The sequence below is a fragment of the Myotis daubentonii genome, chromosome 2 (assembly GCF_963259705.1).
Source record: "Myotis daubentonii chromosome 2, mMyoDau2.1, whole genome shotgun sequence".
In the NCBI taxonomy this organism is placed as follows: domain Eukaryota; kingdom Metazoa; phylum Chordata; class Mammalia; order Chiroptera; family Vespertilionidae; genus Myotis; species Myotis daubentonii.
Window position 1 is genome coordinate 100,143,843 of NC_081841.1, and position 66,153 is coordinate 100,209,995.

The following is a 66,153-nucleotide window of genomic DNA, read 5'->3' on the forward strand; positions in this document are numbered from 1 at the left end:
GAGCTGCTGTTGATGGTATACACTGGAAATCCAAGACACCCACCTTCCTACAGACATCATTGTCATACACACACACCTCCATCACACTCACACACAGACAGGAAGAGAAGGAAGAAAGGCCAACTTCTCTGCCTACGCAACTTTTGTTCTTTAGCTCCCTGCTGTTTTGATCCCCATCTACCAACTGTTCCAAAAGTCTACCTCCTGCTGGAGGCAGTGAACCTAAAATCCTCAACAAATTCCCTGAGGCGCTGACCTGCCATAAACACTCAGCCACCAGCCCTCCTGCCCTGTCCGAAGTGCCAAGATGCTTGCCAGGACTTGTTTCTGGACAATGTCTGCTGTTTCTAAGGAATACATCATTAGATAATCAAAGGCTTCAGGGCTGATTTGCATCTTCCTATAGGAACCACCGTGTATATAAGCACACAGTTGGCTCCGTTAAGGACAGAGGCCAGAAAAATCTAACAACTTCATCTGTCAAGCTTCCAAAAATTAAATTGAGCAACAGGTCTGAACAAGCAAGTTCCAATGGCTGCCCAATATAGTAGGCACATGTGGTCATTGAGCACATAAAAGGTGGCTAGTCCAAATTGATAAATGCTGTAAGTGTAAGATGTACAGGATTTTGAAAATTTAACATGAAATGTTTACTGAATAGTACTTTAATAATTTTGTATCAATTACTTGTTTAAAATGATAATATTTTAAATTATTGGGTTAAATAAAATATATCATTAAAATTAATTTCACCTATTTCATTTTACTTTTTCACTGTGGCTTTGTCACTACTTTACCACAGGCACACCCTCTGATTATAACATCTGATTACCTGGTAATTTAAATAAGAGCTTCCATTTGCCCAATTTCACACTCATGTGTGCTGTTCAACTTCATTGTGCTATTTCCAACTTCATTTATTTTACAAAATTCTGTGTTTGTTTTCAGGTGGCTATAATGAGTCTAGAGTTTCTCATATATTTAACATGAGCTTTTTATCCATGTTTATTTTAATTTCCATATATTTGGTAATCATAACAAAAGAAAAACTTTAAATGAGCTGAAGGAAAAAAGAAACAAGTCCTAATTTTGCCAAACCGGTTTGGCTCAGTGGATAGAGCGTCCGCCTGCGGACTGAACGGTCCCAAGTTCGATTCTGGTCAAGAGCATGTACCTTGGTTGCAGGCACATCCCCAGTAGGAGGTGTGCAGGAGGCAGCTGGTCGATGTTTCACTCTCATTGATGTTTCTAACTCTCTATTCCTCTCCCTTCCTCTCTGTAAAAAATCAATCAAATGTATTTTTTTAAAAAATAAAATAAAATGAGTTGAAGGATGATGGGTCAGTTAATGAAGTTGATAAATGTTTTTTCTCCTCTCCTTGCTGAAGTGAGTGTTGGGTGGTGGTCATCCTTCCTCTGGTTTATTGACCTATATCATGCCAACAATAAAAAATAGCTGGGCCCAAACCAAAGGTACCATAGGGGAAAAAACTACAAACCAATATGCTTTGTGGACATTGATGGGAAAATTCCCAACAAAATACTGAGCAAACTGAGTTAAACAGCACATTAAAAAGATTATGGCCAAGTGGGATTTATTTCCAAAATTCAAAAATGATTAAACATTCAAAAATCAATCAATGTAATATATTACATTATCAGAAAGAAGGAAAAAACCTACATGAGCACCTCAATTTATACAGAAAAATTGTTTGACAAAATTCAACACCAAAAAGATGAAAACCTTGTATACTGAAAACTACAAAATGTTGCTCAAAGAATTAAAAAAGACATATAAGTGAAGACATCTCTTTATTCATAGATCAAAAGGCAATATCATTAAGATGTCAACACTATCCAAGGCAATCTATAGATTCAATGCATTGCCTATCAAATTTCTACAGATGTGTGTTTTTTTCTGAATAGAGCACATCTAAAAAATTATATGAAATCTCAAGGGATCATGAATAACCAAGATAGTCTTGAAAAAAGAAAAGAAAGAAGAACCAAGTTAGAGCACTCACATTTGCTAATTTCAAAACTTAAGCACCTCAATAATCAAAACAGTGTGGTACTGGCATAAAGATAATACATAGATCAATGGAATAAGATAGCCCAGAAATAGAGAAATAAACCCTCACATATGTGGGCAATTAATTTTAAGTACGAGTGCCAAGATCATTCAATGGGGGAAGGGCAATCTTTTCAATAAATGATGCTGGAAAAACTGATTATCCACATGTAAAAGAATAAAGTTGAGCCCATATCTTACTATACACAAAAATTTAATCAAAATTGATAAAAGATCTAAACATAAGAGCTAAAACTATAAAACTCTTTGAAGACATTGGAGGAAAGCTTCATACCAGATTTGGCAATAATTTCTTGGACTTGACACCAAAAGTACATGCAGACAAGAAAAAAATAAGTAGAACTTCATCAAAATTAAATTTTTTTATGCATCAAAGAACACTATAAACAGAGTGAAATGACAGTCCACAGAATGGGAGAAAATACTTGCAAATAATATATTTGAAAAGGAATTAATATACAGAATACTTCTACAACTCAAAAACCAATCTGATTCAAAAGTGAGTAGAGGAATTGAATAAACATTTCTCTAAAGAAAATATTCAGATGGCCAATCAGCACATAAAAAGATGATCAATGTCACTAATCATTAGGGCAATTAAATCAAAACTACAATAAGATATTACTTCATACCCATTAGGATGGCTATTATGAAGAAAAAAAAAAGTAGAGTATAACAAGTGTTGCCAAGAATTTGGAGAATGGAACCCTCATGAATTGCCAGTGGGAATGTAAAATGGTGTGGCCACTGTGGAAATCAGTTTGGCTGTTCCTCAAAAGGTTAAACATAGAGTTAACATGTGATTCAACAGTTCAACTTATGGATATTTATCCAAAAGAATTGAAAGCAGAGATTCAAACAGTTAATTGTACACCAATGTTCATGGCAGCACTATTCACAGTAGTCAGAGGATTAAAAACCACTCAAGTGTCCAGAGTCAGATGCATGGATAAACAAAATGTGGTGTATACAGCAATGGAATATTATTCAGCCATAAAAAATAAAAATTTGACACATGCTAAAATATGATGAATCTTGAAAACATTATGCTAAATTAAATGTGATACAAAAGGACAAAAGCTGCATGATTCTACTTATATGAGATAACTAGAATAATCAAATTCATAGAGCCTGAAAGTAGAAGGGTGGCTGCCAGAGGCAGTGGGGAGTTATTGTTTAATGGGGACAGAGTTTCTGCTGGGATGATGAAAAAGTGCTGCAAATGGATATGGCTGATGATTGTACAACACTGTAAATGTACTTAATACACTGAACTTTACATTTAAAATGGTAAATTTGACACATTTTACCACAATAATAATAACGTAAGAAGAATAGCTAGGGTCTTCTGGGGTCCTACAGGATAATGTATTAGTACTAATTAAGGCTAATAGCTGTATTAGAGTTCTACAGAGAAACAGAACCATATACAGAGATAAATTTATTATAAGGAATTGACCCGCATGATTACGGAGGCTGAGAAATCCCATGATCTGCCATTGGCTGGCAAACTGGGGATCCAAGCAAAGCCAGAGGTACAATTCAGTCCAAGTTCAAAGGCCTGAGAACCAGTCTGAGGGCAGGGAAGACTTATGTCCCAGTTCAAGCACTCCGGCAAAAGAAGGGGTGAATTCTGTCCATCTTCACTTTTTGTTCTGTTCAGACCCCCAATGGATTGGATGATGCCCTCCCTAATCTGCTTTACTGAGTCCACCAATCTCAGCTGAAAACATACACACAGACACATACAGAAATAATGCTTAGCCAAATATCTGGGAACCCATAACACAGTCAAGTAGATATACAAAATTAAACACCACAAGTCTGCTCCTTGTCAACTTGGCATTCATACACACCTCCTAAACCATATTTAATCTCCAAATAAAGATAATAACAAGGTCATAATTCTACCTAACATGATACAATTATCTCTTGTACAACTAAAAAAGCACTAACCCTTTCCCCAAAAAAGGAAATAGTCTTTAAGTGATGTTTACTTTTCTCCTTGATATCCTGTAACTTTATGTTATGATTTAAAACTTAACAATACTTAAACATTATGATATAAAATCAATAAAGTGTATGCTACATGATAAGGGTATAAGAGAGAAAAAACAATATGTTTTGCATTAATAACAAAACATGGAGCACAGGCTCATGACAGTTATAATCACTCTATAACTGGTCATGTGGTCACTGCTAATATTATAAATACTTTTCTTTCACCATCCTGTACTCCTTTTGCTTTCAGGAAATACCTCCACTGGTCATGGTTCTGTACCTGGTGGAGTGACCCAAATCTATATCCCTGAAGGGTCAGGGCCATTAGCAATTTGGTCTGAATTAGACTGTTACATTTTTTCATTGACCTTATTCACAGGGCATGGTAATACTAAGAGACGCCCAAAGGGATCTCCTGTATTCCTTATCTCCCACGTGGAATTGCAGTACAATTACCCCTTGGTAGTCAGGATTAATCACACCAGCCAGCACAGCAACTCCCTTCTTTGCCTATTGACCAAGAGGCATGAGGAGCCCAAAGTGGCCAGGTGGCACACTTAACTTCCAATTCAATTGAATCATTGTTATGTCTCCTGGTAAAAGCATTCCTCCCTCTGGAACTAAGACCTGTAGGCTAGCAGAGCATGACATTGTGGGAACAGGAAACAAACATTTGCTAGTTGGCCACTAGGGGCAATAATGGTGTCACTCCTGTTTCCATCCCTTGATTCCTGGAGATGGGAGAAACACTACTGTATATTGAATACTGATTCAGAGCATACACAGCCTTCCTGAGCACCCTGTCCCAGAAAGGTATTGTTACCTGGCACTGTAACTGAGTCTTCAAAGTGCCATCCCACTGCTCTATCAAACCAGCCACTTCACAATGGCACAGAAAATGGTAAGACCACTTAATTTTATGAGCATGGGCCCATTGCCACACTTCTATTGTGAAGTGAGTACCTTGATCTGAAGCAATGCTGTGTGGAATACCATGATGGTGGGTAAGACATTCTGTTAGTCCATAGGTGGCAGTTTTAGTAGAAGTATTGCATGCAGGGAAGGCAAATTCACATCCAGAGTGTCTATCCAGTAAGAACAAAATGCTTCTCCTACCATGATGGGTCAATGTAATCAGCCTGCCACCTGATAGCTGGCTGATCACCCTGGGGAATAGGGACCACCCTGGGCCATATCAGGGACTGTGTTGATATTTGCTGCTGGCAGACTTGCACTCAACAGTGGCCAAGGCAGGCCAGCCTTTGTAAGTGGAAGTCCATGTTGCTGAGCCCATGCATAACCTCCATCTCTACCACCATGTCACTGCTCATGAGTCCATTGGGTGACGAAAGGGGTGTCTGGGGAAAGAGGCTGACTGGTATCCACAGAATGGGTCGTCCTATCCTTTGCTGAGGTCACCCTTTGGTGGACATTCACATGGGATGCAAATATCTTCACATCTTTTGCCCATTCAGAGAATTCTATTTAGTTAGCTCTTCCCTAAATTTCCTTGCCACCAATTTTCCAATCATGTTCCAAGTTTCTGACCATTCAGCCAAACCATTAGCTGCAGCCCATGAATTGGTATATAATTGCACATCTAGTCATTTCTCCTTCCAAGCAAAGTGAACAACCAAAGTGCTGCTCAAAGTTCTGCCCACTAGGAAGACTTCCCTTCACCGCTGTCCAGGGATGTCCCAGAGGGGTTGTAGTGCTGCAGGTGTCCACTTTGGAGTGGTACCTGCGTATCATACACAAACATCTGTGAGCCTGGCCTAAGTCTTCTCTTTCTTTATCAATTGGTTGTAGGGAACTCTGTATACAGAGGCCATTCATGCAGGCTGGGGGAGAGAATGGAGATCGTGGGCATTTGGGCCATTTCTTCATGTAACTTACCTGTGCCTCCCAGGACTGCTCATCACATACCTACCACTTGCATTTGATGATGGAGTGATGCTGTGCCCACACAACTTTATGGCTTGCTGGGCCAGATAACCCCAATTTAGATAGTCATCTCAAGTTGCATAGTAACTTGGTAATCCAGGGCTAAACATTCAGTCTCTACCAATGCCCAGTAGTTACCCAAGCATTATTTTCAAAAGGAGAATACGATCTGCAGAGAATGGAAGGTCTTTTCTCAAAAATCCTGATGGCCTTTGTTGGCAATCGCCTTTAGAAGCCTTGCAAAGACTCCAAGCAGCATCCCCATCTGCTTCATCACATGGCCCAAATGGCAAAGCAGCTTGCCTAACAGTCTAGACCTGTGGACTGAAGAGTAAGTACCAGGTTCAATTTCAGTCACAGTACATGCCCATAGTACATCTTGATCCTCAGTATGGGGCATGCAGGAAGCAGCTGATCAATGATTCTCTCTTATCACTGATGTTTCTATTGTTCTCTCCTACTCCCTCCCTCTCTGAAATCAAGTTTTTAAAAATGCTATTTGCCAGGGAGAGACAGCTGGAGATGTAGGAACTCTCTTAAAAAGCCAAAGCAGATAGAAACATCTGCCCATTCAGCCCTTCTTATCAGTCTCTATGCGTTCTCCACGTTCCATCCTTGGTTATCAGGGTTCTCTCCAGCTAGTCTTCAGTTGATTATTCAGGATGGTTTTTTCTAGTTAAGTATTCTTTTAAATAGGTTCTACATTTTATTTTAATCACTTGAGACATGGTAATACCAATTGGGTTACTACATGGAAAAGCCAACAAAATAGCTACAACTTGGCTAATGAAAATGAATCAATGTCATTGATGAGTCTTCAATAGCTCTATATAGTTTTGCAGATGATCAGTATTTCATCCAACTTAAGAATGTCAACTAGAAGTTTTTCAGTATTTTAAAGTAGATCTGGAAAAATAAAAGTCAAAAAAGGCCAGGCTAGTTATACACCTATTAGACTGGCCAAAATCCAGAACACTGACAACCCCAAACACTGGTGAGGATGTGGAGCAATAGGAACTCTATTTGTTGCTAATGGTAATGCAAATGGTGCAGCCACTTTGGAAGAAAATTCGGCAATTTCTTTCAAAATTGAACATACTATTACCATATAATCCAGCAATCATGCTCCTTAGTATTTACCCAAAGAGGTTGAAAACTTCTGTCCAAACAAAAACCTGCAGATGGATATTTATAGAAACTTTATTAATAATTGCTAAAACTTGAAAGCAACCAAGATGTCCTTCAGTGGATGAATAGACAAACTCTGGTAGATCTAGACAATGAAAATTATTCAGTGCTAAGAAAGAAAGAAAAAAGTCATCAAGTCATGATAAAAACATGAAGGAACCTTAAATGCATATTACTAAGTGAGAGAAGCCAATCTAAAAGACTACATACTAAATGATTCCAGCTATATTGCATTCTGCTAAAATTATGGAGACAGTAAAAAGGTTAGTGGTTCCTAGGAGTTGAGGGGAAGAAGAGGAGGAATGAATAGGCAGAGCATAAAGGTTTTTTAGGGAAGTGAAAATACTCTGTATGGTACTATTAAAAGTCATTATACATTTTGTCCAAACCCACAGAATATATGCTAAAAGAAAACTCTGAACTATGGACTTTGGGTGATTATGATGCATCAATGTAGGCTTATCAATTGTAGCCAATGTACCACTCTGGTGGGGGATGCTGATAATGGAGAAAGCTATGAATGTGTGGGGTCAGGGGTATATGGGAAATACCTGGACTTTCCTCTCAATTTTGCTGGTAACCGAAAACGACTCTACATATGTGCTGTAAAACCGAAGATTTTTTTTTTAGTATCCCAATACTACTGCACTGTCCTGCTATCCCACCAAATAGAGAATTTGGAGGATAGGCAGGAAAGTTCCTTTCATCTTGATTTAGTCAAGACTCCCTGAGCTATTTCTAGCCTAGCTAACCCTGTTCAAAACACCCACAAATAAAATGAATATTCTTCTCTGCCAATCATTTTCTTCCTCATGTTTACATCCAGATCTGCCTTTGAAGAGACGCTTCACCTTGAATGTGCATACTCATTGGACACTGCCTTCCATTAACAAGTTGGTAAGGGCAAGATAAAATCCTGATTATAACAACAGGAAGTGACAAGACCACAAAAGGAAAATTTAATGATGTTACCAGCTATATCTCCTGGAACTTTTAGCCCACTGTCAACATCTGTCTTTTGGAAAATGAAGTGCTCAAACCTGATACTGTTATGATTAGCGTAAGATGCAGGTCCATTTGCCAAGGAGAGGGAAAACAAACAACTACAACTTGATCCCATGTTTTTTTTCCCCCAAAGCAAAACATTTAAAGTAAAACCTGAACATTTAATTACCTTTAAATAATATATGAAATAATTTACATGCTATACATTCCCAAACACATTGAACATAAATCCAACTTTATAAGACATACACAATCTGCCTTTTGCCAATATATACCCTATATAGAATGTTAACTGATTTTTCAGTCCATGTGAGAACACATAAACATACATATATCTGCCTCAAGTTGAAGACTGTAAGATAATAAACCAAAGAGCTGACTATAGAATGTCTTCTATGGAAGAGTCTAAAACCACAATCAGTATTGGAACCAAATAACAAGGCACGAAAGCTTTCCCTTTGTGGTCACAAAGATTAAGTTTCCTGTCCCAGTGCTTAAATATCACAAATTATATTTTATATACAGTGTATTTCTGTTACTGCTTATAAAGGGGTATTTTAATTACATAGTTTGTTACAGAAAAGCATTGGAAAAATAAATGGGATTTGATAAGTTCTCATACAATAAAGCTTTTGTTCCACTTGAAAAAGATATTTATGCTCAAAACTAATAATAGATATAGGTATAATAAAGAGAAGCATGAAGGGCCCTTTGCAGAGTTCTTTATACCCTTGAATTATAGCTCGTGCCACCATGTTACTTACATTTTCTATTATGAAGCCAGCTGGCTCCAGCAGTCCTACCTCAGGCATCCAGGCCCTGTGTGAATGTGGGTTGCCTAACCATCAACTACCAGTGCTTTTTTTTCAAAACATGGCAAAATGAAACTCTTCCCAGCAGTTAAGTTCTTTTTGTTAAATATTAACTTTGTATTAGGCTACCTTTCATTTTCCTCTTTTTACTTATATATTAACAGAAAATAGTATTCCATATAGAAATGACTGCTTTAAGATTCATATAACCAAGCAAAATATAACTATCTGTATTCCCCTTTTGATTTTTATCCCAAAATGTTTAGATAAACTGAAAGTAAAATATTCTAAGAAGAGCAATAACTCATTTAGAGATAAAAACAATTTTAAAATACGTACGTATTATTCATTGCTCTAAAAACAGCTTTAGAACTTTGTATTTTTAAAATTACAGTTATCAAAAGAATAAAGCCAACCACAAAATAAGAATCAATAGAATACAGTAACCCATATAATGAAAGATAGTCAAATGTGCTTAAAACATATTTTAAAAAATCAATAACCTATGTTGTAAATAATAAGTCATCAAAGGTAGTACTAAGCAAATTGTAAATGGAATAAAAACTGTGGTTTCATTTTGACTATGGAAGTGGGATAAGCTACACATGAACTTAACAGTGTGCCTGTGCAACTTTCTATATAGGAGTAGTGTAGCATGCAAGGCCTGCAGTAATGAGTACAGACTTCACAGATAAAACAAGGCTGGCAAAAAGAAAACCAAACACAAAATTCTGCTCTCGGCTATAAAACCTAAGAGTAAAGAATAAACTGAGATTTTAAGGCTTTCTTAGAAATATTTTTCATGGCACAACATTAAACATCACTATAGGTAAAATATGTAAAAATTCAGTTACATGGTTGCATAATGGAAAGAACATGCCATGTCATTTATTAAGGGACTGCCTTGTCAAGTTCTATTTACTGGTAATTAAATTATAGTTAAGTAAAGCTACTTACGTTTGACTCTAATTATCATATAAATCATACAGAAATGTCAATTTGCTAGTATACAATGCAGATTGTTTTGAATAAATGTCAATATCACTTGTTTCTTAAAGAACTGAAAGTCATTCCTTACTAGAAATGCAGTTACACTAACTCCTCTCACAAGAGCAGTTATTTTCCTTCCTTAAATGATTAACCTACTATTAAACTCTAAGATCTTTATTAGACAAATTCCTTTTCATTATGCACACAGATCATCCTTACAACGATCCATTTCTTGCATTACAGTCAGTCCAGAAAATACTCTAGGAGTCTAACAAGTCATTCTTGCCACACCATACTCTAAGCTGACCACAGCAGGTTCGGATTTGGAAAACTCCTCAGCGTATTCACTGTAACGATTATCCGCTGGGTTGCTGCCCTCTATAGTTCGAAGAGTATCATTCACAGGTAACAGAGTCTGCTCCTTAAAACAAAGGGAGGTTTTGATGATAGGTGACTCAGGATGAACTGGATGTAACAATTCCTTGGTGAGAACTCCATCTATTTGCTCATTTTTGCGTTTATTAATTTTCTAGAACAAATACAAATTTGAAAAAAATTACTAATTGCACATAGTACATGTTTAAACAACTGTATATGAGAAACGTATATGAGACATTCACCCTGAGATCACAACTAAATAATACAACAAATACACACTTATTTAGCTAAAGATTTTATTGCATAAAACCTACATGGTTTTTCTACAATACTTTGTGAGATGAGCACAACAGGCTTTAAAAACACAGAATTTTTTAAAAAAACTGAACAGAAGATTTTTAAAGTAATCTTTGGCAGAGTATGGCACTCTCCAAATCACTGGACTAATCTGCAAACTAATCTTTCTGAATTACCTATATCTTGTGCCTGCCTCTTTTAACACATCCTCCTCCAGTTTACTCAAGCAGTCATTACTTGGATGACTAAGGAACACCCCTGTCTGAGAGACAGACAAGACCAAGTTAAAACAACTTTCTAGGATTTTTAAAATATATACTTACTAATTCTTTTTTATTATATATGACTAGAGGCCCGTTGCACTAAGAGATTCGTGCAATAGGCCTTCCCTTCCCCTAGCTGCCGACACTGGTTTTCCTCTGGCACCCAGGACCCAGGCCTTCGCTGCTCCAGCCGGAGCCTTCAGCCTTTGCTCCGCCACTTCACACCTATGTATGCAAATTAACCGCCACCTTTGCTGGGTTAATTTGTATACTCTCCAGATTGGCTGGTGAGCATAGCAGAGGGATGGTCAATTTACATATTTGTCTATTATTAGGTAAGATGGCAAAGAAAAGATAATAGAAAAGTCAGGATGGAGAGAAATTTCTTTTTTAATGTTTTTCACATTTTTTTTTATTTTTATTTTTTTAAAATATATTTTATTGATTTTTTACAGAGAGGAAGGGAGAGAGAGAGTTAGATACATCGATGAGAGAGAAACATCGATCAGCTGCCTCCTGCACATCCCCCACTGGGGAAGTGCCCGCAACCCAGGCACATGCCCTTAACCGGAATCGAACCCGGGACCCTTCAGTCCGCAGGCCGACGCTCTATCCACTGAGCCAAACCGGTTTCGGCACACTTTTTATTTTTAATATATTTTTATTGATTTCAGAGAGAAAGGGAGATAGAAATATCAATGATGAGAGAGAATCATTGATCAGCTGCCTCCTGCACGCCTCATACTGGGGATTGAGCCTGCAACCTGGGCATGTGCCCTTGACCGGAATTGAACCTGGGACTCTTCAGTCCACAGGCCAATGCTCTATCCACTTAGCCAAACAAGCTAGGGTGAAATTTCTTAAACAAGGTACAAAAAAAAAAGCATAAAACATAAAGATTGATAAACTTGACTACATTAAAATTCAAAGCATCTATACAAAATATACTGTAAATAAAATGGAAAGGACAAGCCATTTGTGATATATATAACTAAAAAAAGAATCAGTGTCTGATATATAAAAAACTCTTACAAATCAATAAGAAAAGGGCAGATAGGCCAAAAGATAGGTCATTCACAGAAAAGGGAAAACCAAATGGCCAGCCAACATATGAAAATCATTCAACTTTAATTGTTATGGAAATCCAAAACTAAAAACAATTTAAATGTTCAGCAGCTGAAAGGATAGACTGAGCTACTCATACAAGAGAATATTATACAGTAATCATTAACAAAAGAAATGCATTAAAACTACACATATCAACATGAATAAATTTCAAAACAATGTTGAGCAAAATGAAGCACGACAGTATGTCTATCTCTATATATTTTTCAAACATGCAACTTCTTAGCTGAGGGAAAGGTACAGGGGCCTTCATGTTGTTTGTTGCCCTTTACACTGCATACAAAACCTATATTCTTTTTTATTTTTTAATATATGATAAAAATAGTATTTAAAATCACCAAAACAGTATTATAAGTTGTGGATATAAACATACATAGAAGTATACAAATGTGCACAGGAATAATTAACACCAAGTTAAGTGAAAGTACATGGGGGGAGCATGAAAAGGAGTATAAGGGTCTTCAAATATATCATGTTTCATTTCTTAAAACAAAAGCATGAAAGATCTGAAACAAATATGACAAATGTTATAATCTCACAAAGTTAGGTAGTGCATACCCTGATATTTATTATTTTATATTTCTACTTCTCTATATACTTCGGATATTTCAATATATCTTAAAATTCAGGAAAAGTGATTCAAACTAACCTATTCGAAATAGAGATCTAACTTTGAAGCAACCATGTGTACTTGCAAGGTTTCTATACGTACTAATCTACACTAATTTAAGAACACAATAATACTAATACTCCAAATATATTACATTAGATAATTCAGAATACTTACAGATTCTAAGTCTTGAATGTCTTTCTCTAATTGTTTATTTTGCTCATTCATATTCATAATTATGTTATACACTGACTCCCTGGGATGCAATGTTCGATCAAATTGGTGGTACATGTTTCTCCAAAACCTTTATGACCAAAAAAGAAAAAATTTCAATAAATAAATGTATTTAAAAAAACAAGAACATAAATATTTAAAGATGCCAACTTACTTAAAATTGAAAGATGCTGTATTTGGCTCCAAAACAGCAAATTTCTGAGAATTGGAACTGTACAGTGGATTTAAGTACTTCTTTTGGTCATCCAGAAGAAATGGCCACAGGGAGTAAGTCTTCTCTTTTAACCTTATATAATGGGAGAAACGTAAAGACCTTTCTCACAGATGCCAATACTCAGTTTTATAAAGCAGGCAATTTTTTTCACAAGTAGATTTAAGTTTTAGTTTTTCCTTCTATTCATAGTCTAACGTTATCTTGTCTCTGAATTCTGTATTCTCCTCTCCTTTTCTACTTATAGTCATTAAATAAAACCATGTTTATCAAACACAACACAGGTATATTGTTTTCTCTCAAACCACATACTTTAAGAGATTCCTCTCTTAATTCACACAATTTCATAATCTTCGTCTGATCTATGTTACACCTACTTCAAATCATCACACACATACAGCTGATCCTTCAACGACACAGGTTTGAATTGCACAGATTCACTTATACATGGATTTTTTTTCAATAAAGAAAGAATTGGCCCTGCATATCCCTGGGTTTCACATCCACAGATTCAACTGATCATGAAAAAAAACAGTACTTTCAAATCCATGGATGCAGAAGATCAACTTAAAAAATTACATGCAGATTTTCAACTGCACAGGGGTCAGACGCCCAAACCACCAAACTGTTCAAGGGTCAACTGTATACTATATAATAAAAGGCTAATATGCAAATTATCCCCTCGGGAGTTCAACCAACCGAGCGCCACTGCTTGCTATGATGTGCACTGACCACCAGGGGACAGCGCGGAACGAAGGAAGACCCTGGCCAGCAGCTGTCAGCCGGGGGAAGGAAGGCCCTGATCGGCCCTGATCACCAGCCAGGCCTAGGGACCCTACCTGTGCACGAATTTTGGCACTGGGCCTCTAGTATAGAATAAGATGCTAATGTATTTCAGTTGAGCCTCATTCTCCTAGCCCCATATCTGGGCTGTAATGGCATGTATTACAGGGCAGGGACAAATTTAAGTGTGAGTGGGTACAAAACAAGGAAATTAGGGAAAATCAGGACAGTATCCAAGAATTTTAAAATGCCAATTATACTGCAAATCTAAGAGTAAGTAGGTGAAGTAGGTGGAAAAAAGCATAGATTATTTTCGATAGTATATTTACCAAAGAAACATAAACCAGTGATACAGAGGAAACAGTGGAGAATCTGCTCATTTTTCCATAACCCCTAAGATAACTAATAGATATGTTCTTAAAGAAATACTAAAAATATGTACTTTTATTACCACCTTCCTATTTATAAGGATTTGTTCATCCATATTCATAATTGACAATAGTTTTTCCTAAAATAGCTCTGTGCTTCAAGTCACCTCTCCTAATTATGAAAAAACCACTGTAAGATACTATAGCACAGAGGTGAAGTCCTAATGGTCTCTGATTTGTTCATCTCTGTCATACTCTATTTCACTTATTATTCCCTTTACACATCTTTAGAATGTTCCACTTGCTCTCAATTCTGCCTTCAATTCTGTTGGGAGTTATAGTATGTGGTTGTCTTCAAACTATCACCAGATTTAGCCTCTCTAATATGTCACTCAGATCTTAAAAAATCTATAAATGCTCTTGACTGACTACTATAAAAAAATCTAATCTTAGAAACCCAACCTAATACACACACACACTTTTAGCCAGAAGCCTCTAATCCCAAAGACCAGTTAGGGAAGAACAGGTGTAAGACCCAATCAGGATAGAGACACTGGAAGCCAACATAGGAACACTTATTTCCCCAAAGAACTGTCTATTTAGAAATGTGAGGAGAGCTATAAGGCTTCATGTTACCTTAAATTACCCAACAGTTGTACAATCTTTTACCACACTTTAAAACATTGTGACCAATACTTTCTGGGAAATGAAATGTAAAGATTTTAAAATATATGTGTGTGTGCGTGTGTGCGTGTGTGTGTGTGTGTGTGTTCAGATTGGAAAGGAGCATAAGGGGTGTTTCGAGGGTGTTGGAAATATTTCTTATTCTGAGTGCTGGTTACACAGGTGGAGAACTTTAACATTTATTGAGCTTCACACCTACAATACATGTACTTTTCTGTATATATGCTACACTTTAAAACACATTTTAAAAATGTATTTCTACTATTAACCAGAGGATGTGAGAGATATTCAGAGCATACTTGGCTTCAGAAGTATAGACAATAAAATCTTTACAAAAAATTCAGTTCTATTTCATAATGTATTTTATTCAACTATAATTTATGTTAGTCCTCAGCTAAGAAGAAAAAAGGGAGCCCATTTAATCAAACAGTCTTACTTGAGTTCTTCTCTTTCCTTCTGACAATTTCCAAGGAAGTTTCCAAATTGGCATGAATGAATATGTTCATGAATCTGAAGAAGAAACGCTTCATTGAATTCAAAGTCTTGTGGAAACTGTTCAGTCAAATGCCACACACATTCCAAGAACTGAGTAAACACTGGTGAAACTTCCTTTGGGTCTCCATCCAAATGGCCACACCTAACCCCCCCCAGAGAAGTACAAGCTTTTAAAAATGCCTCTGAAAGAAATCAATTGTTCAGGTGTTGTTAAATTTAAATACACAGAAGAAAAACTCCTAAAACATTGTGCCATTGCAGAAAAAACTGCAATGTTTTTATTGAAACAATTTATACCTAAGTTTTTCAACCACAATTTTAAAGGATCTATTGCCTTCTATCTACTACAATCCAGACAAGCAGGAAGGTTAATAAATTGCCTGAAAATTAACAGAGATATGAGAATTGAAATAAATAACCAAAAAAAATTAGTCTTTATACAAAAAAAAAAAATCACACTCTCACCTCCCACTGGACATACAAGTTGAATAAAAACAGAAACATTTTGGCACTCTAAACTATTTTTTCTAATTTTGAAAATTATGTAAATATAAAACAGTGACTCACCTCTCTGAAAATTTATGTCCAAAGGAGATCCAATCCTTTTCTATTAAAACCTTAATGAAAAACAAAAACCTTAATGAGAAAAAGTAAAATCTACTTTATTACTTTCAAATATTTTTGTTTCGAATGGATTAAATCCTATTATCTTAAAAACCACATTTACACATTGCAAACAAAACAAAATGTTTTAAGATTATAGACCAGTGGTTCTCAACCTTCCTAATGCTGCAACCCTTTAATACAGTTCCTCATGTTGTGGTGACCTCCAACCATAAAATTATTTTCGTTGTTACTTCATAACTGTAATTTTGCTACTGTTATGAATCGTAATGTAAATATCTGATATGCAGGATGTATTTTCATTGTTACAAATTGAACATAATTAAAGCATAGTGATTAATCACAAAAACAATATGTAATATATATGTGTTTTCTGATGGTCTTAGGCTACCCCTGTGAAAGGGTCGTTCGACCCCCAAGGGGCTGCAACCCACAGGCTGAGAACCACTGTTATAGACAAAAGATAGCAAGAACCTAGATTAGAGGTTGGTTTAACAGAGTGAAGATGATCCATAAAAAGAAACACAGGAGTCTTATAATTTAAATTATTTCCATTGTATTTATTACATTTCAAGTGAAAAATGTATGTTATAAAGCACTGTTGCATTTACATTTTTGTATGTATAATGATTTTTTCCAAGACAAAGGACTAGGAAATGTAAATAAAAATGTTAACAGTGGTTAACTGTGGGTAGTAGACTCGAGTTATGTTTTAAACCTTTTCACTTAGTTGTACATTAATTACATAATAGTTAAAAAATGGTAAAGAGCCCTGGCTGGTGTAGCTCAGTTGGTTGAGCATTGTCCCATGCACCAAAAGGTTGTTGGTCCAATTCCCTGTCAAGGCACATGCCCAGGTTGCGGGTTCAGTCCCCAGTGGGAGGCAATCCATCAATGTTTCTCTCTCTCTCTCCCTCTCTCCAAAATCAATTTAAAAAATCCGTATTTTTTAAAAAGTGATAAAGAGACCACTGAAAAGTTTGTATTTAGGTTCAAATGTTAATATCTAACCTCCTGAATGGACTGAATCTGTTTTCTGTCTGAAATAATAACACTCTAATTTTTTTCAACCTAACTAACCTAAACAACATATCTTCTTAGTATTTAATATACTTCATAATTTAATATATAATCACCAAGTATATTCTTTTCACAGTGTCCAAATTGCCACTTTTTTTGATGCCACTAATTTGATGTTAAATCTCTCAGAAGGCTATATAATGGGATGAATGAAAATGCAGTTTCTGGAGTCAGAATGATGGACTAAAGTCCTAACATCACCCCTTCCTAACATCACCCCTTTCTTACCTGTGTGACCTCAGGTACATGGCTTTCAGGCTGTAACCTCAGATTTTACTATGAGCCTCCTGCCATTTTTCTACACACCAAAAAGTAACACTAAAATCTTTCTCAATAAACTTATTCCTCTGCTTATCTCCGTGAAGGGTAGGAGAACAGCACCATCCATCCTAACAATGGAGTTCCTAGCCTGGAAATCATCCTAGAAGAGGACTCCTCTCATGTACCCCACATCTATCCATGAATAACTCAAATTATCACAATAGTTCTTACACTGGTCTCCTAATCTCCATTCCCACTCCCCTCTTCCTTTAAGGCACCAAACCATTTTTTTTAAAGCCCTCTAATGGTTCTCACTACCCAAATTCTAGTTTTCTCTTCCTCAGGCCCCCAATTCCCCTATATTCTTCTGCACCCAAGTCCCTAGCCCCCAACACTCATGCATGTTTAATCCCATGCAGTCATGGAGCTATGCTTTAACTCTCACTGCTCCTTTTGCCTGGGACACTCTCATGTTGTCCCTGGGTCATCTATAATAATAAAAGTGCAATATGCTAATTACACCGGAGAGCCAAGCAACCTTCCGGACGTCATTCCATACATCCTTCTGGATGAAGCTGCGGGGGCAGGGGCCAAGGCAGAGGCAGTTAGGGGTGATCAGGCAGACAAACGAGCAGTTAGGGGTGATCAGGCAGGCAGGCAAGCAGTTAGGGGTGATCAGGCAGGCAAGCGAGCAGTTAGGGGTTATCAGGCAGGCAGGCAAGCGGTTAGGGGCGATCAGGCAGGCAGACAAGCGGTTAGGGGTGATCAGGCAGGCAGGCGAGCAGTTAGAGGTGATCAGGCAGGCAGGCGAGCAGTTAGGGGTGATCAGGCAGGCAGGCAAGCAGTTAGGGGCGATCAGGCAGGCAGGTGAGTGGTTAGGGGCAATTAGGCAGGCAGGCAAATGGTTAGGGGCGATCAGGCAGGAAAGTAGGCCAGCAGTTAGAAGCCAGCGGTCCCAGATTACAAGAGGGTGCAGGCCGAACTGAGGGATTACCATCACCTCCCCTGTGCATGAATTTTGTGCACTGGGCCTCTAGTGTATTACATGATTTAATTTGGATGTCTAACAAACAAATTAAAAACAAACATGGCAAAGAAAATATTCCTAACCTTACGCTCTCAAAGTAAACAGAATATTATTTTATTAACAGCACTTCCATTTACCCTATCCCAGATTCAATATGTTAGCACCACAACATAATGGTGCTAAAGAGACCTAGTGATGTCAAACCTTCCCTTGCTTTAAAATGGCACTGTATTTAATAATTCTAAACTAATGAAAACTTTCTCACATTTCCTCATTTACTTGCCATGAGTTAAGATATAAACTTTGAAAAGATGAGTTAATATGATCATACTTTAAAAACAAACAAGAGAGAACCAAGATGGTGGCATAGGTTAACGCCGGAGTTCGCTGCCTCGAACAACCACTTCAAAAATACAACTAAAAGACGGAACGGACATCATCCAGAACCACAGGAACGCTGGCTGAGTGGAAGTCCTACAACTAGGAAGAAAGAGAAACGCATACCGAGACTCGGAGGAGGCGCAGTGCTGAAGTCAAATACTAAGGTGCGAAGTGCATGCAGAGCGGGCTGGTGGCTGAGGGTGCGGCTGGCGTTTTCAATCAGGAGGGAGTCGCAGACTCTGAGCTCCAGATCCAGGCGAGTCTTTAGGGACCCAGACTCAAACGGGAGAAGCGGGACTGTCTGGCTTTGGTCAGAACTCAAAGGCAGCTTTCTCTCCAAGGTTTGCAGTGGTTGCTGGGACTCAGAGAGGCAGAGCCCCTGGGGACGGGACTGAGAGCAGCCATAACTGCTCACTCCGGCCCACCCTGTTGATCCCGTGCGACCTGCCCCGCCCAAGCCCTGCACAGAGGCGGATAGCCTCAGGCAAACGCTAGATTAGCACCTCCCTAGAGGACAGAAGTTCTCTCACTGCAGACACAGCTGATTCGCACAGCCAGTTGGCCTGGAGGTCAAATCCCCGCCAGTATTTCCTACAACAATCTAGGCTTAACTACAACAAGACTGCGCATAAAGACCACTATGCGCAGACCACTTGGTTGCACCAAGGAAGCATAAAAAATGCGGAGACAAAGAAGCAGAACGCAGATGTCAGAAATGGAAGATATAGAGCTCAAAACCACACTTTTAAGGTCTTTCAATAATTTTCTAAAAACTGCCGATAAATGTAGTGAGATCCTCAAGAAATCTAATGAGACCCTCGATGTTGTGATAAAGAACCAAGTAGAAATTAAGCATACACTGACTGAAATAAAGAATATTATACAGACTCCCAACAGCAGACCAGAGGAGTGTGCAAGAATCAAGTCAAAGAATTGAAATGTGAAGAAGCAAAAAACACCCAACCGGAAAAGCAAAATGAAAAAAGAATCCAAAAATACGAAGATAGTGTAAGGAGCCTCTGGGACAGCTTCAAGCGTACCAACATCAGAATTATAGGGGTGCCAGAAGATAAGAGAGAGCAAGATATTGAAAACCTATTTGAAGAAATAATGACAGAAAACTTCCCCCACCTGGTAAAAGAAATAGACTTACAGGTCCAAGAAGCACAGAGAACCCCAAACAAAAGGAATCCAAAGAGGACCACACCAAGACACATCATAATTAAAATGCCAAGAGCAAAAGACAAAGAGAGAATCTTAAAAGCAGCAAGAGAAAGAAACTCAGTTACCTACAAGGGAATACCCATACGACTGTCAGCTGATTTCTCAACAGAAACTTTGCAGGCCAGAAGGGAGTGGCAGGAAATATTCAAAGTGATGAATGCCAAGAACCTACAACCAATATTACTTTATCCAGCAAAGCTATCATTCAGAATTGAAGGTCAGATAAAGAGCTTCACAGATAAGGAAAAGCTAAAGGAGTTCATCACCAAACCAGTATTTTTTTTTTTGATCTTTTTTTTTTATTAATTAATTTATTTTTTAATTAAATCTTTATTGTTCGGATTATTACATTTGTTCCTCTTTCCCCCCCCCCCATAACTCCCCTCCTCCCAGTTCCCGCCCCACCCTCCACCCTCAATCCCCACCCACTGTCCTCATCCATAGGTGCACGATTTTTGTCCAGTCTCTTCCCACATCTCCCACACCCCTTTCCCCCCCAAGAATAGTCAGTCCATTCCCTTTCTATGTCCCTGATTCTATTATAATCAACAGTTCATTCTGTTCATCAGATTATTTATTCACTTGATTCTTAGATTCACTTGTTGATAGATGCATATTTGTTGTTCATAATTTGTATCTTTACCTTTTTCTTCTTCTTCCTCTTCTTAAAGGATACCTTTCAGCATTTCATATAACCCTGGTTTGGTGGTGATGAACTCCTTTAGCTTTTCCTTATCTGTGAAGCTCTTTATCTGACCTTCCGTTCTGAATGATAGCTTTGCTGAATAAAGTAATCTTGGTTGTAGGTTCTTGGTATTCATCACTTTGAATATTTCTTGCCACTCCCTTCTGGCCTGCAAAGTTTCTGTTGAGAAATCAGCTGACAGTCGTATGGGTATTCCCTTGTAGGTAACTGAGTTTCTTTCTCTTGCTGTTTTTAAGATTCTCTCTTTATCTTTTGCTCTTGGCATTTTAATTATGATGTGTCTTGGTGTGGTCCTCTTTGGATTCCTTTTGTTTGGGGTTCTCCGCGCTTCTTGGACCTGTAAGTCCATTTCTTTCACCAGGTGGGGGAAGTTTTCTGTCATTATTTCTTCAAATAGGTTTTCAATATCTTGCTCTCTCTCATCTTCTGGCACCCCTATAATTCTGATGTTGGTACGCTTGAAGCTGTCCCAGAGGCTCCTTACACTATCCTCGCATTTTTGGATTCTTTTTTCATTTTGCTTTTCCGGTTGGATGTTTTTTGCTTCCTCGCATTTCAAATCATTGACTTGATTCTTGCGCTCCTCTGGTCTGCTGTCGGGCGTCTGTATAATATTCGTTATTTCAGTCCGTGTATGCTTAATTTCTAGTTGGTTCCCCAATATAAGATCGAGGGTCTTATTAGTTTTCGTGTAGATCTCATTAAGTTTATCGGCAGCTTCTAAACAGTTCTTGAGAGACCTTAAAAGTGTGGTTCTGAACTCTATATCTTCCATTGACAATTTTGTCCTGTTTCTTTGTCTCCGCATTTTGTTATGCTTCCTTGGTGCACCCCCTAGTGGTCTTTGTTCGCAGTCTTATAGTTAAATCTTGATTGTTGTAGCTAATTCCAGGGAGGGTTTGACCTCCAGGCCAAGTGGCTATGAGAATCAGCTGTGTCAGCAGTGAGAGAACTTCTGTCCTCTAGGGAGGTGCTAATCTAGCCTTTGCCTGAGGCTATCCGGCAAATGCCTCTGTGCAGGGCTTGGGCGGGGCGGGTTGCACAGGATCAACAGGGTGGGCCGGAGAGAGCAGTTATGGCGGCTCTCAGTCCTGTCCCAAGGTGCTCTGCCTCTCTGAGTCCCAGCACCCGCTGCAAAGCTCGGAGAGAAAGCTGCACTTGCTCTGACCGAAACCAGACAGTCCCGCTTCTCCCGTTTGAGTCTGGGTCCCTAAAGACTCGCCCGGATCTGGTGCTCAGAGTCTGCGACTCCCTCCCGATTGAAAACAACAACCGCGCCCTCCGCCGCCAGCCTGCTCCGGCACTCCGCACCTCAGAATTTGACTTCAGCACTGCGCCTCCTCTGAGTGTCCGTGTGCGTTTCTCTTTCCTCCTAGTTGTAGGACTTCCACTCAGCCAGCGTTCCTGTGGTTCTGGGTGATGTCCCTTCCGTTTTTTGGTTTCACTTTTGAAGTAGTTGTTCAAAGCAGCAAACTCCGGCGTTAACCTATGCCGCCATCTTGGTTCTCCTATCAGATGATCTTACCAAACCAGTATTATATGAAATGCTGAAAGGTATCCTTTAAGGAGAGGAAGAGGAAGAAAAAAGGTAAAGATATAAATTATGAACAACAAATATGCATCTATCAACAAGTGAATCTAAGAATCAAGTGAATAAATAATCTGATGAACAGAATGAACTGGTGATTATAATAGAATCAGGGACATAGAAAGGGAATGGACTGACTATTCTTGGGGGGGAAAGGGGTGTGGGAGATGCGGGAAGAGACTGGACAGAAATCGTGCACCTATGGATGAGGACAGTGGGTGGGGAGTGAGGGCAGAGGGTGGGGCAGGAACTGGGAGGAGGGGAGTTATGGGGGGGGAAAAAGAGGAACAAATGTAATAATCTGAACAATAAAGATTTAATTTAAAAAATAAGAAAGAAAGAAAGAAAGAAAGAAAGAAAGAAAGAAAGAAAGAAAGAAAGAAAGAAAGAAAGAAAGAAAGAAAGAAAGAAAATAAAAACAAGCCCAGTCAGTGTTGCTCAGTGGATTGATCATGTCCCATGCACCAAAGGTTGCTAGCTTGATTCCTAGTCAGGGCACACGTCTGGTTTGTAGACTTGGTCCCCAGTAGGGGGTGTGCAGGAGGCAACTGATCAATGTGATGTTTCTCTCTTATCGATGTTTCTCTCTTTCCCTTTCCTTCCTCTGTAAAAATCAACAAAAAACATATTTCAAAACAAACAAAACAGAAGGCAGGGCTTTAGCTTCACAAAGCAAAAAATATGTTCAACTACAAATGTAATCTTCAGATGTAAAACATTCTTCCTAACATGCAACTACAATCAAATAAAGCAGTATGAAACAAAGTTTCTTCTAGAACAGGGGTGGGCAACCTTTTTGTGAGTGTGTGCCAAAACCAGCAAAATCTCTGACTCAAAATTCTTCTGCGTGCCAACCCTAATTTTTTGAGAACATGTTTCGCCTACTTGATATCTCTTAAGGTGTACGTATGTGAAGAATCTTGAATAATAAAATTCATTCTAGTGACAAAAACACAGTACATGATGATGAAAAATACATTTATTTTTTAATATATACATGTACACTGGTAGTCTGACAGAAAACTTTATGACTCTGTTTGATATTATCAGTGGGACTTTTGCTGCTGCATCACTGATGACAGAGATTTTACATCAGGTTTATATTTCGTGACCTTCAGAGATATGCACGAGCTACTACTTTCATCTGTCAGGCTACTCCTATTATGAGACTTAACAAAATTCATCACTGAGAACAAAGATTCACAAGGGTATGTGGATGAAACCAAAACACTGGTCGGATCTAGGAAGGCAGGGAGAGTTAACACAGAGGCATAGAAATTGCTCTTCCCCTCTCTCGTCAATCCATGTCTATGGTCTTTAAGATAACTTGTTATGTAAAATTATTTATTTATCTAAGATGCACCTACACTGAATTTATCTGAAAAATAAAAAAGTCGATATTAAGAAAAAAATTGTAAATGGAAGATTATAAGAAGGGTTTCATGTGCCAGCAAAAGTTACTGGCGTGCCATGTTTGGCATGTGTGCCAGGGGTTGCGCACCCCTGTTCTAGAATATAATTTTTAACACATTGTTTGCGGGTAGTTTTTATCATGCAGTAACAGGTGGCGCGGGCCATTTTTGCTAATTTTTTGCGCAAATGGCAACGTTCAGTAAAATTACGATAACCTTAGTTTACGTATTTATACGTTACCTGCATTTTACCGCTAGTCTATAAAAAACGTACTAATACGCGTCCCACGCTCTACTACCAGTCAACGTAAAACGTATAAGTAAAACGTATAAATACGTTTCCCGCATACAATGTGTTAAGAATCCTTATTTCCTTGTTTTACTACATTACTCACATTTATTAGATAAATATGAGGGGAAAATACTGAATGTTTCTATTGTAACATCCTATATAATAAAGAGCTAATATGCAAATGGTCATCACGCCCTCACGCCCTTGTGCCAGGGGACCTGAGGACAAGCCAGGGGACCTGAGGCTACACCCCCCCACCTGGCACCAGGCTGGGGGACTGGAGGCTGTGCCCCCCACCATGTGGGGCTTGACGGGGGTGGGGCTGGCCAGTCCTGGGTCTCACGCTATTTCGAGGCGCGCACAGGTGGACGGACACTTGACTCTGGGTCCCATGGTGCGCCCCAGACTCTGACAGGAGGGATATTTCCATATACGTTTTACTAATTTTCTTTCATCTCTGAAACTTCTATTATAGAGAAAGGGCAAATAGCAAAATTAAAGTATTTCCTCTAATTAATTCCCTTTTCATGTGAATGAATTTCATGCACCGAGCCACTAGTTTTAGAAAAAAACTTTTATATCTAAAACTTTTTGTCAGAGGTGGCACAAATGAAAATCAGTCTAACTCCAGATTTCTCAACATCAGTACATTGGGCCAGATAACTTTGTTTTAGGGCTGTCCTGTACAATATGATAGTTAGTAGCATCCTGGGGTTCCACCAGCTAACCCTTTCTGTTAGTTGTAACAATCAAAATTGTCTCCTAACATTACCCAATGTCTCTTATAGGAAGACCACTGGTCTAGCCAAATACAGGAAAACCTCAATATAACAGGCTAATTCAAGTGAGGGAGTATCTATTAAAACAGAAAGTCTGTTATATAATAAAGTAGGTTTTCCAAATGTGTGTTAAAAAAAATTGAAAAAATTAGTTTACCTGTTTTTACTTATACAGACACATTTGTATAATTAATATTAAGTAGGTATGAAAAGTTTAATTTCACAGAAAGGTTTTCTATGTGTATTACTGTAATTTTAAGTTTATACTGACTAGTTTTAGTAAATGTGTGCATTCACCAGTCACCAAGAGTAAACAAATGCACACGGCTGGGGCGTGGTTTAGCGCACATGGGAACTTCAGCTGGCACATGTTAAAACTGCTGTAGAAAGTCATGCCATGCAACAACAGAACCAAGTACTACAGGCAACGCTGTGAGATCATGTGCTAATCATTCCCAAAACATTGTTTATAAGCAGTAATTCTTGGATTTAAATATGTAGACTATAGCTATAGATATGTAATATTTACTAATGTCAATAAAATTACTAGTGTTTTTTCCAACATATGGCTTATTTGCTAAAATTTGTTAAATACAGTGAATTAATAACAAAAAAATAACCTGTTAATTTGATTATAAGTAAATCTTGCTTAAAAGCTTTTTATAATTAACAGGGTGTTAATTTTCACATATGACTTTCAGACCGGAAATTTTGTCCGTTAAATCAGAAGTCCATTAAGTTGAGGTCAGCAAAATTGAGGGTTTACTATAACTCCTTACCATGAATCCTTTGACTGTTCTGTAGTAGGAATCCAATAAAAGAGAGCCAAGGGAACAAACCTGGGAAGTTCTATCCCAGCCATCAGAACAATGAACCAACACACTTGCATTTTCCACCATTATTGCCTTAAAAGAAAGATCACATACTTAGATTCTAGCAGGGTACATTTAAGTGAATCAGTAAGTTCAACTTACTCAAAAACCATTAAGTATCCTATATAATAAAAGCCTAATATGCTAAGTGTCCAACTGTTCATTCGACCATTTAACCAGTCATTATGATGCTCACTGACCACCAGAGGGCAGATCCTCTGACCGGTATAGCTTGCTGCTGGGGTCTGGACAATTGGGACTGGGCAAGATGGACTGTGCAAGATGGGCTGGACACACCCTGGAGCCCTCCCGCAGTCCCTCCCTGGCCTCTAAAATATTTCTTCTAATTAATTTCCTTTCACTGTGCACAAATCTGTGCACCAGGCCTCTAGTTGCATTATAAAGAAGAGCTAGCACTGCAATGATAATGCTATACAACATAATTTCTCAAAAACAAGATAAAACACAAAGCATATAAACAAAAACAAAGACAAACATGCTATTTAAAGTGTTTGAAATGTTTTTAAGCTCATACATGAAGTGTTACATGGCATTTTTAAAGCTCAAATTAAATGAACCTCATTAAAAAGGTAAAGCAAAATAAAAATTATCTGACTGGAAAAGATACCAGCACTCAACATAATAAATCCATTCCTTCCCAACCACTATAAACCCCAAAATCAAATATAAGCGACGAAGAGTTACTTTGGCTAAGAAGATTGCAGCGTCCATGACAGCTTTGATATGACGAAGCCATCCTGAGCTCTCCAAACCAGAGTAGAAATCATTGACAGAAAGCCCTTTGGTACCATTAACTGAAAAGGGGGGGGAAAACATTTCAATTAGAATAGGCTATCCTCCTCTTCTCCTATTCAAGATTATCTCTAGGTGAGTAAATTGGGGAAGAGGACAAAATAAATAGTCAAGACTCTTTATAAATGAAAAGATGCTATCAGAAATTCAACGACAGATTCTTTGTTACATTTTGCTGTCATTCCTTGTGGTAAAAAAAAACCACTCCTGCCCTAATCGGTTTGGCTCAGTGGATAGAGCGTCAGTCTGCGGACTGAAGGGTCCCAGGTTCGATTCCGGTCAAGGGCATGTACCTTGGTTGCAGGCACATCCCCAGTAGGGGGTGTGCAGGGGGCAGCTGATCGATGTTTCTCTCTCATCGACGTTTCTAACTCTCTATCCCTCTCCCTTCCTCTCTGTAAAAAATCAATAAAATTAAAAAAAGCACTATTTCATTTTTCAAATTTTGCAGTGTTTAATTAAAAAGTCTTATATTTTAAGTTTTTAAATTCTATACCATGAGTAGAAAGATATCTTAATATTTAAATGGAACATTATCATAAATTAGTCTAAACTGCATTGATTCATCAAGAATATCTAATAATAGTAATCTATACTAATAAAAGGGTAATATGCTAATTAGACCAGACATCTTCCGGAAAAAGCCACGGTGGCAGGGGCCGAGGCAGAGGCCGTTAGGAGCTATCAGGCCGGTAGGGAAGGGCAGTTAGGGGGCGATCAAGTCAGCGGGGGAGAGCAGTTAAGGGGTGATCAGGCCAGCAGGGGAGGGCAGTTAGGGGGTGATCAGGCTAGCAGGAAAGGGCAGTTAGGGGGCGATCAGGCTGGTAGGGGAGCAGTTAGGGGGCGATCAGGCCAGCAGGGGAGCAGCTAGGGGGCGATCAGGCCAGCAGGGGAGGGCAGTTAGGGGGCGATCAGGCTGACAGGGAAGGGCAATTAGGGGGCGATCAGGTTGGCAGGCAGAGGTTGGGACAATCCAACAGGCAGGCAGGCTAGCGGTTAGGAGCCAGTGGTCCCGGATTGCGAGGAGGATGTCTGACTGCCGGCAGTCAAACATCCCCCAAGAGTTCCCGGATTGGAGAGGGTGCAGGCCAGGCTGAGAGAACCCCCTGCCCCGTACACAAATTTCGTGCATCGGGCCTCTAGTTTTTTATAAAAACCATTAGCATTGTACTATCTAATACAGTAGCTACTACCCAAAATGACTATTGAATACCTGAAATGTAGGTAGTCCAAACTGAGATGTACTGAAAGTATAAATTGTCTAAGACTTAAAGGCAAAAAATGTAAAGTAAATCATCACAAATTTTTTATATTGATTACATGTTTAACATGTTTTTAATATTTTAGGTTAAATATATTAAAATTAATTTCAACTGTTTATTACTTTTTTAAATATGACTACTAGAAAATTTCAAAGTACATAATTTAACATTTTTAATGTTTGACTAGCATATTTCTATGGAACAAGGCTGACTATAAGGTAAGCAATAATCATACCTTCCAATAACTTCTGAAGGCTGGACCGCATGACATGAATATTTTCAATTCCAACAAACTGAAATCTAATATTAGAATAGTTGTCTTCATTTTCATAACCTTTTCCAGCTGCTCTGTTGGCTATTGCATTCAGCTAAAAATTTAAATTTTAGAAATTTAGAGACAAATTGCTTTTATCTTATAACTTACGAAAACACCATGAAAACACTAAATAAACTCTATTTTAGCTAGCAGACAATTTATAGGAATTCACCACAACTAAATATACTCCCATTTTTTAATAAGCAAAACTCTCGCCCTGGCTTGTGTGGCTCAGTTCGTTGAGTGTCATCCTGTGCACCAAAAGGTTGCTAGTTCGACTCCTAGTCAGGGCACATGCCCGTAATGCAGGTTGGATCCTGGGACAGGGTGTACGGGAGGCAATCGATCGATGTCTTTCTCTCAGACTGATCTTTCTCTCTTCCTCTTTCCAATAAAAACATATAAAAAATAAGTAAAAGTCTCACATGTTAATAACAGCAATGAAGGAATACTATAAAGAAATAATGTGATTACTATATAATTGAAAGGTCAAACAAGAAGTTCCCCACAAATAATTCATAAAACTAATTCACTTAGGTTTTCAGGTGTTCATAAATATTTCAAAATCTAAAACTAGAAAGATCTCCTATCTGAATCCTAAATGATTCAGAGAGAAGCAGAGCTGGATAGTTTTTATTTTTCAGAATGAGCCTATGAGATTCAACTCAGAACAAGCCTACAGCACTTTATCATTCACAAAGCCACAGGGATCCTAAAATTCAGATCTGAAATATACATGAGATTATTTTAGGTCCTCTATATTAGAGACTGCTGGAGGCCCACACACTATATAAAATGCATATAATCCATTAGCTTGATACAGCTCTAAGAAATGGTTCCAAAAAAGTTGGTCCTTTATGGAGAAACAGACTGCCAGTAGCCCATGACCTTGGGTGTTTAGATCGATGCTATCAGAGGTTCACTTAAGATTTGCCATATTTAATTCTTTGAGAGTAGGATTTCATATAGCATATTATTACAATTTACTAAATATTCTTATGTACTTGGATGAAACAGAACCTAAATTTTAGAAAGAAATAGTAGCTTATCATTCATTGGATTGAGGTTGGTAACAAGTACAGTTAAATTATATTTACTGACTCACTGGTTACTCAGCACCTATGATTACTAAGGTTAATGATTAGATATTTAAAATGTTCCACATTATTACTACTTGAGTTTAACTGGTCAAACAAAACAATCAAAGAAAGATATATTTTCTCTGTAGAAGTCAGTTATATAGTTAAGACATATTAGGTCCTAAGAAACAAATTGCCCTCAGACCTTATATTCAAAAAGTCTTGTATTACAATCATCTTTTTTTATCTAATAGCACCCTAAAATGTTCTAACCAATTAATCCACCCAGATTATACAAGGAAGTAAAGTAAAATTTTTCTTATAAGAGGTATCACCAACACTCTTGACTTCTAAGAAAGTCTTTTCCTTTTAACAAAATAAAATATTACCAAAGTATCAGTTTCTAATTTTTAATACTCCTAGTTTACTCAAATTAATCTTATCATATGTTTTCTTCATTATCTTTTGTAAGACTGCATAATGATGAGAATTACTTCTAAAACAGCTACCATTCCTTTCAAAAAGGCTGTCTATAATTGTGGTCTATATGGCTCACTCGCTTTTTCTCATCGCTTTCTCTTATTTTTTCATCATTCCAGATTTCTGAAGAAATCCTCACTATAATTCTGCCAATGTCCTTTTGTGTAGCCCACCAGCTCTGCATGCGATGCTATAATAAAAATTAAAAGTAATGTTAGCTATTACCATTGCAGATTTTAATTATTTTAGTTTCAGGATCCTATATGAATTGGCTGTTTAACTGTGTTTATAAAAAAAAGAAAAAATGGATTGTGACATTTGACAAAAATTTAACCTTACACAATGGATGGCTAACAGAACAATTATTTCCTGTTCACTATTTATGATGCTCTAGTTCAATGTTTCCTAAGTTAACTCACTATGTATTTTACGTATTTTCTTGCATATTTCAAATTAAGATCCATTAATACACAGTGTTTTGCCAATTGAAATTCTAATAGAATTGCTAATTTTTCACAATACACAAACTATTCAGTATTTCTTCACAGTAACATAATACTTCTACACCATCAATAGTCAGCTTTCCTAAATATATATCAGAAATTAAGAAATTACCATCTGGGTTACTGGGAAATTAGTCTCCTAAGTTAGTATCCTTTAAAAAACTAATTTCCTTAGTATCATTACCCTTGGTTAATTTAAAACAAGGATTCAGTCCAGTATGTTAAATGAGGACAAATTAATCAACTCTCATTAATTAAAGTAACAAAGATAATTGAACTAACAGACTATACTGTATTCAAGGCACATACTTTAGGTCTGGTATCCACGACATACATATAGCGATTGGCTGGATTGGCTTTACTAATGGCTTGAAGCAAATGTTCATCTTCCAGACACCTGGCACTGAATCCTGACAGTGGTTGACTGCATCGACAAATGGCAGCCTAATTTTAAAAAGACAGAAAACAGATTATGCAAAGATATCTAAAACATGTCTTATAAAATGCTTAAAAGGAAAAAAAAGTTAAAATCAAATGTACTATCTGTTTAAAAGTTGGCAGGACAAAGTATAAGGCATTAACTTTGAAATCTTATTTGAATTAAATATTATTACAACATCTTGGTGTTACTTAATTTTTCCCAATATTCTATGAAACCTAAATGCCTCCTTACCTAGTTGGATAAAAAAAAAAAAAAATACCTTGGGTCCTTAGAAGCAACACCTGGTCGAATCTCTATTACCTAACTGAAGATACTTGCCTTCTGTGCCCTAGATTATAAAATACTTTCAACTCAAGTCCAAGTAAGAGATCAGACAATAAGTTCAGAACAGAATTTTTTTAAATAGCAAGCAACATTCCAACTTTTACTTTCTAAAGGTTTTTGGGTCTCTAATTAGAAATCAGCAATCTCTATATAAAATGAGATATAAAATGAGTTTTAAATCAAATTTGGGTTAAAATACAGTCAATCTAAGAGGGCAAAAATATCTATAAGAAATAGTGAATATTGGATTAGATATTTACTGTTGTTTAAAGTCTTTAAAAAAACTCACAAAATTGTGATAAAATAGAAAAAAAAATGAGGATTGTCTTATTAAATGTTTTCCAGACGTACTTCCTGATTTGTTAAGCTGGGCATTGAATGTCTATTTTTAGCCCAGATTTCCAATTAAAAATGTATATTCAAACATGGGTGTGTCAAACGAAACCATAACTACTACTATCTCCCTATGATTTTGTTATGAAAGTAGATTAGGAACTTTTGTTTAAAGTTTTACTTATTATCTATGGCTCCCTTCTAAAACCCGCCTTGAATTTCTAATAAAGAAATTTAATATGTATAAAACCAAAAGGTCAAAGGAAATGGGAAAAGAGGCAAAGATAGAGTAGAAATGTCAATAAAAATTGGGGAAATGAATGCAAATTGATTATAACCGATTTACCGGAGCAAAGAAATATGTTAAATCATTATGAGTCAATAAGAAACAGGTATTTTGAACAGCAAAACCCCAGACAGGCTAAGGATTTGGTACCTCTGAAAGCCTGAGTGCAGGTAAAACGGAAAACAACAGAGCTGGCTGAACTTCTATATATGATCTACTTAACAATCCCAGATGTTCCCTCACCCTGAAGAAAAAGTTTATTCTATGAAGAGGATTAACCTGAAGACTCTGGGCTGTAGGAACAGCTGTAGTTGGGGATGAAGCCCTGCATCCCCCAAAGACAGGATTAAGCAAAGCCTGCATAACAAAATGTGAGGTCTTCCCATCCCTCTTCCCACACTTGGATCCAGACTAAACCACACACACATTGGGACAAACATTACGAGAGAAAGAAGAATCTAAAGATAACGAACATTCACGTATACAAACTTCTAAACAGCTTTGTAGTACCTCACTCTTAAATATGAGAGGCAGGCCAAGAATCAGATATCTGAAAAATACGAAAACAAATTAACAAAAAACACACAAAATAAACAGAAAAGAAAAACAAACAAACAGATAACTAATGTGGGAGCACAAGAATTCTTTTTAAAAAATCCTTAGCATCTTCAGAGAAGTAAGTTCATCACATCCAAGAATAGAAAATCATCTAGAAAGTTCAGAAAACAAGAAACAGTTCTTGGATTTTTAAAACAGCAGCCCGGCCAGTGTTGTTCAGTGGTTGAGCGTCGACCTATGAACCAGGAAGTCACAGTTTGATTCCCATCAGGGCACATGCCCAGGTTGCAGGCTCCATCCCCAGTGGGGGGGAAGCAGGAGGCCAGCAGGTCAGTGATTCTCTCTTATCATTAATGTTTCTATCTCCCCCTCTCTCTTCCTCTCTGAAATCAATAAAAAAATATTTTTTTAAAAACACTATGGCAAAAAAAACCCAACACAGTTCTAAGCACTGGATTGGAGTGAGGTTCAGGAAATCTTCCCCACTACCCTGAATCTTGTGGTGAGACTTACGGACATGTCTAAGCATAGAAAGACATAGAAGATTGGAGAGAAAATGAAGAAAAATGGAGGTTTATGCTAGGAAGTCTACTTGTCAAGTAATATTCACAAAAGTAAAAAGAAAGTTAATAAAAGAGAGGAAGGTACCAAAGAAACAAAGAAGCAACTTCCCAAAACTGAGACCTGAATTTCCAGATAGAATTTAAAACAACAAGCCAAGGCACATAACTGTGAAATTTTAGAACACTGCAGAAAAGGAAGAGTTTAAAAGCTTCCTGAGAGAAAAAAATCAGGTTACAAAAAACTGGTAGTCAGAAACGGCATCCAAATACTCAACTTACCAGTTGTGAGATATAGGAAAAGTGATTTATCCTTTCTGAACCAGTTCCCCCATTTGAAAGTTATAGGTAATTTGCAGAGCCTATTTTATCAAGTTACTAGGAGGATTTCATGCATATAAAGCATTCAACATACAGAACCTTCTGGCCTACTGTTACAAGATACAAAGGATTTACTATATTGTCAATCCCTATCTCAGTTTAAAGATGCCTCCTCTGCCTCTTCATATTGCAAAATCCTTCCAATTTGAAGAGCTTACTATTAAATGGGAGCCTGAAATGTCCTCGATTCTCTCCCTTTTCTCAATAGTTGCTTTGTCAAAACTATTTGGTTTCCCCCAATACAAGCAGGATCAAAAGATAACCACTTGCAAGGAAGAGAATCTACCTAATCTCATTATTTTCAAATTGCTACTAAAAGGAAGGAAAGAATAGAGGTGGTGGAGGTGAAAGATAGATGACAAGTACGAACGTTTCTGTATTTCAGGGTAATTTTGTTTTAAAATATAAAAAATGTCATTAAGTGAAAAGCCAGCACTTCTCTATCAGCAATATTATAACAATGACATCTACACTAATAAAAGAGAAAAATGGTAATTGGCGTACGACGATACCCTTTTCATTGGCTAATCAGGGCTATATGCAAATTAACTGCCAACTATGATTGGCAGTTAACTGCCAACTAAGATTGGCAGTTAACTGCCAACTAAGATTGGCAGTTAACTGCCAACAAGATGGCGGTTAATTTGCATATGTAGGCACAATGCAGGGAGGCGAAAGGGAAAGCAGGAAGAAGCCCCCTGCCACTGACACTGATCGGAAACCCAGGGGGGAGCTAAGAGCTGGGGGGCAGGGCAAAGGCGGCCCTGGGGCCGCCTTTGCCCTGCCCCCCAGCCATGATCGGAGAATCAGGCGCCTTTTCCGCCCTGGCCAGTGATAGCAGGAAGTAGGGGTGGAGCCAGCGACGGGAGCTGGGCACGGTCGAAGCTGGCAGTCCCGGGAGCTAGGGGTCCCTTGCCTGGGCCTAAAGCAGAGCCCATGATCACGGGGCCGCTGCAGCTGCGGGTCCCCGCTGCCCGGGCCGGACGCCTAGGCCAGAGGCGTTAGGCCTGGGCAGGGGCGGAGCCTGCAACTGCGGGGAGCTGGGGGTCCCCTGCCCAGGCCTGACACCTCTGCCAGAGGCCTCAGGCCTGGTCAAGGGGCCGATCCGGTGATTGGTGATCGGAGGGTGATGAGGGTCAACTCCTCTGGCCGAGGCATCAGGCCTGGGTGGGGGGCAGAGCCGGGGATTGGGGGGATATGATGGTCCCGTTGCCCAGGCCTGAAACCTGGGTCAGAGGCGTCAGGCTTGGGCGGGGGGTGGAGCAAGCGATCAGAGGGAGATGGGGGTCCCCTGCCCAGGCATGATTCCTGGGCCAGAGGCTTCAGGCCTGGGCGGGGGCCAGAGCCAGTGTTCGGGGGGAGATGGAGGTCCCCTGTCCAAGCCTGACACCTCTGGCGGAGGCGTCAGGCCTGGGCAAGGGGCCGATCAGGTGATCGGAGGGTGATGGGGGTCTACGCCTGTGGCCGAGGCATCAGGCCTGGGCAAGGGGCAGAGCCAGCAATCGGAGGGGTCTGGGGGTCCCCTGCCCAGGCCTGATGCCTGGGCCAGAGGCATCAGGCCTGGGCTGGGGGCAGAACCAGTGATGGGGGGAAATGAGGGTCCCCTGCCCAGGCCTGATGCCTCTGTCAGAGGCGTCAGGCCTGGGCAAGGGGCCGATCCTGCGATTGGAGGGTGATGGGGGTCAACGCCTGAGGGCTCCCGGTATGTGAGAAGGGGCAGGCTGGGCTGAGGGACACTCCCCCCCACACACACACCCAGTGCACTAATTTCGTGCACCGGGCCCCTAGTCTATAATAAATACAAAGTCAGAGTTTAGACATAGCTAAAAGTCATTGTCCTCTTTATTGGGCGGTAATCAAAATATTGTTAATCTAGTTTCCTCTAAATAATAAGAGAGAAAAGGCTCAGTCAGAGAGTATGGAGCGCTGGTTTCTGATTCCAGCCTCTGTCAGAGGCATCAGGCCTGGGCAAGGGGCCGATCCTGCGATTGGAGGGTGATGGGGGTCAACGCCTGAGGGCTCCCAGTATGTGAGAGGGGGCAGGCTGGGCTGAGGGACACTCCCCCCCCCCCCCCACACACACACCCAGTGCACGAATTTCGTGCACCGGGCCCCTAGTCTTAATATAAAAGTGATCATTGTTTTGGATACTAAAACCTGAAAGGGGTTATACTACATTGGTAAAATCAAAAGTAAGTTGCCTACCTCCTTATTTTGATGATAGTAGGAAAGAACTGGAAATCTTCCCTTGCTCCGGAACTTAGAACTACCAACAATTATTGGTTTGCTTGCTATTCGGGGAACATAAAGTTCTCTAGGATAAGTTTCACAAATCTGTAAAAATCAAAACATAACCATGAGGTTAAAAACCATCTTTATAAAACTTTAAAACTTACTAATGCAAGAACAGCACACAGCAATACAGAGACAACTTGCTATTACACTTTCTGACTCTCTGGTACTAACATTTTCTGAATTTCCCCAGGAGGTTGCTAAGTTACCTTGTATTCTCGGTTGGCATCAGACAACTGCCAGTTTGAATTCGGCACGCCCATTCTCTTATATTCCTCAGCAAGGTCAATAAGCTGCCAACCTCGCAGTCGTTCAGAATCATTTTGTTTGGGGTTATAAGAGAACGCATAGAGATCTTCGTATTTTGCTATAGAATACAAAATGCATAAATGTTAAAATGCAACTTATAGGACTTAATAAGTGACAAATAAAAGTAATTTTCAGTTTTAGCCCTCCATTTTTCTTTAAACTCTTCAAAGAGATGGCTAATACCAGAAAATATTTGACCTTAAATTTTCTCAGTTCTTTGATGCAAATGATTATACCTAAAGGCATCACTATATCTATCTGAGATTCAATTTATATCATCAGTAAAAGCTTATAAATAATACAGTTAGACTTATACATTACTCTACTGCAATGTTTCCTTTTCTTAAAAGTAAAATTTTAAAGACACACATAAATTCCTACCCACCACTATTCCCAAATGAGATATAAAGACTAATGCTATAATGAAAAATTAGAGGTGCCACATAGAACATGAAATTGTCTATATATTCCTATAGTACAGTTTGACCAAAAATGGCAAAGGTTGCACAGAGATCCAGAGAACACTTACTTCTAAACAATCATAAGCCCCTGAAGTTGTAAGATTTGACTTGGAAAATGGGATAAATGTTACAGGCTTTATGTGTTAGGATAAAAGAGTGAACAAAAATCTGCTCTTAGACCACTGCAAAACAAGTGTCAAACAAAGTAACATCTGGAAATTAATGTGCTTTGTCTCCTGGAGATATCTATGTAATTCAAGTTACGTTGGGAAAAGGAAGCCTCCAGATCCCTAACACATAGTAGTGGTAAGATTCCTCTTTAGGGCCTATATCGCTCTCCTTATCTCTACTAAAGTAGGATTTACCCTCTCTTTCCTTTCTGCTCATCTCCCTATATACCACTCTAGTCAATTAGATATATTAGTCCCATGCTATCAGAAGAGCCTGACCTTCCTTAACTTTTCCTTTAGTGATCAATTTCTAAGACACTCCCCTTGGCTGTGGGATTCTTTAAAAAACAAATGAACAAAAACACAAAGGCTATGCTACTGGCTATCAACAGACTTCTAAAACATTAACATAAATCTACTAGAGGTCTGGTGCACAAATTTGTGCACAAGTGGGGTTCCTCACCCTGGCTGGGGATCGGGGCCGATCAGGGGGTGGGGGTGGGGGCCAGCCAGCTGGGGGAAGGGACCATGGGAGATTGGCCAGCCCCCTCCCCCTCATCAGGGCCAATACGCGGGGGGGGGGGGGGGGAGGCGGGGGGAAGGACCATAGGAGGTTGGCTGGCCAGGGGGAGGGACCGCAGGGGGAGGGACCGCAGGAGGTTGGCCAGCTGCGGGAAGTTGGCTGTGGGAGCGCACTGACCACCAGAGGGCAGCTCCTGCATTGAGCATCTGCTCCCTGGTGGTCAGTGCATGTCATATCAACCAGTCATTCGGTCACTTAGGCTTTTATATATATAGACTAGAGGCCCCATGCATGGTTTCGTGCACTGGTGGGGTCCCTTGGCTTGGCCTGTGGGGATCAGGACGAAACCGGCTCTCCGACACCCCCAGGGGGTCCTGGATTGCGAGAGGACAGTTCTTGGGTGACGCACCCTGGAATCGGGCTCAACCCTCTCTGGTCCCAGGTGTGTTACCCAAAAACCACAGCTGTCAAGTCACTGCAGCTTGGCAGCTCCCACGTTGAGCATCTGCCCCCTGGTGATCAGTGTGTATCATAGCTACCGGTCGGAGTGTCTGCCCTCTGGTGGTCATTGCATGTCATAGCTACCGATAGGACGATCGCTTAGGCTTTTGTATATATAGATAGTTTTTTAAGTCTGTACTACAAATGCTTCATTTTGTTCTTACTATTACCCCTTCTTTGAAAACCATTATTACAACTCAGATCAGAAGTTTCTAATTACTTTTAGGTCAAATTTTTTAGAATAGAGTGCACAAGAATTCAACTCAAAAGCAACTTACCATGTGTACCGGTTAATAATGTCGATTTTGTGATCAGGGAAAACACGATAATTTCAAGAGAAACATCAAAGTGCTTTATTCAAAATAATGTCCATCGCTAGCTACACATTTCCCCCATCTTTCAGGTAATTTGTGGATACTGTCCCAATTGAACTTTTCCTGTTTTGAGGCAAACCATTCAGAGACCCAATTTTCCACTTCTTCGTACGTTTTGAAGTGCTGCTCAGAAAGTGCGCATGCCATCGATGGGAACAAGTGGTAATCTGAAGGAGCAAGGTGTGATGAATACGGTGGGTGGGTTAATACTTCCCAGGCAAGACCTTTTAACATGTCTTTAACTGGTTTTAAAGTGTGTGATGGTGCATTATCATGAAGCAAAATTACTTTGCCGTGTCTTCTGGCCCATTCTGGTTGTTATACGATCAAAGTGTGGTTCCAATTGAATATTTGTTGTCAGTAGCGATCAGTATTAACGGTTTCACCTGGTTTTAGAAGCTCATAATACACAACTTCCTGATCCCACCAAACGCAGAGCATTGTCTTCTTTCCAAAGCAATTTGGCCTTGCAGTCGATGTTGATGGTTGACCTGGATTAACCCATGATTTTGTCCATTTGGGAATTATCAAAATAAATCCACTTTTCATCGCCAGTCACAATTCGATGCAAAAAAGACTTTCTTTCGTGCCATTGAAGCAACATTTTACTGATGACATTTCGGTTTTCCAATTGTCTTTCGTTCAGTTGATGTGGCACCCAATTTTCCTTCCTTTAAAATTGTTCCCATTGCTTAATGCTTGTAATTGTTGTTCTTCAAACAGTTTCGGTTGACCAGGACGTTCTTTGTTTTTCACATCGAAATCTTCACTTTTAAAGCGTTTAAACCAGCGTTCACAAGTATCTTGAGATGAAGCATGTTCACCATAAGCTTCCTGAAGTATACGATAACTTTCAGAAGCACTTTTCTTCAAAATAAAGTAATGAAGTAAAACTTCCCACAAATGCTCTTTTTTTGGTATGAAATTTGACATTTCTAAGCGTAAAAATATCTACGATGTTAACACCTTCAGAAAATTTGACATATGAAGTTTTGAAGCTTGCTGTCAATACAACAAAATAGCATATATATCAACATATGTGTAACTCAATCTATTGAAAAAAATCTACATTATTAACCAGTACACTTGGTAAGCCCAGCCGGTGTGGCTCAGTGATTGGGCATCGATCTATGAACCAGGAGGTCACAGTTCGATTCCTGGTCATGAAACATACCCGGGTTGCAGACTCGATCCCCAGTAGGGGGCATGTAGGAGGCAGTAGACTGATGATGTGTCTCTCTCATTGATGTTTCTACTTCTCTATCCCTCTCCCTTCCTCTAAAAATATCAATAAAAACATATTTTTTTTTTAAAAAAGAGTAACTTAAACTATAAAATGGCAATAATGAGATACTAAGTAAAGTACCTTAGATAATCCATTTCAAAATTGAGCAAGCTTTGGTCTCTAAGAACAGTACCTTGTTTTGACAGTTGTAGCAAAGAGTTGTAAATATCATGGCAATCTCTTTCTCTGGGAACAATGAAATGCACAATCCTGAAGTTCTTGCACTGAATCACAAGTGGGCATCCAGAAGTCGTCAAAGCCAATTTCTCCACTGAGCCAATATGATGATGCAATATCTACAGCATGAAAAAATATTTATCATCATTATAAAAAGTACTAAGTATCTTATTCTCTTCCACAGTGCAAAAATGTTAGAAATGTCCTCTCCAAATAAAGTCTCAAATGTTATACACTACAAACCCAAACTTAAAAATTTTAAATGACAATGCCCAAGCCAGAAATGTACCCTGATCACTCCACATATTCATACATCATTAAATCCCAAGAATTGCATCCCCTAAATATCTTTATAACGTATCTACTTCTCTCCATCTCCACTATCACCCCCTAATTGCAATGTTTACATTATTTCTCACCAAAATTACTATAACTATAATCCTAAATGCTCTCTTCATATCCTACTCTTGAATCCCCCAATCCATTTTCTACAAAGCAGACAACCATTAATAACCCAATCAAAAAAAAAAAAAAGGCAAAGCTATCTAGTTGTTATTTCCCACTTCTCCCACCCTGCTTAGCTTCTGAGATCATGTAAGAGCAGGCACATTCACGGTGGTATGACTATAGATTTTCCCACTGCTCTAGCCTCATTTCAAGTTCCTTCCCCAACATCCTTAAGTTCTAATGACAAGAGCCTTCTTTGGCTCCTCAAATGAACCAAGATCCTCTATATACAGTCTTGAGTTGCTCCTACTAACTGGGATATTGTAGCTCTCTATCTCTTCACCTAGATTTCTAGTATTATTTCTGATGTCCACTTAAAACTCATCACCGAGCCCTAGCCAGTTTGGCTCAGGAGTTAGAGCATGGGCAGTGGACTGAAGAGTCTGGGGTTCAATTCTGGTCAAAAACAAAAACAAAACCTCATCACCAAGAAGTACATATAGCCTTATAATCACCATGGCCCTTCCCTCCATTTTCTTATCAAATATCAACCTAAATTCTTCCTTTCATAGCACTTAGTACATTTGTAATTTGTTATGTAGTATATGTTTATTTCTCTACTTAGATTTTAGAAACTTCACCTAAGAAGCAAAACTATACCTAAGTTGAGCACCATTATATTTCTAGCACCTAACACAGTACTTGGAACATTATAATGACCCTCTTCAAACAAAAAAACATTTCAAGTGATATATATTACATATTCATATTTAAATTTGACTGAGCCAGAACTATAGGCGTCATTGTTGATACCTTCTCCATCACAAATACTCACTGAATGAGAATGAATGAATGAATAGAAAGTCCTATTAGAAAGTCAGGACTTGATGGTATTTGAAACATAATTATCATACCTACCTATTACCTATCATATTCTGTACTACTAAAAAAGATTTTCCTTTGCTCAATAGCATTCCTACTAATTTAAAATGTTTATAAAAAACTTTTATGGAAAATAAAAGATCTTAAATTTGTAGCAGGTTTCTGGATGAAAAACTCAATCCTGGCAAGAAATCAAATCATCCCAAATGAGTCTAAAAATTTAACATAAATTCCAACCTGCTTTTTTAGGTAGTATGTGTGTGGGGGGGAAAGGTAAGGTGAGATATAGAGATGTATTATATAATTATAATATGTATTATACATATGTATTATATAATTATAATTTTATATGCTGCTATTATTAGTTTTTAAAACTTTAGATATTAAGTCTAAAGGTCACATGCAAAATTAAATGCATAAAATAATCAAGAAAAGCTTGAAGAAGAAAAAAGGAAAGTTTCAAGGAGAACCAAGATTGTAGTGTAAACATAGTACTTACTGCCTCCCACAACCACATCAAAATTACAACTAAAATACAAAATAACCATCATTCAGAAATCATCCTGAATGGGAGTCCTACAACTAAAGAAGTAAAGAAGAAAGCATAAAAAGACTGATAGGAGGGTGGAGCCCAGAACAAGCGGGCCCGACACCCATGTGTGGCGTGTTTTTTTAATAGGGATGGATATCTCAGCTGTGGAGGCCTTCCGTGAGGAGTAAAGAGTTCCAGCCCTATACCAGACACCTCAGCCCAGGCTTCCAGTGCCAGGAAGAGAAGTCCCCATAACTCTGAGCTATAAAACCAGCAGGGATTGTGGCTGAGTGACAGGGAGGCTGCTGGAGACCTAGGTCTGGCTGGCATATGGACTTACTCAGACTGGTTCCCTCTGAGCTCCAATGCTGGGGTAGCGGTTTGGAGAGATCCAGGGCCATATGCAGAGGAACTGGATTACTTGGCATCAGAGTAAGAACTCAGGGGCGGTTTTCTCCCACAGAGTTGCTCAAAGGATTCATTATTCCTATGCTGAGACCTCCTCCATCGCAGAGCTGACTGGCAGCCATATCTGAGTCTCCATCAACCTGACTCACACTGTTCGATAGCCCTGGTGATTCCCTGAGACCCCAGCCCATCTAATTTGCAGTGCCAACCAAGCTGTTTGCAGCAGCTTTTCCATATGAATAGCCTGTCCAGGCTCAGGCTTCAGACTTGCCTAAAATCTCTCAAACAAGCAGCAGCTGGCATCGGCGTGCCCCATACCTATCAATAAGAGGCCCAAGACCTGGCACCAGCAGCTAGGTCTCACCTGGACACTTCTAAGCACAACACAAGTAGCAGCCACCTGAAGATCTCTCTGTAGCTCCTGCCAGGTGGCTCCAGGCAGTGGCTGACTTTGCATCTCCCAGGAGACCCCAGAGGCAGTACACATGGTGGACAGCTTCAGACCATACCAGATTACAACTCTACACATCCACGAGCGACACACTCAAGGGGCAGACTCAGTGAGCACCAGAGCCCCACTAAAGCAAGTCCTGATCCATAGGGGTGTCTCCTGCACAGCAGCTCTCCCACTGTAGTTGCAGCTGGTCCTCACAGCCAACTGGCCTGGAGGTCACTTCCTCCCAATGACACCAATAGCAATTATGGCTCAACTACAACAAGACTGTGCACACAGGAGCACACCGAGAGTGCCTAGCTCAGGGGGCTGGGGAGACTGGGCCACTGGGCCCTACAGGACACCTACTACACAAGGCCACTCTACCAATTCCAGGAGACATAGCAGCTCTACCTAATTCATAGAAAAAAACACAGGGAAGCAGTCAAAATGCTGAGATAAAGAAACATGTCACAAATGAAAGAATAGAGGAAACCTCCAGAAAAAGAACAAAATGAAATGGAAGTAAACAAAATACTAGATACAGAGTTCAAAACAATGGTTAAAAGGATGATGAAGGATCTTAATAAGATCTTCAAGGAACTTAGTGAGAATTTCAAGGCTCTTAGTGAGACTCTCAAAGACCTGAAAAAAGACCAATCAGAAAGTAAGCATACACTAACTGAAATAAAGAATAATTTCAACTGAAATAAAGAATAATTTACAGGGATTCAACAGCAGAGTAGAGGATGCTGAGCATCAAAATCAGCGATTTGGAATATGAGTAAGCAAAAAACACCCAATCAGAAGAGCAAAAAGAAAATTAATACAAAAAAATATGAAGAGAGTGTATGGAGCCTCTGGGAAACTTCAAGCATACCAACATTCGGATTATGGGAGTGGCAGAAGGAGAAAAGACAGAGCAAGATATTGAAAACCTATTTGAAGAAATAATGCCAGAAAACTTCCCCTACCTGGATAAAAAAATATACTTACAAGTCCAGGAAAAGCAGGGTGTCCCAAACAAGAGGAATCCAAAGAGGCCCACACCAAGACACATCATAATTAAAATGCCAAGAGCAAAAGACAAAGAGAGAATCTTAAAAGCAGCAAGAGAAAAGCAGTTAGTTACCTACAAGGAGGGCCCATACGACTGTCAGCTGATTTCTCAACAGAAACTTTGCAGAGAAAACCAAGATGGCGGCATAGGTAAACACCGGAGTTAGTTGCCTCGAACAACCACTTCACAAATACAACTAAAACACGGAACGGACATCGCCCAGAACCACAGGAAGACTAGCTATGGGGAAATTCTTCAACTAGAAGGAAAGAGAACAGCATACGAGGCTCAGAGGAGGCGCAGTGCGGAAAATACAAAGGTGAGGAGGTACTCGCGGAGCAGGCTGGTAGCTGAGGGCGTGGTTGTCGTTTTCAATGGGGAGGAAGTCTCAGATTCTGAGCTCCAGTTCTGGGCAAGTCTCTAGGGACCCAGACTCAAACGGGAGAAGCGGGACTGTCTGGCACTGACTGGCATCGGTCGGAACGCGAGGGCAGCTTTCTCTCCGAGGTTTGCAGTGGTTGCTGGGACTCTGAGAGGCAGAGCCTCTGGGGACGGAACTGAGAGCAGCCATAACTGCTCCCTCCACCCGCCCTGTTGATCCCGTGCAACCCGCCCCGCCCAAGCCCTGCACAGAGCCATTTGCCAGATAGCCTCAGGCAAAGGCTAGATTAGCACCTCCCTAGAGGACAGAAGTTTTCCCGCTGCAGACACAGCTGATTCTCACAGCCAGCTGGCCTGGAGGTCAAATCCCCCTAGTATTAACTACAACAATCAAGGCTTAACTACAACAAGACTGTGCACAAAGACCACTAGGGGGTGCACCAAGAAAGCATAAAAAATGCGGAGACAAGGAAACAGGACAAAACTATCAATGGAGGATATTGAGTTCAGAACCACACTTTTAAGGTCTCTCAAGAACTGTCTAGAAGCCGCCGATAAAGTTATTGAGATCCTCAAGAAATCTAATGAGACCCTCGATGTTGTGATAAAGAACCAACTAGAAATTAAGCATACACAGACTGAAATAACGAATATTATACAGACTCCCAACAGCAGACCAGAGGAGAGTAAGAATCAAGGCAAAGATTTGAAATGCGAAGAAGCAAAAAACACCCAACTGGAAAAGCAAAATGAAAAAAGAATCCGAAAATACGAAGATAGTGTAAGGAGCCTCTGGGACAGCTTCAAGTGTACCAACATCAGAATTATAGGGGTGCCAGAAGATAAGAGAGAGCAAGATATTGAAAACCTATTTGAAGAAATAATGACAGACAGAAAACTTCCCCCACCTGGTCAAAGAAATAGACTTACAGGTCCAAGAAGCGCGGAGAACCCCAAACAAAAGGAATCCAAAGAGGACCACATCAAGACACATCATAATTAAAATGCCAAGAGCAAAAGACAAAGAGAGAATCTTAAAAGCAGCAAGAGAAAGAAACTCAGTTACCTACAAGGGAATACCCATACGACTGTCAGCTGATTTCTCAACAGAAACTTTGCAGGCCAGAAAGGAGTGGCAAGAAATATTCAAAGTGATGAATGCCAAGAACCTACAACCAATATTACTTTATCCAGCAAAGCTATCATTCAGAATTGAAGGTCAGATAAAGAGCTTCACAGATAAGGAAAAGCTAAAGGAGTTCATCACCACCAAACCAGGATTATATGAAATGCTGAAAGGTATCCTTTAAGAAGAGGAAGAAGAAGAAAAAGGTAAAGATATTAATTATGAACAACAAATATGCATCTATCAACAAGTGAATCTAAGAATCAAGTGAATAAATAATCTGATGAACAGAATGAACTGTTGATTATAATAGAATCAGGGACATAGAAAGGGAATGGACTGACTATTCTTGGGGGGGAAAGGGGTGTGGGAGATGTGGGAAGAGACTGGACAAAAATCGTGCACCTATGGATGAGGACAGTGGGTGGGGAGTGAGGGCGGAGGGTGGGGCGGGAACTGGGAGGAGGGGAGTTATGGGGGGAAAAAAAAAAGAGGAACAAATGTAATAATCTGAACAATAAAGATTTAATTAAAAAAATATATATTAATTATGAACAACAAACATGCATCTATCAACAAGTGAATCTAAGAATCAAGTGAATAAATAATCTGATGAACAGAATGAACTGGTGATTATAATAGAATCAGGGACATAGAAAGGGAATGGACTGACTATTCTTGGGGGGGAAAGGGGTGTGGGAGATGCGGGAAGAGGCTGGACAAAAATTGTACACCTAGGGATGAGGACAGTGGGGGGGTAAGGGCAGAGGGTGGGGTGGGAACTGGGTGGAGGGGAGCTATGAGGGGGGAAAAAGAGGAACAAATGTAATAATCTGAACAATAAAGATTTACTAAAAAAAAACAAAAAAAAAACAACAGTGATGCACACAATGAAAAAAAAAGAAAAAGAAAGAAAGAAAGAAACTTTGCAGTCCAGAAGGGAAAGGAAAGATATATTCAAAGAGATGAATCGCAAGGACCTACAACCAAGATTATTCTATGCAGCAAAGCTATCATTTAGAATCAAAGGTCAGATAAAGAGCTTCACAGACAAGAAAAAGCTAAAGGAGTTCATCACCACCAAACCAGTATTACATAAAATGTTGAAGAGTTTTCTTTAAGAGGAAGAAGAAAAAGAAAAAGAAAAAGAAAGAAAAATAAAAAATAAAATGGCAATAAATATATATTAATAATTGAATCTAAAAATCAAAATAAACAAGGAATCTAATGAACAAAATAAACTGATGAATAAAATAGAATCAAATGCATGGAAACATGGAACAGACTGATGAATCTCAGAGGGAAGAAGGGAGAGGGGGCAGAAAGAGATTAACCAAAGAACTGATATGCATATATGCATCACCTATGAACACAGACAAAAGGGTGGTGAAGGTGTGGGGTGGGGTGGGAACTGGGTAAAGAGTGGCAGTGGGGAGAAAAAAAGGAGACATCTATAATACTCTCAACAATAAAGACTTTTTTTTTTAAAAGGGGAACAAATAAATAAATGGGGGAAAAAGAAAAGCTTGAAAAAGAAGACCAATGAGAGCAGAAGTCCTATGGTAATTAAAAATTTATATAACAGAGATGACACATATTACACATATGTAGCTCATACTTGTGGCACACTGACCTGCGCTGATCATCTGCCTCCTGGTGGTCAGTGCGCGTCATAGTGACTGGTCAACCAGTTGTTCTGGTCATTCAGTCTTAACGGTCACTTAGGCTTTTATATATAGAGATTATAATTCCAATTAAGACCCAAAATTATTTGCAGGAAAAGAATGATGATGGGACCTGGTTCTGCCACTAACTAGCTATGTGATCTTGAAAAACTAATCATCTGTAAAATGAAAACAAAATAAAAATTTAAAGTAAGGCTCCTCCTAGATCTGTTCATTTCTATGGACCTAGTATACAAAATAGACTTCATTCAGGAGAGATTATGGAAATATACTGATAAGAAAGCATTTCAAAGACAACAAAAGGAGAGAAGGGAACAACGTGCCTATCTTTTAGCTGCCCCCAACACTACATTCCCAACATTTGAAAGAATAGCTCTATGAGAAACTTCCATTTGTACTCTAGGAGATGAATAACATACAGAGAATATATTAAGGTAAGCAGACAAATAAAGGGTAGGCAGAATGGATGAGAGTATGACTAATAATTTTATAAGGCCCTGCTAAAGGCAACTCCTGGGCAAACACTGGATAGGCAAGAAATCCAGAGCCTCTAGGGAATACAACTTCTCCAAGATCAGCATCTCAAGTAAGTATCTTAACTTACTTATTGCAATCATTTATCAATTGGATAGCCTTCCTAGGGAAATCAAAAGAGCATAATCAAAGAGAGATATCAAAACTTATTAAAAGCTACAGTCAATAAAACAGTGTGTTCTTGGTACAGTGTAATCAATATACCAAAAGAACAGAATAGAGAGCTCAAAAGCAGGTCCTCTCTTTATTTATGACAGAGTTGATACTACACCTTAATGGAATAAAACAATCAATAAATGGTGCCAGTTATGCATAAATAAAATAAAAATTAATCCCTATGTCATATCATCCTCCAAAATATTTTTCAGATATATTAAAAAATTATACTGAGAATACAAAACATAAGCTTTTAGAAAATATAGGAGAATCTATATGACCTTAACATAGGGAAGGATTCCTTGTCACAAAACAGCATAAACCATAAAAGAAAAAATGAAAATTTATTACACTAAAATTTTAAAGTTTAAAAGTCATACAGATACACACAAGACAAGCCATACACCAGGAGACGTTATCTACAACACATATACTGACAAAACATTAAAAACTGGAACTTTTGCATAATAAATAACAGGACAAACAATCCAACAGAAAAAATAAAAGGAAATCTAAAGCCAAAATATCTGAAAGGGTAACTTCCTTGAAATCAACAAATTAAAATCACAATTGCACATCCACCAGATAGGCAAAAATTTTAAATTTGACAACATCAATGTTGCTGAGGATAGTGAACAATGTATCACACTCTACTGAGAATATGATGAAACAACCATTTTGGAAAGCTGACATAGTAAGGTTGAATATCCACTTATCTAAGTAATTTTACTCTTAGGCAAATATTCCAGAGAAACTCTGGCACAGTGTATACATTACCTTATTGTTTGTACTAGCAATAAATAAATAAATAACCCTAATTGCAATTTGTTATAAATATACTGTGGAATATGACATTTGATCTATTAACATGTACCTATATTATTTAGATTTTTAATTAAAAGGAACAGGTAGGTCGGTCTTTTATAATTATTTATGTAGATAATAAGAGTTTCAGGTATTCTATAAAAAAATTCCACATTCCATATTATATCAGTTTTATTAAGAGGAAGGGTAAAAGTGATTAGGTGACTGAAAAATTTTTGGTTGAGATTGGTAGCTACTGATTAAAACTTTGTACACATTCGAAATAAAACACAGAAATAGACTAAGACCATTATTATAAGTATGGTAATAGAGGTCCTGCTTACCCAGGTTTCTTTCTGCTGAGAGTCTATAAATAATAGATGTGTGGCCGTAAGATATAGTGTTCCTGTTAATGACTTGTTGTTGGTACTGAATCGGTCAAGTAATTTCACTTGCTCAACCTAAAAAGAAAAAAATGTTACTTCTCATTTCAAAGTAGTATAAATTCTTTTTCTGTCATCCCAGGATTTAAATGTACCATTTTCAAATTTTATTCCTTCTGTTAAAAAACATGAGTTTACTTAATATTGAGTGTTAAATTTCATATATTCTGGGAAATATATAAGCCACAAATAACATAGGTACTATTTACAGGTATAAATATAACCAAGAGAGAAGAACCCTGTAAAAAAGTATTAACACAGATATTATGGAAAACAGAAAGGAAGGGTGTGTTATAAATAAGCAAAAACCTTTTTTTATAGACAAGAGTCAATATATTTTACTTAAAGTTGGCAGGTCAAGTAATAAATACAATAAGGTTATTTTGTAGAGTTATGGAAGTAAATTACCCCAGAAAAAATAAGTCAGAAAACAGTTAAATGGTTGCAAACTCCAAGTTATTCTCCTCACCACTTCACCCAGGACATTGTTTTGTGTTCAACTCAGTGCTTTTACTCACACTGTTCTCCCTTCCTACAATAGTCTCTTCTGCTTAACTAAATACAAAGCATTCTTCAAAGCTCACTGATGCCCTCTCTCCTAACAGGAATCCTTCTCAGAATATTAATTACTTAATGCTTTAGCTTTATATTTATTTATGGCTCTGAATTCCCTGGTATAGATGTCATATTCTGCTTCTGCATCCTTTGGTAGCTGAAGTAGTGAGGTACATAGTACATCTTTATTAATAGTAGACACACATGCACAAGGTTGCCACTGAAGAGTGGGATTAGAGTTGGCTAGGGATGTGCAGGAGACTACTGTTTTGAAAAAATAGTATTTATTTCTATATATTCGTAATATAGGTAACAAAGTTAAGGAACCATTACCAAGTTAAAAATTTTAATCCACAGCTATCGCAGTAGGTTGTAGATAGTTCCTTAAATTGTGCAGGGCTTCAAAACCAGATAGCTAACCATTATTGCATTAATTCTATACTTTTTCCCCACATATACAGAGTGTTGTGAGTACATGAAGCAGAGTTTATCCTTTTATTATTATTTATTAATTATTGTGCCATTTTCCATACAAACAACTGTAAACCTACTTTTGACACACCCTGTGTTTTCTTTTCCCTTACTAAAATTGAAGAAAAAAAGGCTCCCCATTTTGACATTATGATTTCTGAAATAATGAAAAACTACCATCTAAAAGGCTATTAGTGCTTCCCCAAGAAATTTAATTTCAGAGAAAGGTTTTTACTTATAACAGCACCTGTTCAAATAAATTTAAATTAAAACACCTGTTTTTTGTAGAAAAAAAGAGTCCATCCTGACCTTAACACCTTGTGGATTGTTCATTACCTTAGTAAATGCAAAATTATATTCAAATCAAGAAAACATATAGAAAATCATTATATTACTATTTCAATATGGCAATCTCTATATCGATGTGACATAATAAAGTTAATCTGAAATTATCCCTAAACATTTAGTTAATACTTAAACTAAAGTTCAAAAGAAAAAAAGATTATTTCTGAGAAAATATACTAATTATTTGGTTCTTTCCTGCAAATCCTAAAATACTTTTTTTAAAATAAAAGAAATAGGATCATTTTCTTTGCTAAGATCATTAGCATACAAATTTTAAACTAAAGACTTAGCCAATTTCTGAACATATAACTGCTGCTTCAAATTTCCCCCTTTTCACTGAGGAACTGAAAGTACTTTACAGATGTCACTACAGATTTTTCCCAGTGTTTTCTTGGAAATATCTCTAAGTGAGATATTTAGGAAGCATCTACAACTCTTGGAGGGCATGGTCATTATGGTGAGTATAGGAAATGCCAACACATTACTTTAAGGCCCATTTAGTTGAATTGTTGCCAAGTAGGGGCCTGCACTAAAAGGTACCCTAATGGTCTATATAGGAAGTTCAAATTTTAGCTAATTACAAAGGAGAAAATGAAAAACAGAGGAAATCACACATACACAGAATCACATTTGGAAAATTCAGACACTTATCTACCAACAAGAGGGAAAATAGTTTCTAGGACAAGGGACTAATGGCCTTCTTCAAAATTCTGTGACCAACAGACAACTGCATGACAATGGCTAAAGAAGCAGAAAGTATGCTGTTAAGGTTTCTCTAGCCAGTCACCCATTTGAGACTCTTAGAATCATTACACACTCACAGCACTGACATCTTGCCAATAATTAGCTATCAAAAAAAACAAAAACAAACACATCAAGTTGTTTTCCTGAAGTGGAAGGTAGGAATCAAAAAAGCAGAGATTTTTATCTATTTTGTTCTTGTGCCCCCGTTACTACAATAGATCATAAATCCAGGGGCATTTTACTGATCTACCTTGCTTTGCTTTCCTGCTCTGCTAGACACAGCTGGAATTCAGTGAATGGCTTCCTGTCTCACACAGTAATCACAAAGATTTTGCATCAGCTTTCAAGACTCTATAGTAACTTGTCCCTTTCCCCAACTTTTAATCTTCTACTATGCTCTCTCCTTCACTCACTTACGTTGGTCTTCTTGCTAGTTCTTACCAATCAGGAATGCCCAGCATAGGGTTTTTGCTCTTGCTGTTCCTTCCCTCTGTTGGGACTCTTCCTGTTACCTCTTCCACCCATGTCAAGATGGCTCACTCCCTCACCACTTTCAGGTCTGTACTCAAGCATCACAATCTCTGTAAGGATGTCTCTACTATATTTACAACTGCCCTCCCCTACCCTACCCTGGCACTCTCCGCAGCATTTACCACCATCTACCATGTTATATGTATATTTGACTTATTAATTATGTTTATTGTTATATCTTCCCCAAATAGAAAATAAGTTTTATAAGGGCAGGGGTTTTTGTCTGATTTATTCACCACCATTTCCCCCTGTACCTAGAACAGTGCCTGCCCCCAGGGAAAAGGAAGGAGCAGAGGAGGCAGCAGAAGAGGAGGGGGCAAATAAGGGGAGAGCAGAGGAAGAAGAAGCAAAAAAGGAAATTAGATTGGAAAGACTGTTCCCTGTTCTCTTCCCACCTGTGATTCACCACTTTCTATTGTATCCCAAATACTCTTTGTCTGGCTCTTCTTCCAGTGCTTACCCCCTTTCAAGAATTCCCAGGGCTCTAGCCCTCACACTCATCCACAATAGGAAATTTCACTGATTACCTAAACACTTGACACCTCCCAAATCTATTTATCTGGGCCAGACCTTTTCCCTAACTCTAGACATTCATCATCAGCTACCTACTAGAAAAAAATCCCACCATCCAAGCTGCTCTCATCCATCCTCTCCTTTCCCATCTTATTCACACTGACCTACCTCACTACTCAAATCTCTTGATTAGATAATTACTCTCTGAGGCAAGATAGTGTAATGCTTAGAGAACATGACTGGTAGCATAAAGACCAGGACTTAAGTTCCCAGCTCCACCTTTTCTTTAGTAGAGCTAGCTGTTGAGTCAAGAGAAGTTATTTCATTTAATCTCTGCTAGTTTATTTTCTCACCTGTACACTGGGATAATATTAGTAAGAGTCAAAATGACACTATTTTATTTTAAAACACAGTTACTACTTTGTGAGGAAAACATTCAGGTGTTCCTCAAAATCTATTGGCTCATATTTCAAAGACAAAACAATACAATGTTCTCCTTATTCTTCATCCATTGTTAGTTTTATATCTCCTTCACTCTTTGTAACAGGTAATATATATTTGTGTACATACATGTATGATCTCATATTCTAATGACAAAAAGAGATAGCAATCTAAGACAAACTGGGCATTACTTTTGGAATAACTTAATTTGAGCCCTAATGGGGTCAGATTTTCATGGGACATTCCATTCTTTAACAAACTCTAGGAAGCAATCTTTCATATAGAGGTTAGAAAAACATTCTTCCATTTCATTCTGTAAAGTTCCATTAACAAACAGCACAAATTTCAACATCAACACATGATGCTAGCCAAAGGACTGGAGCCTGGCAGGAAAAGAAGACTGCTTAAATTGTCTCTGCATATTTCTCACTGTTTCTTGGCAAGACTATCTCATTATGGCAAAATTAGCACTCAAAGTGATAGGCAGTAGCTACAATGCTCATAAGTATAGATTGGAAATGCTCTTTTAGAATTTCAAATTTGGACTTGACATCTTTACTGATGCCATACAGTTAAACCAAATGTGACCAAAACAGGATGACATATTTCTGAATTTTAGAACTAGAAATCCATTTAATTAGTATTCTACTAAAATACTTTATCTGATAAATCTCTGGTTAGTAAGCAAAAACAAAACAAAAACAATGACCATAAGCAATACAACAAACAGTACCACAAAAATATTATTTACTTATGTCAAGAAAACATTCCAGGAAGATAAAGCTCTTATAATTATTCTTAAGATTTATTTCTGAATTAATATTAATACATTTTGCTTGTTATTACCCTTAGGTAATCCAGCAATGACTGTTATAGTGCCTTAAATCCTAGCTAGGATTTGGAAGTTTATTCAAGAGATGATGCCAGAGCAGCCTATATATAGCCTGCCATACTGTGCAGAACACTGAAATGTGCTTTAACAGAACTATGTAAACAACTATATATCTGACACCCGAGCTCATGACCACCTTAATTTCATTTTTTGCTTAAACATGAAGAAGACCCCTCACAAATGACTTTTATACTTAATGGGAGGCCACACTCTTGATCATTCTGTTCATCATAAGAGAATAATAGTTTATGATTGAAAAAAATCTATTAGATTTCTTTTGACAGAATAAAGATGTAAGCTAAGAAAGCTTCTTTATATCTTGCATAAAGGAGTGGGAAAATGACTTAAAATTTTTAACGGTCAGTTTGACTCCATTGCCTGTGTGTATTGAACTATAACTTTCTCTACATTTTAAAGAGACACTAGAAAAACATTACAACAAACCAAATAAAATTTGGGCAGCAGTCACTGTTTGTACATGATAGAACAATTTTCAAAACCAGTTTAATCATTGAATATTTTTTTAAATAATGTATTAATGTAAAAAAGTATTAAGTAATCCTTAAGTATAGAAGAAAAATGCTTTTACAGATTACTTGCTATTAGAAATGACCAAATTTTTATTAACGAGCTTAATATTCAATAAACATTAAATAACAGTTCAAAAAAGATATTAATACATTTTTACAATTAGATTAAAACTAGAAAGGCAATGGAAAAGACACTACATAGTCTTTGAAGTTAGACAAACCTTGGTTTAAAACTTCACTCTACATCTCCTGAGCTAATTGGGCAGATTATTTCCACTCTGTAAACCTATTTCCTCATTTGAAAATGGAAATAATGTACCCAATTTGTGGTGTTATTTTAAGAGATTAGTAATAATGTTTTGTTTTGTTTTGTTGTTGTTCTTAATCCTCACCCAAGGCTATTTCTCCATTGATTTTTAGGGAGAGTAGAAGAGAGAGGGAAAGACAGAGAGAAACATTGATGTGAGAGAAACACATCCATTGGTTGCCTCCTGCACGAGCCTCAACCAGGGTTCAGGCCAGGAAGGAGCCTACAACCGAGGTACGTGCTCTTGACCAGAATCAAACCCAGGACCCTTTAGCCCACAGGCCAACACTCTATCCAATGAGCCAAACCAATTAGAGCGAGATTAGTGATAATTTTGTATAAACTACCATATTTGTGATATTGTAAATATTGTGAAATAGAGGCTTGGTGCATGAAATTCGTGCACGGGGGTGGGGGGCGAGGGGTCCCTCAGCCCGGCCTGCACCCTCTCGCAATCCAGGACCGCTGGCTCCTAACCGCTCGCCTGCCTGCCTGCCTGATTGCCCCTAAACACTCTGCCTGCCTGATCTCCCCTAACTGCTCACCTGCCTGCCTGACTGCCCCTAACTGATAACCCGACTGCCTGATTGCCCCCAACCACTCTGCTTGCCTGGCTGCCTGCCTGATCCCCCAACCCAGTGGTCAGCAAACTCATTAGTCAACAGAGCCAAATATCAACAGTAGAACGATTGAAATTTCTTTTTGAGAGCCAAATCTTTTAAACTTAAACTATATAGGTAGGTACATTGTTATTAACTTAATTAGGGTACTCCTAAGGCTTAGGAAGAGCCACACTCAAGGGGCCAAAGAGCCACATGTGGCTCGTGAGCTGCAGTTTGCCAATCATGGCCCTAACCACTCGCCTGCCTGATTGCCCCTAACCACTCTGCATGCCTGCCTGATCACCTCTAACTGCTCGCCTGCCTGCCTGATCGCCCCTAACCACCTCTGCCTCAGCCCCCACTGTGGCAGCTTCATCTGGAATGACATATGGAAGCTCTTTTGGCTGTCCGGTCTAATTAGCATATTATGCTTTTATTATTATAGGTGATCCTATATAATAAAAGCCTAATATGCAAATTGTCCCCACGGGCAGTTGTTCGATGGGGAGTTCAACTGGGAGACTGGGAGTTCGACTGCTTGCTATGATGTGCGCTGACCACCAGGAGGCGGCACGGAACATGGCAGGCATCTGTGACATGGCGCTGGCAGGGCTGCGAGGCTGAGGTTGGGGGCGTGAGCTGGGGCCCGATCTCCGCAGGCCACCCCGAGGGATCCCACCTGTGCAAGAATTCGTGCACTGAGCCTCTAGTATTGTATAATTGGCTTTATTGGCATATAATTACTACTTTTTTAATACAGTTGACTCTTGAACAACATGGGGTTAAACTGTGTGGGTCTACTTATACATGGATTTTTAAAAAATATATTTTTATTGATTTCGGAGAGGGAGAGATAGAAACATCAATGATGAGAGAGAATCATTGATTGGCTGCCTCCTGCATGCCCACACCAGGGATCGAGCCTGCAACCCAGGCATGTGCTCTGACCTGGAATCAAACTGTGACCTCCTGGTTCATAGGTCAATGCTCAACCACTGAGCCACATCGGCCGGCATGGATTTTTTTTTTTTTTCAATAAACACATGCACTGTTTTTAATCCGTGGTTGGGAGGTCACATATGCAGAAGGATAACTGTATGCACTAATTTATGCCATTTTTATATCCACATATTTTTTATCTTTAGGGGTGCATTGGGAAGGTGCCTAGAACCAATCCCCCTTGGATATTGAGGATAGCTAATTTTTGGGGGAGTCAAAAATTATAAACAGATTTTCAACTGCACAGGGGTCAGCACCCCTAACCTCTGCCTTGTTCAAGGGTCAACTGTATAGCTGTCTGAACAACATAGAAAGAATCACTAATTAAATAGTACTATTCCACAGTCAATTCTTGATCATAGTGACTAAACTACATAGAGTTCAAAACAGCTAAATAAACTTAAAGCAATTCATTTTTAGCTTGAAATACAATTATTTCTGCAGCAAATTAACTATGTCCCAGTGAAGGCTATGCATAATAGAAACAAAAAGTTCGCTATGTTCAAATCTATCTTTATAACTTATAAAGTTTTCTTATAACTATAATTTAAGAAACTATAATATTCCATCCAACAATTATCAGAATGCTTTATGAGGTCCATGTCTATTCTGCTCACTGTTGTATACCTAGTGTCTGTACAGTGCCTGACACATAACAACTACCTAGCAAATATCTGTTTAATTGCAGTCCACATACAGCTACTTACGATTATTACAGGGTAGTCAGTAATGGTCCAATGCTAGAAAAATAACCCAAAGTAATAAAGGAGCACACTTGAGAAGTAATTTTAATAGAAAATTAGTCAGAAACCTTTCAGTCCTTAAAAAAATCGTAGAAGGACCTTAACTAAACCACCAGTATGGACCCATTATGAAAATATAAGACTAAATCAAAGAAAACCCTAAAGACTCTATCAAAAAATTATTAGACTTAATAAATGAATTCAGCAATGTAGCAGGATACAAAATTAATGCCAAGAAATCCATGGCATTTCTTTACACCAATAGTGAACTTACAGAAAGGGAGACTAAAAAAGCAATCCCATTTACCATCGCACCAAAAAAATTAAGATACCTAGGAATAAACTTAACTAAGGAGGTAAAAGATTTAAATGCAAAAAACTACAGGACACTGAAAAAAGAGATAGAGGAAGACATAAACAGATGGAAGAACATACCATGTTCATGGATTGGTAGAATCAACATCATCAAAATGTCCAGACTACCCAAAGCAATCTATAGATTCAATGCAATCCCCATTAAATTACCAACAGCGTATTTCACAGATCTAGAACAAACGTTCCAAAAATTCATCTGGAATAAAAAAAAAAGACCTCGAATAGCTGCAGCAATCCTGAGAAAGAAGAACAAAGTAGGTGGGATCTCAATACCAGATATCAAGTTGTATTACAAAGCCACTGTTCTTAAAACAGCTTGGTACTGGCACAAGAACAGACATATAGATCAATAGAATAGAATAGAGAACCCAGAAATCGACCCAAAACACTATGCCCAATTAATACTCGACAAAGGAGGCAAGAGCATACAATGGAGTCAAGACAGTCTCTTCAATAAATGGTGTTGGGAAAATTGGACAGATACATGCAAAAGGATGAAACTAGACCACCAACTCACACCATACACAAAAATAAACTCAAAATGGATAAAGGACTTAAACATAAGACGGGAAACCATAAAAATACTAGAGGAATCCACAGGCAACGAAATCGCAAACATATGCCGAAGGAATTTCTTCTCTGATACTGCTCCCAGGGCAATGGAAACTAAAGAGAAAATAAACAAATGGGACTACATCAAAGTAAAAAGCTTTTGCACAGCAAAGGAAACCACCAACAAAACAACAAGAAAGCCCACTGCATGGGAGAACATATTTGTCAATGATAACACCGATAAGGGTTTAATCTCCAACATTTACAGGGAACTCATGCAACTTAAAAGGAAGATAAACAATCCAATCAAAAAATGGGCAACCGACCTAAATAGACACTTTTCAAAAGAGGACATACAGAAGGCAGAAAGACATATGAAAACATGCTCAAAGTCACTAATTACACGAGAGATGCGAATCAAAACAACAATGTGGTATCATCTCACACCTGTCAGAATGGCTATCATCACCAAATCAGCAAACAAGTGCTGGCGAGGATGTGGAGAAAAAGGAACCCTTCTGCACTGCTGGTGGGAATGCAGACTGGTGCAGCCACTGTGGAGAACAGTATGGAGCTTCCTCAAAAAACTAAAAATGGAACTCCCATTTGACCCAGTGATTCCACTTCTAGGAATATATCCCAAGAAACCAGAAACACCAATCAGAAAGGATATATGCACCCCTATGTTCATAGCAGCACAATTCACCATAGCTAAGATTTGGAAACAGCCTAAGTGCCCATCAGCAGATGAATGGATTAGAAAACTGTGGTACATCTACACAAGGAATACTACGCTGCGGTAAAAAAGAAAGAAGTATTGCCATTTGCAACAGCATGGATGGAACTGGAGAGCATTATGCTAAGTGAAATAAGCCAGTCAGACAAAGAGAAATACCACCTGATCTCACTCATTTGTGGAATATAGAGAACAACATAGACTGATGAACAGGGGCAGATCCAAAGACAGAGAAACAGAGATCAGACTATCAATCCCCAGAGGGAAACTAGGGGAGAGAAGGGGTAAGGGGGAGAGATCAACCGAAGGACTTGTATGCATGCATATAAGCCAAACCAATGGACACGGACAACAGGAGGATGAGAGCATGATTTGGCGGGGGGGGGGGGGGGGGAGGTTGGGGGTTAATGGGAAATGAGGACACATTTGTAATACCTTAACCAATAAAGAAATTAAAAAAGACTAAATCAGAAAATTAAGTTCCATCAACTGGTAGTTAAAGAGGAACAGTAGACCAAGTGAAAGTCACCAGCAATAAACAACAAAATAAGAAGAGTTACAACTATACAAATAAAAACAAAAATATACATCATTAATTTAAAGCAGGAGGTCTTAAAATAAGTCAAGGGGTCCTAGATTTTCCAACTTTCTGTTCACTCTTACCAATTACCTATTTTTTGTTATTGTGTGCTGTAGCAAGCCTTGTGTGAGATGCAAAGATGAGGTTCAACCTGGTATAGAAGGAAGTCATGTGCACACACAGATATTATCTAATATATGTCTGGAACCCTGAAACCAGGACAAGAACCTAACCTGATGCTACTCTAGTCCTTTCCATCTCTACATCATCTACTAGTTTGGTTATTTACTTACTCTTCTGTTTTCAAATTTTATTTGTTTTTAAATATATTTTACTGATTTTTTTACAGAGAGGAAGGGAGAGGGATAGAGAGTTAGAAACATCGATGACAGAGTAACATTGATTCAGCTGCCTCCTTCAACTCCCTACTGGGGATGTGCCTGCAACCCAGGTACATGTCCTTGACCAGAATCGAACCTGGGACCCTTCAGTCCGCAGGCTGATGCTCTATCCACTGAGCCAAACCGGTTAGGGCTGTTTTCAAATTTTAAGTGCCAGCCACTTGAATTCTAGAGTTTGTTTAGTTCATTTAGTTCCTTTATCTTTCTTCTCTTAAAAAAAACAACAACAAACTATTTAAAGGGAGTTAGTTTTTAGATTTTTCAATTTTATTAGATATTAGAGGCCCACTGGGCGAATTCATGCACAGGTGGGGTCCACCAGCCCACTCTGATCAGGCCAATTGGGCTGGGGCTGGGGCGGGGGGGGAGGGGGGGGGCATAGAAGCAGGAGGTTGGCTGGCCAACCCCACACCCCCCATCAGGGTGAGGGGAGCTTGTGGGGGCAGGACTGCCAGGGGGGAGGGGCCACCCATCCCTGATGGAGTCGGGAGGGGCTGGAGAGGGGGGCCTGCTGCCTGCCCCCTGGTGAACTCCCAGTGGAGGGAACAATTTGCATATTAGCCTTTTATTGTATAGGAGAATAGTACATGCAATGTTAAAAACAAGCTCTAATAAAAATCCATGTACACCTTTAAAAGGTTTGTGAAACATTTTAATGACATCTCAAATTCTCCACTGAACCAATGAAGATGATGTATTTCTGCTAAAACGATGAGCAGCTACTAACTGGTTTCAGCAAAATGGGGGCAGTTATGATTCACAGCGAGTCGTCCTCTTCCCAGAAATCTTAAAATCATGTTGTTCAGTTCTTCTGGTCTCTATATTTCCTCCCTCCCAAAGTTGAAGTCTAACTTAAATATTGTTGGCAGAATAATTTGGTAATGTTATTATGTCATTTCCTTTGGTTTTACTATTTGTAACGGAATCAGAGGAATACGTGTTTGTGAAAGGCCAAAAAAAATGCCATTTACACACAAAAATTGAGCATGGGATTTAATAAGCTCAGTTGCATAACAATTCCATCAGACGCTTTAAAATATGGAGTAATATTTTTCCCTTCCCTGTAACTCCTCCGTTGGGTTATTGACTCTAAAGACATTGAAGTTTGAACACAGAGACGGAAACACCGAATTTCAATGACTGGAGACCGAGACCAGAAAGTGAGGCGGGGCCGAGCGCTGATCTCAGCTTCCCCAAAACTTGCATCCAGAACCAGTGAGACAGGAGACCATTAGCCGTGAATAAGGAAAAGCTCACACAACATCGAAATGCTCATCTGTAGTCCCACCGGCTTTCGGGACTCTGCGGCAAAGGCCTCGCAGCTCAAACAGCCCCAATTTTGCCCAAGAAAGTGCTGAGCGGGCGGCGACAAATGTCAGGGGACTGAACCCCAAGCAGCCCAAATCATCGCCCCTCAACCGGACTGACAGCGAGACCGAGCTCCCGCGGGTGCAGGAGGCCTCCGCCCAGCCCCCCGGCCCAAACTCCCCCTGCCCCTCCCAGGCAGGCCGGGCCAGGACCCTCGGGCCGGGGGCCAGGCGCCGCCCGACCGGCCCGCAGCCCTCGGCAGGCCCACCGAGCTCTCCCCGTCCCCCGCCTCCGCCCCGTCAGACCCGGCCGGCGGCAAACGGATCTCCCGCGCCCCACTACCTTGGTCGTACGGATGTGCTCCATGCCGAGGACACGTCGGCCTGCGGACCGCCTCACAGGCGCACCATGAGCGAGAGAACCTGGGCGGCGGCGACCCAGACCCAGCAGGAACCAGTTCCGCTGGGGAGCGCCGAGGCCCGCAGCCCGCCCCCGCCGAGCCCGCCGCGCAGGCGCAGTCGGCCAGCGCCGTCTCCTAGAAACACTTCCCCAAACCCGCGGCCGAGGGGCGTGGGCGGGTGTAACGGAGCGTCGGCGGAGGAGGGCGGCGCCTGCCCCGTCTGGGGCCGCGGCAGATGCTACAGTGCCCCCTGCCAGTGGAGGGCTCGCCAGCCTGACGGAAGCTGACAGAGTACCAGGAGGGCAGGCTGTGGAGGGGACCCCTGAGGACTCTTCTCCTAAGAATGAATCCTGTGGACATGCTGCGAAAGAGATTTTGGTGGGTGAGGGCAAGGTTTCCCTGAAGTCCATCGCCCTACAGTGGACAGCACCAGATGCCAATGCTTTCTCTTTACTTGGAGCTGCAATTCTACTCATAAGAATCTAGTCTAAGGAAATAATCAGATATATTTAGTTTAGCCTTATTTGAAACAATCAAAATCCCCCATACTATGAAATAACATAAATATAAAAAGCCAAAGTGAGAGGCGACAAATATTTACTTGAGGTCAGGAAAGGAATAGCTATCCAGAAAGCACTGATTCGGGGAGAAACCCGAATAGTGTAACAATTAGGAGACAAAGGCAAGGGATATTTATGAGAAAAAAAAAGGAAACAATTATATTAATGGAAGGAAGGCATTTCTATTGGTGCACATAAGCTGATATAGTGACACTAATTCTAAACAATGTTTTCAATTTTCAGTCTGGTAGCCATCAGTCAAGTAGTAATAATATCTGCTTTTTTGTTTGAGATGCAACTTTGTTTTATGCCCAGTCAAAAAGTTAGTTTGCCCTGTTTTAACATTCCAAAGCTTTGAGGCATAAGATCTGCATTCATTTCTTCCTAATATTTAATATTTATTTTTACACTGTTTAAAAAACCAGGGAGGGGTGGGGACAATGGGGGGATAAGGACACATATATAATATCTTAATAAAGAAAAAAAAAAGCTATTAGGGGTATTGGGAAAAAAATACTTTTTCTCTTAAAAAAACAAAAAACACTTAGGCCCTGGCCCTGTAACTCAGTTGGTTAGAGCATTGTCCCCATACACCATGGTTGTGGGTTCTATCCCCAGAGATGTCTGAATACCTGCCGATACTCATTCTAACTCTTCAGCACTAATCATAGGTTTATCTGAATCAGGCTGTGTTCATTTGGGGAGGCTGAGTGAAGGACAAAATATTTGTTCTTAATTGAGTGCACTGTATGATGTACTCAAGTGATCATATTATGTATTCTGTAACCCTGCAATTGAGGAGGTACCCTTGGCCCAGCAAAGTGCACATATCCAGGTTAGGCAACATAGGACTGTCTTAGCCCCATGCTGGGTTGGAGGGAGACATATTATTATGCTTCCAGAAGGTCAATGTACTCTTGCTCTCTCAGGATTTGAGAGTTTAGAAGCTTGCTCCACATTGCCTTAAAGAAGATTATTAATCATTTTTCTGTGTATCCTGTGTGATCATCTCTCTGAATCCTTTAGATAAGTTAACCTTAATTTATCCAAATGGTATCTATGTCTGGTCTTTCCATCCATTTATACCTGCTATTGAACAGTAAACATAATTCTATTAGTTGATAGAGTGGTTGGTCATGCTCTATATTGCACAACCATTTTCTTGAATCCTGGGTTCTTAAGAGGTGACTCAGGCAGCAGTTTTCTTTTTCTCCATAGCTACCCTTCAAGCTTGCTTTGTTACCTCTCCTTTCACCTCTCCTCATTCGGAGCTTGAGCTCCTAGAAAAGTACTAGTCACTTGTGGGTTTTAGAACAATCCAGTTTTTAGAAGTCACTTAGTTCAGTCTAATATAAATAAAAATGTGTTCTTGTATACAATTCAAATCTTCTCTCTCCCAATATCCCCCTAGGTTTGCTAACAGGGGGGAAAGAGGTGGGGACAGAGGTGGGGGGAATCTGTTTTGACAAGCTTGTTCCACCTTCTCCCCATCCTAGCCTCTAACTCCTGCTTTTGCTCCCTGAAAATCAGGTCTTACTTGACTAGTCCTATTATAATCTGGCATCACTGATTTTTGTGTGGCAGATGCCTGAATGGTCCTGTCTTTCTCCCTTGGGCACTGAGTCAGTTGGCTAACTCTTCCCCCATCCTCTGGGATCTATAGGTCTCAATTCCCTGAAGGAGGTGCAATCCTCGTCAGTCAATTTCTTACCAGCTAGATCTTGGTTTCTGATATACTTGAGGCCTAGCTATACCTCTTTTTCTAGATTTTATTGAAACTTCTTTGTATCTGTACAATAACTCTGTCTTCCCATCTCTACCCCCCCCCACATATATATCTATACACACACACACTCACACTTGAACTACTTTGAAATAATTTCTATTCCTCGTACCAAAAAAGGCCTAATTGTTATGGGAAAACTGATCAGGGCAAAGGGAATTAGACAGGCTTGAGAAAGATGTCATTCATGCCATGGAAAAGTCTTATGACTGTATTCCTGCTTCACAGGAGTTGGCATTGGTCCACTGGTCAGAATATGTGCCTTCATCAAGTATAGTGACTTCCTTCCTTGAAAGACTAAAAGAATAAACGTAGATCAATTCTTCCTCTTTGGCTCCTCCTTTTTTTTTTTTTTTTTTTTTTTTTGACTACAACTTGACCATTGGCCTTCTGTTAGCATGTTTCAAGACAATTAGATAACAGGTTGTTGTTGCTTATTTTATTGTTATAGTCTAGTCCTGTAGATATTTTGGGCCTTGGTTCATCTTGGATATTTCCTATGTTTCTTCAGTAACAGATGTAAAATGCACCATTTAGTGTGAATTCCTATTAAAAATAGTATACTAAATTTAGCTATCGAGACCCAACTGCAATGACCTAAACAACACAGAAGTTGATTTTTCTCTCATTTGAAAGAAATCTGAAGGTAGGCAAACCAGGATTGGTATTCTGGCTTTATGGTATCATCAAAGATCTATGTTCATAATATTTTTTTCTGCTACACCTTCCTTAGCACATGACTTTATTCTTAAGTTCCTCATAGTCTAAGACAGCTGTTGGAGACCCAGCATTGTCTAAGTTCCAGGCAGTAGAAGGAAGAAGGAGGAGAAAGGCAAAAGGGATGTACACCAGCTATCTCCTCCTTTAAATGGAATATAACTGGACTATAACAATAAGACAAGCAACAACAACCTGTTATCTAATTGTCTTGAAACATGCCATCAGAAGGACAATGGTCAAGTTCTAGTCTCAAAGACAGGTATTGAAAGACTCATCTTATATGCCCAGCTGAGTGTGGCTCAGTGGTTGAGCATCAACCCAAGAACAACGAAGTCACAGGTTTAATTCCTGACTAGGGCATGTGCCTGGTTGCAGGCTTGATCCCCAGTAGAGGGCCTCAGGAGGCAGCCAATTGATGATTCTCTCTCATCATTGATGTTTCTCTCTCCCTTTCCTTTCCTCTCTGAAGTCAATAAAAATATATATTTTAAAAAAACTCATGTCTCCCACTTACATCTAATTAGCCACATTTACCTGTAAAGGAAGCTTGGATATGTAGTCGTTTATCTAGTTAGTGTGCCACTTTGAACAGAATAGAGATTATTTTTTAAGGAAAAAGGGAAGAATGAAAATTAGGGGCAACAAGATAGCTTCCCTTCTTAATTTTATTTTGACATTGACAAGCTTCTTTTCCTATTATGCTCATTCACTATCATTACCAGGTCATGAAAACTTTTTCACATCCCATCCCCCACACTCACCAAAAGGAAGGACATAATTTTTTTTAAAATGATCACATGTTAAATTAAATATGTTCACCTTCATGAAAAACTCCCTAGATTGCTTTCATTTTTCTCATTTCTTGGGTTATATGTGAAAACTTTGTCAGGAAACAAATCATTCCTGTTCTGATCTGTTGGAAACTTATTTTGGCTTTAGGCTTTTCTTATTTCAAACCAACAAAAAAAAATTGAAAGAGTACAACAATGAACATCCATATACAGTGGGGCCTTGACTTAAGAGTGTCCCGACTAACGAGTTTTTTGAGATACCAGCTGTCTCTCAGCTGATTTTTTGCATTGAGTTGATAGAGTAATTTGAGTTAACGAGCTCCTTAACGAGCTCCTTAAGGAGCTCGGTCTCCGAACGAATTAAACTTGTAAGTCAAGGTCCCACTGTACTTTGCTTGTAGAGTCACCAATTGTTAACATTTTGTCATAGTCCCATTATTGATCTAACTCTATAAATTTTGTCATTGGATCTTTTAAAAATGTAATAGTATTTTTAACGAGGAAGGACACTATCTAAATCTTCAAAGTTAACAGACTCCTTCCAAGAATAAATTCAAGATAGAAGGCAACTAACTGGTTATATACAGTATCTAAAGGTAACTTTTGTCTATTTTATAGGATCAGACCATACATATTACAGATCTCTTTAAATAGATGTGAGATTCCTACTTCCTTTATGTGTTATAGACTTTTGACTGATATTTCTCCAAGGGTTATCCTGATCTGGACATGCTATTGAAGAAAGCTTAGTTAGATATTTTAATGAAAATCAAAATTAGAAATTTTTCACAGTGCTATTGCTTTTCAGATCATTCGGTTTGATTATGACATTAACAATGTCATCATCCAACCAGCAAATCAGCAAAATATGGGGGTTCTTAATAGAATTCTCACAATATAAAAGGGGGGAAGCAAAGGGGCTTGCCATGGAATTTAGAATCTGAATCACTTGCTTCATCGTGGAAAGAAGTATTTCATGCAGAACTGATACATGGGTTCAGGTCCCATAGGGTTCACGCCCCATAATGTTCAAGAAGAATATTTGGAGCATCATTTGGAATAGGATGTGTTACTCTCCCTAGATAAAGGAGGTTAAATTCCAGTGCTTCATGGTTTTTCCTGGCTGGATAGGTTTTAGACATAAATAGGCATAAAGATTGTGTGATTATCATTTTACTGTCAAGTTTTAAAATTTAATAACCAAATTGGGCTTTCATAGAAACAGCTTTCATTGGAGTTTTGTTTCTGTAGAACATAAGATGTAAAGTGTTTTCTTTTTTTGCTAATAAGACAAACAGAAGTTATCTGAGAAAGGTTCTGTGAGGTCCAGTTTTAAACTTGGTGAATTTAGAGGCATGTGGCAGATTGTAATACCGTTCATCAAATATTCCAGTTGCCATCTCTGCAGTGCTCCTCTCTGTAGAATTTTTGGAGTTACTGCAGCATAATTTAAACTACTCTGAAATGAATGAATTTTTGGAGGGACACAATTCATTCCTTAGCAGGTGGCAATGCCCAAGCTCAGCACAGGAGAAAGTGCTGCATTAAGGGGAGTTGTGAGATGTGAGGTTAGTAAGAGCCAGACTGGAACCACTGAGTTTTTTGTTTGTTTGTTTGTTTGTTTTACTAAGGCAATGTCTGGTGAGAATCCTGTTTTAGGAGAGCAAATCTGGTGGTTACTTATGGATAAATTTTTATTGCAAGAAAAAAATCGCATTTACAGGAGGAGTACTGCGACAATTCCCAACAGAAAAATAAAGACCCACGTGTTGATAGCAGCACCTAAAAGGCACCGCCGCCAGGAAGCTTTTCTTGATCCTTTCTCTAGAGGGGATCTCTTCCTTAAACCCCCCTTTTTTCTTATGTTTAAGGGCTGCTCATAGAACACCTAAATTTCACCTTATATTATACGTATACTTGTTTCTGTCGTTTTTTAAATGCCTTTCTTTTGCAGTTCCTCTAGTGTCAGCAGTGGCATCGGAGCGCCGCAAAGCCGGGAGGGAGGCAGCGGTCCGGCAGGGAAGCCGCGCTCCGCCCCCAGGTCCCGCACTGTCAGCGGGCAGGAAACGCTGACACTATTTACAGACTTTACATCCTCTGCCGTTCGGAGGGCCTGTCCACTTCTGTTTGCTCAGCGCCACGAACAGGGCCAGCCAGCCCACCTGCGAAAGGACGCTCTCCTGGATTTTCTTGGTGGCCGCAGCATCGGGCCCCGCATGCCTTGGAGC

The 66,153-nt window shown here is 39.1% G+C and overlaps 1 protein-coding gene across 5 annotated transcripts; it reads right to left on the bottom strand.

Moving 5' to 3' along the window:
• Positions 1-7,986: 7,986 nt before the first annotated feature.
• MTMR6 (myotubularin related protein 6) lies at positions 7,987-60,190 on the bottom strand. Of its 5 annotated transcripts, XM_059684010.1 has the most exons (15): positions 60,014-60,190; positions 47,948-48,064; positions 39,112-39,274; positions 35,565-35,722; positions 35,269-35,397; positions 30,489-30,623; positions 29,753-29,866; positions 28,037-28,169; positions 26,432-26,541; positions 25,634-25,759; positions 16,048-16,097; positions 15,422-15,622; positions 13,094-13,225; positions 12,883-13,009; positions 7,987-10,561 (listed from the first exon to the last, which is right to left on the bottom strand). In XM_059684010.1, exons 1-15 carry the CDS (start codon positions 60,035-60,037, stop codon positions 10,301-10,303), a joined length of 1,980 nt encoding a protein of 659 aa, XP_059539993.1. In that variant the 5' UTR covers positions 60,038-60,190; the 3' UTR covers positions 7,987-10,300. The 5 variants fall into 5 exon arrangements, with proteins under 5 accessions (XP_059539993.1, XP_059539989.1, XP_059539992.1 ...); XM_059684006.1 differs by lacking the exon at positions 29,753-29,866 and having other exon boundaries at positions 60,014-60,188; XM_059684009.1 differs by lacking the exons at positions 29,753-29,866; positions 60,014-60,190 and adding an exon at positions 46,058-46,267.
• Between the last annotated feature and the right edge of the window lie 5,963 nt (positions 60,191-66,153).

Excerpts from the sequence above, each read along its gene's own strand:
- MTMR6 (XM_059684010.1), bottom strand. The coding sequence starts at position 60,037 with ATGGAGCACATCCGTACGACCAAG. Across the intron at positions 48,065-60,013 it reads AGCACATCCGTACGACCAAG|GTTGAGCAAGTGAAATTACT; the intron begins GTAGTGGGGCGC and ends TTTTCTTTTTAG. Across the intron at positions 13,010-13,093 it reads ACAGCATCTTTCAATTTTAA|GTTTTGGAGAAACATGTACC; the intron begins GTAAGTTGGCAT and ends TTGGTCATAAAG.